This window comes from Phoxinus phoxinus, assembly GCF_949152265.1.
Source record: "Phoxinus phoxinus genome assembly, chromosome: 12".
Lineage (NCBI taxonomy): Eukaryota > Metazoa > Chordata > Actinopteri > Cypriniformes > Leuciscidae > Phoxinus > Phoxinus phoxinus.
In genome coordinates, this window is record NC_136887.1 from 10,991,616 (window position 1) to 11,063,704 (window position 72,089).

Sequence of the window (72,089 nt, forward strand, 5' to 3'; positions counted from 1 at the left end):
ACCAAACTAAATGAGTCAGGTGTGAAAGCACCCTAAATGTCACATGCTTTGGATTTTGCCGGCAAAACCGTCACAAGTTCCAAAATCAGTCTACAGGCTTTCATAAAAGTCTGGGAAGCTCTTGTTTTCTTGTTTTATTACAAGCTGTTCACACATTAATGTTCATACACACAAAAGCGATAAATACACGAAAATCCTTATATATTGCCCATTTAAACCGTGTTCATTTTCTTGGTTTGTTAAAAGCCCAGGCTATTCCTGGTAATTCCTGTTTACCATTACTTCAATGTATATTTACTCAAAAGTATACTGACATCATATTAAATAAACTAATTTTGACGTCCCATTAAAATGGCATCACGTATACTGTTTGAAATTTTGTGTCTGGCTTTGTCACACGGGTTGATTTTAATTTCACCTGATGAGAGGGTAATTGCAGATTTCTCATATGCCTAGCGTTAATTCATTAAACTATAAACATTATCTGTGCCTTAGCGTTCTCTAAAGTCTCTGATATGACTCATGTATCACGCCACAGATATGCATCTTATTAAGCTTTCATTCTAGTTTTGCCAGAAGCAAATTCATAAGCAGCTGATTTCCGACTTCTATGAGAATGTTATTGGCTGCCTCTGGTCCAGAAAGCTAATATCGTACACTACTGTGAGAAGTATTATTGAATTAAAAATACATTAAAATCATTCTTTGCTGCTAATTTTGAAAGGCTGTGGTTTATTAACCTTCTATTGCTGCATTGTCAGAGCTCCTTAGCAATGACAACACTGATGGATTCATTATCAGTTGAACTGCATGTTGGCCAGACGGCGAAATTAAAGTGGAGCTCCTCTCACAGTGACATGCGCATACACACCTGATTTGCTTCACACTGATCTCACTTGAACTGTTAATAAGTTGTTTTGTGGAATCGGTTTTGTGTCTCGGTAAGTGACCGTAATTGAGGGGCAAGATTTCTACAGTTATGCATAATAGCATTTTCCAAGTACACTACGATCTCAAGCTTTTATTTCTAAGTGCTGTACTTAAATTGAATAAAATGTACAAAAATATATATATATATTTAATTAAATTAATGCTAATGGGTTTGCAGTTTGAAACTTTCATATTAGTGCATTTTAACACATAATTGCTTTAATATATAATGCACACTGACATTTGACTGGGATTGTGTTGTTATTTTGACTGATGCATTGAAGTAATGACGCTTAATTTACCCAATGAGAAAGGAAAATAGCTCATTATAAAATCTGTTGAACATTGGCATCTGAAGCTGACATGTGATTTATGATTTTTTTCCCACTCATATGTGAATAAACTAAGGCTGCATCCCAATTCACATACAGTATTTCTCTAATGTACGGTAGAGCTGTTTAATTGGCATAATGACTTAAACTCATTAGTTGACGTAGCTGTGTTGGGATGTGTTTACACTTTTCAGGGAAATCAACCTATGGCTTACACAGTAAACTTACAGTTGATTTTGCACATTCAACTGGGATAAAAGAAAGTATTTTAACACGGAAAATATTGTTCACATCAGCTTTAACCTTAATTCCTGCCCTGTTTTATTGGCATGCACTTGAACAAAATCAGCAGTTCAACGATACACTTAATTACCTACGTGCTTCGTGTTTATGCTCAGTCAACACAGTGGTGTGGGTTTTATCCCATGCTCCAGTGTTGTTTAACCCCATGTTCATCTTAAGGGACAGTCCCTGTAATCATTCAACCGATTGATTAAAAACGGCGGATTTATTTATGCATGAAACAATTGACTTTTTGTGTGAGTCATTTAATTATTCACTCAACCGATGAGTTCAACGTGCTAATTGATTGATTTCAGGAAGGAAAAGTGAGTGTACATTTTGCCAATTGCTTCATTTTGCTGTGGCTGTGTTTAAACTATTTTCATTGGCATTATAAAAACAGACAAGTACCTACCAATATCTTGTCCAAAAATATAAGTTACTCTAACTATTTGTTTATTGAACTGTTGTATAAAAGGAATATCATATTTACAATCATGATGTTTTTCTCAAATATCAACACTGCTATCCTGTGTCCAAATCAAAGTGTCTTTGATAACAGCAGCACTCTTGCTTGTGTGATATTGCCTGAATATACATGATAGAAAAAAAAATGGTCAACATATTCAGCCATCCCAAAATATGTGTATGCTTATATGGAAGATGCTTCACATGACTTTCAATACAGATAAAAAAAATACAGTAAATGTGTTCCCATGGGATTGAACCCACAATGTAAGTATTGCTGAAGTTCTCATGGAAATTTAATGTGAATTAGTGTCATCCCATTTATAACATTTCTATACGATCTGCTTATCCCAATACAAATTCACAATTTATACAAATTAATGCAAAATGTATTCAGAAAATAGTAATGTTTTATAGAATATAATTTTCTATAAAAATAGAAACTACTCATAAAATAGTTAGGTTTTGGAAAATAGGTTGGATTTTCCATTTGTGATGTTTGTATGAAATTTTGAATCTCTATTTGAGATGTTGGTTTTAGTATTTTATTTATCCTTTGAGATGTCTCTTTTAGTATATTATTTATCATTTATTTTAATAATTTATCAGTTTTTAATTATCATTTTAACTATGACATGGTTGTCTTGGATTGAAAGTAAAATATCAAACAAATTATATTTCATGTTATTTTTGCTACAGTTTTTGCTACCCTAAATTGCATTTCATTTTGACAATTATATGTATTATTTAGTGTCTGAGCATTTGATTGATCATTTTAGCATCCGTTTTAAGAATTTGCTTTATTATTTTAGCATTTTAACATTGTTTAAGAAAAAACTTTCATCGATACCAGTTAAGCTACAAAAAATGCAATATAGTGTCCACTTTAGAAAAAAAGCTTTGCCTAAACTGTATTGGATGCTGTATTGACCCAACAGCAAATGGAATTACCAGTTTTATCATTTTATTGCAGCGTTCAGAGAGAATAAGTTAAGTCTGATCATGTTACTGCACTTTAACATGTTGTTTCCTACTCCTACATGTTTCATACTTTACATGTTTTGGTTATGCACTGAATTTAGCTCTTCATTAGTATGGCACAGGGTCCTGTCATCAGACTGCATGTGTACAAGCTCAAATGAATTGCATAGCAAAGCTTGATTGCCTAATTTGAGAGCGTAATAGCCTTGAGATACCCCTCACCTGATCCTCTACCCGATAATCGGCGCTTCAGCGATAACACACACACACACACACACACACACACACACACACACACACACACACACACACACACACACACACACACACACACACACACAGACACACAGGCTCTGCTTGAATGCACGAACACTCCCTATCCCCGCAGGGACAGGTAAATCAACCTCAAAGCCGAGATATGAGAAGCCTTGGATATTTGAACCAGCAAATGTAAATGACAGCTATTTTTAGACTCCAAGTCCTCACACAAAGTAATTCAGGCCCTGTGTGTGTGCGTGTGTGTGTGTGTGTGTGTGTGTGAGAGAGAGAGAGAGAGAGAGAGAGAGAGAGAGAGAGAGAGAGAGAGAGAGAGAGAGAGAGCAGTGAAAAGAAAGCATTCTAAGTCCGTGTTGAGTGCCAGTTTGGCTATCAGTGATGTGCAACCCTTTTAAAACCTACTGAAGTAAAACACTTCAGCAATTGCTTGCAGATATTCGCTGCCTTTTTTTCCCAACTGAGCTCTCGATGTCTGACAACTCTTTACTCCTTCACCGCACATGAGTGCTAGTTCCTTTTCTCCATCCCCTGTTTGTCTTTTCTTATTTCTATGAAGTATATTTGTATCACACTCAATGCATCTGCATATCATTGATCCCGCATGTGAAGATGGATGGCTACAATGAGGTTAACCTGTTAGCCTTCACCAGAGCGAGGACGCTCTGAAGCGTTTTTTTTTTTTAAATAGTTCAAAGTTACTATCAGATTTAATGTTATTACCTTGACAAACTATACATCATTAAAAATATATAAGTCTCACGTTTCAGTATTTGACCACTATTGTATTCTGAGAAACTTATAGTGACAGTTATGTCTTAATTTGTGTCAGGATTTATGTAATGAAAAAATGAGTCGATACCTTTAATATGAATTATGAGCGTCAGCTGCTCCATTCAGAAAAAAACTCCGGTGCTGTTGTCTTGAGAACGCGTGACAAAACAACGTTCCTCAGGGCTTTTGGCTCAAAAATGTGCAGATTTGGAGAAATATTGATATATTATCATAGGTTTACATCATATTTCTATAGACAGGAATAATATTTATTGAATTTATATCCAAATGCGTCGATGTATACATAAAGAGCGCTGGATACTCTGATGTACTGTGTTTTCAATCCATACAGCAGGCTGAGGGCGCCATTTGCACAGTTTTTTCCAAATATGGGAGCTCACGAAGAAGAACAATAACCTGTGACCTTCCAGGACGTCACTGACATAAACACAGCTAACGTTAGCTTTCAGAGATCGCTATAACATGCAGATAAAGATGTTTTGAAGACAATAAACATGATTGCAATGATATTTGATTTACCTGTGTTCTTCGAGCCATGTCAGGTATTTTTATAATAATAGATTATATGTATAATGCAATGCTAATCGATATAGACTTTACAAACATGCAGAATACCATAAACTCATTTATTTTCTGTCTGATTTTCTTTTCTGAAGCCAAATAAGCTCATAGAAGATTATTTAAAACACTCGACTTGCGCTATAAAGTAAGTTTGGAGCACAAAAAGGGTTTTAATCTCATAAATTGTCGTGTATTGATGGTGTGCTAAGCTAACATGCTAGCTAGCTCTCTAGTTGCACCTGCCATCTAGCTGTTATTTTTTATGATTTTTTTTCTAAATCGGAATGCTTACTGAAATATTTCTTTATTTGAGAAAGGCATTTGATACAGTTTCAAATGTGAAGTGAAGATTATGAAAGAAATTAGGGGATGAAACACCGTGATTAGCCAGTCGTTAGCGATTATAATGGAGACAAAGGAAAATAATATTTATGGCCATAAGCCGGCTGGAAAGGTGTAAATGTGAGCAGGAGAGAGTGACACTGAATGGGGCTCGTTTGCACCACAAAACAATAGAGACAATAGACTGAATAGATGCTAATAGATGACAATAAACACAAGTTTGCATTTTAGAGTCAATTCAAAATAAAGTCATTTGAGATGATCTTGAAAAACATTTAACAAAATACAGAGTTTTAGACTTATCACCTTCAAATTTTAAATATAACATGGTCAGACATGTGTCTTTAGCTGGAGTGCATTTCTAGAGTGCTGACGGGCCAACTTCAATTTAATTTTCATGAAGATGTTTCATAAAAATAAATTTCTAATAACTTACACAACTTTGAAGCTATTCATAATTTTTTTTCATTATGACAATAATTCATTCTACATTTCCAATAAAGTGCCAGGTGTCAGCTTTCAAATGAGACCATACTTGAGCTTTTAGGACGAAGGGTCAATGAATTGAATCTTTTTTAGGTTGGGTATGCAATTTCTGGGGATTTTTCAAAAGTGGCGCTGAAGGCTAACAGGTTAACCATCTATGGTATTGATGCCGGTGCAGGGGCTGAGATTGTGGTGACTTTCCGAGGCTGTTTACAATTTCCACAACACAAAATTCCACAATTTTATTTGCTTCGACGTCTGTTGACAAGCTCTGTTGTTGGAGGATTGTTGTTTTAGGACAGGAATTTTGCATACTGACATCATGAGAAGCTTGCTTAAACTGTTTTGAAATCATCTAAACTTTTATTGTTCCTTTATTCTGGGAGCATGTCCCACAACTTGGGGGTTGGAAAGGGGGGGAGACAGTGAATGCTTTAAATAGCACTTTCTTTGGATGTTTACTGCACAGTGGTGCCTAGAGGACAACAGTTATTGCTCTTTCATTTTATTGCTCTTTCATCTCCCCATTTTGGGTTCCATTGTTTGAAATTTGTGGTTTCTCTGCTTCTGGGCCAGATATGCTCCCTGGGACTCCACAAACAGTTCCAGTGAGGTCAAGGCTCATTTGTTGGTCTATCCAAGATCAGTCATCTTCTTTGGCTAAGGAGACATAATTAAGTTCTCACAGACACAACTGCACTGGTCATTTCATGCACTGGCTATCTTGACATTTTGGGCTATCATAATGTGCTGTAACAGATCAGTGGAAAGAAAACATCCATAATACACTTTTTAAGGGTGTAATTATTGCATAACGTCTCAGGTTACGACTGTAACCATAGTTCCCTTCGAGGCAAACGAGACGCTGCGTCAATGATGCTTACGGAACGCCCCCACGTGATTGTGCCTTAAGCACATGTGTCAACTAGTCCAATGGCGAGATTAAATGTCACGGGCAGGTGACGTCATGACCAGGAAAGAATAAAAGCACACCTGGAATAACCAGCGTTAGCTTCAATTAGCCAAAGCAAGTCGATCACAGGGATGAGGGAAGTATTGCAAGGTGACGCAGCGTCTTGTTCCCTTCTTGTTACAGTCATAACATGAGACGTTCCATTTCGAGGGGACCCACGCCTGGAGGTATAGACGCTTTGGGAACATTAATGCCCTAATGCCATACTTACAAGTGTCTGTCTTGTGAATACTGAGAGCACACTTAAGACATAAGCACCTGTGAGCCAAGTCATAAAACCTTATGAAAGTGAGCGGAGAGGACCAACCTGCCGCATCACAAATGTCTTGAAGTGAGACCCCCAAAATTAAGGCCTTGGAGGCCGCCATACTCCTAGTAGAATGAGCTCTATGGCTAGCTTCATAAGCAAGAGAGATAGCCTCAACTATCCACTTGCTGATAGTCTGTTTAGATGCAGGGAGCCCTTTCTTAGGTGACGCAAAACAGACAAACAGCTGATCAGATTTCCTCCACAGGGCAGCTCTCTGGACATAAATATCCAGTGCTCTAACTGGACAAACAAGGTTCAGCTTTTCCTGGTGCTAATTTCTGAAAGTAGGAGGACAGAATGCCTGCAGAACGATATGCTGTGGTACCAGGGATGGTCAAGGCTTTTCTTTACCCAAGGCTTTACATTCCGAAAGTTCCAACCAACAACTTACGGAACGTAGCCCGGCTTAGGGTAAAGAAAAGCCTTGGCAATCCCTGGTGCGAATTCAAGGCAGAGGAGGATACCGACAGAGACTGAAGATCTTAGAGACTTAAGGTCAGAAACTTTTCTGGAACCGTGTCAAAAGGCTCGAAGTGAGCCACAGATAAACCTTCTAAGACCAAAGTCAGGTCACAAGCTGGAACTCTGGTACGGAATGCAGTCCTCAGCCTCTAAGTACCAATAAGGAAACATGTTATCAGAGGGTTTCTCCCCACAGATAATCCACCCAAAAGGACATGGTAGGCCTCAACCACAGACTCTAGAATTGACCCAACCTGGCAGTTGACTGGATCCCAATGTCACATTCTATCATTTCATGTTACAAGTTTGACAGTATATGGTATGATTTGTCGGCTAGCAGTTGTGGAAAAGACATAACGAGAAAGACTACATGTCGCCTATGTGACGTCACCCCATAAAGTTGACTTACCCGTGGTTTTCGCCAACCTCAACGATTTTGTCCTCTCCCTGAAAGAAGGCGGTGAAGTGCACCAAAGACACAGCCATGTCTAGCGGGATCCGTGAGGTAGAGCCGTGAGCTAGTGGTGTTGACGTTTCAAACGCGTCGAAAGCAGTGAAGAGTTGTAGTCCACAAAGTGCTCTCACACAAAGTCTACCCGTATCAAACTTCTACCCGCTAAATTGTAGCATTCTTCACACGAAAGATTATATAAAAAATTCACAGACAACATATGTTCACATTCATGGCACAATTCGAACGGGACCAGAAAATAATTATTTTCTCCCATTCACTTGCATTGACGGTTTTTCAACTTTGAGGTCCAGCGGGATTTTACGGAGGGGGCGGGACTTACCAGCTCTATAACCACAAGTCAACAAAACACACTTAAAGGATAGTTCACTTAAAAATGAAAATTATGTCATCATTTACTCACCCTCAAGTTGTTTCAAGCCGGTATGAATTTATTTCTTCTGCTGAACACAAAGGAAGATATTTTGAAGAATGTCAGTAACCAAACAGTTAACTGGTCCCATTGACTTCCATAGTAGGAAAAAAAAAATACCGCCGACGACACCTGACGGCTGAAAAAGCGAATTGTCTCGAACAAAATCAGCACACAGCTCTCTGATCAATGAACGACAACGCTGTTTTTTTTTCACGAAACACATAACGTTTAACAGTCAACTGCATTAAAAGGCATGTTATCAGATCGAACAGATTCACATATTTTCATGAATTTTTTTTACGATTTTTTTTAACGATTTCAACCTAAAACCTCAGATTTGAACAACAAACAAAATGCGCAATTCACATTTGCGCTACAAGAGCGTCATCAACCATATGGCCCAATCAATTTATGCATTCAAGACAACACGCGTTTCAATTTAATCGTCCTTATCAGTGGGAACGCGCTTTTGATGCGCAGAGGTGTTCGATGCGAGGCTGCACTCCAGAGAGAAATAAACACAAGTCGTCCTCCACCTGCAGCCTTGATCTGTAGTAGGCTAGTCAACATTTTTTAATATTCGATTATTATTTAATTATAGAATATAATTTAGTTATATTAGAATTATATAGTTTAGTTATACAGCTAGTTAGTATTAAGTTAACGAACCTCGATCCATCAACGCCACATAGGGCGCTGAATTTCACTGCGCTTCATGACATGAGTTTTTATTTTGCTTGAAGAAGCCGTTCTCCGGAGATAGCGGAGTGCATTCATGATTATAGGCTACCGGTAAAATAATCCTCTTGGCGCCGGGTCTGAGTGAGTCATTTACTCTCTTACGTTCTTTGATTAACATTAATGACACTTTAAGGGTGCTTTCACATCTGTAGTTTGGTTCATTTGGTCCGGACCAAGGGAGAAAAATTATACTTTGTAGCATTTTTCAGGCGTTTTGGTTCCTTTTCACACCACACTGATAGCTCTGGTCCGAATCAGTTTATGAAACGAACCAAAATGCAGTCACGTGACAACATCCACATGACTCGTTGGCCAGATGGGTCTTGAACGTATTTTCATAACTGCACTTTGATTGTCAGAATTAACGTGCGGGAAAAATCCAACAGAACTGACGGAAGTAAACAAAGAGGAGGAAAATCCGGCAGACAACACGCCGCTTTTTACTATGGAGAAATTACTTTGTGGGCTGATTGTATCACTGGTCATAGTTTATTATATTAGTTTGTCTACACCACTTTAGGCAAATAATAACATTTGAGAATGAAGCAAGAATGCGGCTTGAAAATAATGTTTTATGCAATGCACGCAGCGAGTCACTTCAGGAGGAGGCAACGCGTGCATTAATGTTGCTAAACATTGACATAATGCACAGCGCGGCTGACTACGGCAGCTGGTTTAGTCCAAAAATGCGCAGTTATTTGGCAGTTGGGTCTGTTCGAGGTCGGATCACGTTCTCACCACAAACGAACCGCTCCAGAGTTCGTTTGAAAGCGTACCGAGACCACCTCTCCTAGGAGGTCTCGGTACGCTTGTTTGGTCCGCTTTTGGTGCGCACCCGAGTGCGATTGCTGCATTCTCACCTGCCCAAACGAACCGCACCAATTCGGAAAACAAACTCTAGTGCGATTCAACCGAACTAAACAAGGCAGGTGTGAAAGCACCCTAAGACCAGCTGCTGCTGACAGAGACGCGATCTGACACGCGTCCCATTTCCTCACAAAACTCTACGCTCATTTAAGACTTTATTTAAATAATTTAAGACTGCTCGTATGAGGACACTCGACAAAACGGACATTTTGGTATAATTTGTGTGTGTTATGGTTTGTTCCAGCCCAAAAGAGAACTCGATGCTGACACGCGTCTTTTGGGTCGTGTGTGCGTGTTTGTAATAGGCAGGACTTACAGCGCGGTCTCTTTAGTCTTGTCGCGCTTAAACGGTTTAAAAGCATATTAATAAGAGCGTGATAATACAACGCTAGTCAATTGCGTTAAATATTTTTAACGCTTTAAACTTTTTCTTTCTTTTTTATCTTTTTTTTGCGGTGCCGCAGTGGGCAAGTGATGAAACCGGTGTTGTGACTGAAAACCGTAACACCAGTAACACCGACTATCGTAGCAAGCCTAGTCTCTATCATTTGCTAGCACCTCCTTGCAGACCACACACTGCGGCAGAGGTGCAGCCTCGGACCCCGACCAGATAAAACCTAACTTTAAATAGGCCTACTACCATGATCATATTTCCTACGTTTTTTGCTGGGTCCTGTGACTGTCTCCTCCCTTAATGCTGATTTCTGTTGACTTGGGACAAGGAAACGATGCATTTTAATTTTAAAGCTAATACACAACAATTTAGCTGCATACAGATATTTTTTTTCCTCGCGTGTCGCGCCTCCCCTGTGGCTCTTTGGCGCCCCCCCCGGGGAGGCGCGCCTCACGTATTGAAAACCGCTGGTCTACACAACCTCGATTGAGAGACCAGAGTCTATGAGTGGGACCCCACAGGTTCCATATCTCTTCCATATCTCCTGAGATAGAAGGTCCCTCCTGACCGGAATCTCCAAGGGAGAGCCATCGAGGGAGACTTGGTCCGATAACCATATTCGGCTCGGCCAGTACGTTGCTACTAGCAGTAGACTTATTCCGTCCCTGTGGACCTTCTCCAGAACTCCTGGGAGCAGAGCAATAAGGGTAAGTTATTTGAAGAAGAGTGACAGGCGACAGGTGAAGCGGCACCCTTTCACAATGAAGTATCAAGGAATTCAATTTAGCTTTTACCTAGTAACACATAATTATACATGTGTAGAATCTAATTGGTGAAACATTATTTAATGAATCATGTCAACTTGTCCATGCTCCTATTAAAAACTGTTGTATTCTTTATGTTGGGTATTGTCTCTGAAATTGGTCTGAGATCCTCGCGGACGTGATTAAAGCATGTCCAAAGGCATTGTCTGGAGTCTGTCTGGTTACTGCTGAGCAGCAGGTTAGTGAAATATTAGAGACCTTATTCCCAAGTGATAGTGTTCATAAGTGGTGCGTTGTCATCCAACTCAACAAGACGTCAATTAGGAGACCTCCTCACATGCATAATACAGCGTTTTTAGTTGTTTTCGCGGATTCGTTTGAGCGGGGATCGTTTTGACAACATTGTCATCTGTACGCGAAAGAGCGCGAAGGAAATATTTTTAGGACATCGTTGTCATGTAAACATACCCCGACAACCACATACCATAAAGTTGTAATGTTTTGAGTTTGTTTTTGTCATGTTTATTATTTATGTTTGATGTCAGTATGTTCGTGGTCGTGTTTCATGCATGTTATTCTCCGGATTAATGTTTAGATTCTTGGATTAAAGACCTATTTCAGTATCTTTGTCGTCGTGCGCTTTCATTATAGCCACCGACAGTGACAAATAGTACATTTGCACCCGGTTTCACAGACAAGGCTTAAACCTAGTCCCAAAATTTTAGACTAAAATGCATTAGCTGTTTTACCTGAAAGCAACTTATGACAAATGACATATTTTAAGATATGTCAGTACAAGTCATATGTTTTGTCTCAAGATGCACACCAGCAATGTTTTTTTCTTTTTCTAAGACATGTTCAAAAAAGCTACTGATTGAACTAAGGTCTAATCATGGCTTAATGCTGTCTGTGAAACCAGGCCTTTGTTAATTCATTTTATTTAGAATTTGTTTGAATAATTACTCTGTAACAACATCATCTTAAATTAAAGTGTAACCCAAGTGATTGTGGAAGGCATACCTCAGATCATTTGGTCTCAGATGCATTGGATGAGTTCATGAAATCACTGATATATGCTGAAAAGTCTGCAATCACTAGTTTTGACACTGTTGTGACATTTTTCTGAAACTGTAGAGGAGAAACAAGTCAGACAGTGTTTTGTTTTTCTCAAGGAAAACAATCTGAGAAGCAGGAAACTTCCAGTCTTGTATTGAACACAAGAACTTCATGTCCAAAAAGGTGTCTTCTTATGTCATTCCTTCATCCAAAACTTTATTTCATAGTCGTGGAGGGCCTGTTAATGCTATGTCCCTCTAACCTTGGCACTTTTCAAGCACAGACACAAACAGCTCATTTCTAGAACAGTATATTCCATGAAGGTGTATTTTTATACATAAGCTTCTTTACTACCATATTGCAAGTCCTATTTTGAAACTGCAGAGTAATGTAGCCCCGGTCACATAACATATTTCCCAAGGCTCAGATGTGTTTTGAAAACCAAAAACCTCAGTCTGTCTCCGTCTTTTCTTTCTGTCAGTCTGAGCTGACTCTCATTTACTTTGGTCAGAGTCACAAGCGTTAGCACATCCCGTTGTCATGTCATTTTACTTCAGAGAGCAGGGAGTGAGAGAGGCTAGCTTGAAAATTCAGAGGTCAGATTTGGTTCACAGTCAGAAAATGGGTTATTTAAAGGTGCAATATGTAAGAATTTTGTAATAAAATTACTTGCACAGTTTGATATATTTCCTGCAGTTGTGTACTTACAATATCCCAAAAGTTCCCAAAGATTTTTAATTTCAGAGAAATTCCAATTTTAAATAATGGCTCGTCCCGGACTCCCTGTTGACTTGTCGCCTGTCAATGCCGCAATATCCGCGTTATCCCTGATTTCCACTCGTTATACTGCCATAGTAACAATAGCTACAGACGTGGACAACTGCGTTACGTCTAGTGGCACGCTCACGCTGTTGTTGTTTCGTTCATTATGGACTACATCAGTGGTTCTCAACTCCAGTCCTCGGGACCCACTGCTCTGCACAATTTGTATGTCTCCCTTATTAAACACACCTGAATCACATCATCAGTTCTTTAGGAGAGACTCCATGAACTGAACTGAGTGTGTCAGATATGAGAGACATACAAAATGTGCAGAGCAGCGGGTCCCGAGGACTGGAGTTGAGAACCACGGCAAGCAGACTATGGGACAAAAGGAGAAATAAAACAAGGATCAATATCAGCCTGGCGTTTTCGAGATGCCGAGAGCTCCACGTCCACGACTAACTTCGACTTGACGAGACGCCACTCTTGCATCTACTTTATTAGACAGGTGAGCAAATGTACATACAACTAATCAATGTTACACAGTTCAACATGATGAAATGTTAGAATATGATCTGTATGTTATTCCTTTATATCTGCGGGACTTGCGAGTGGCGTTGATATCTGTCTCTCATTAGCAAACGTGTCTTTGCATTGACTTAACATTGAAATCACTCGCGCCTGACACGCTATTCGCGTCCGGTGTGAACGCACCATAAGATCCATCAGCTTGACGACAAGTTCCATAATTCCGCTTATGCGTCATCAACCTACGCCTTTGTTATTGTAAGAGGTTATTCCCCTAGCAGCGAAAAAAATGACATATTGTACCTTTAAGTGTGAAAACAACAAAATTGTTAGTTAGTGATTTTATCTGATTTTTTCCCCTCTTTACACTATTTTCTGCCTGCCTAGTGTGAGTAACTGGCCATACTAATTTTGGTTACTAGTCATTTATATATACTAGTATATATATATATTTTCCTTTTTTCCCACATAATTTCCTTTCACTCCTTTTCATTGTTGCGCTGACGTATGATTAATGCAGCTGTTCCTACTTTGTCAAGCAACTTTTTATAAAAAATTGCTGGAATAATGGATCTGTAATTAAGCGGTAAAATGACCCTTTGTGAAGGCAGAGCATCATGATTACATGTCAGAGGAGGTCCATTGTTACCCAGACAAATTGGAAGTTCTGATTAGCTCTCAGTGAACAGCCTTTCTTTCTTTCTTTCTTTCTTTCTTTCTTTCTTTCTTTCTTTCTTTCTTTCTTTCTTTCTTTCTTTCTTTCTTTCTTTCTTTCTTTCTCACATGGTAGTTTGAGCACAACATTTTGGAGATGTTTTGTTCCTGTATTTTAGACTAACTGACAACATTTTATCTTCAGTTTAATATAGATTTATTTTACCAGTCTGGCCATTAAAGTGATTTTAGACTCATTACCTGTATCAATTAAACTATGACATAATTGAGGCAGATACAATTAAATGAACCGTTCACAAAGACCAATGATAACCTACATTAATACACATCTGTATAATTACAATAGAGGTATGTGATAATTACAGTAAATGAAAACACTATAATATATATGCAAATTAGAAATGGCTCAACCTGCCTTTGTGGTTGATGTTTTAGGCAAAATCCATAAAAGGAGGTATACGTATATAGCTGAACTAATACAGTATGTTTATTTGTTTTTCATATAAACAGAAAATTAATCCTCAGACTACATGTAAACACACATCAACAGTAAATCAAGTTGATGTGGAAAGCACATAATTTAAATGCGCAGTGACATCAGCGAAATACAGCAGATTGTCATTGGCTAGGCATTCACCAGCCAGTTCCAGCAGAATATGCACAAAACCATGTTTCTGCTGACCTACAGGAAGCAATATTGTTTGTGGAGAGTGGAGACATTGCATAGTTTTCATGAAATTGCAAAAAAAATAACAAAAAAAATAACAAAGATTTTTTTTTCACAAAACAGATTTTTGTTTAAATAAATAAATAATTAAAAACCTTTGTAAGATATGTGTTACAGAACCTTTCTTATATTTTAAAGGTTGAGGACTGCATTATTCTGCCGGATCTGATATAGCTACGGTGAGTGCATAATGCATTATTTTACTGATGTTATATTTAATGTGTAATTTGTTACAGTTATAATAAAATACAGGAACTAGACTGACTACACCCAATACCTACAGCATCCGTGGTGAAAATGATGTGATATTTTAATATAGTGTTTGTACACTATTTACAACAACAGGCGAACACTCAGCCACGTTACAAAAAACAACGAACAAGCTAACAAATTAAGCAGAATATTGTTTTCACTTTTCACTGTTGGAGATGTTTGTGGAGGAACAGCTGTTTTATATTAGATTATAGACCCACATCTGTTGACTGAATTTGATTCACAGATATTTAATATTGTTTTAATAACACTGTCTGGACATGAGCCATATGTGTTTAGATTGATATGAAATTACCCATCTCTGAAAAAAACACAGGTATTACTTTAAATAACATTAGCAATTACCTAACGTACAGTAATTTGCTTAATTGAGGTCCTCAGTAATGAGATAATAGAGAAATACAAAAGAGAGGTCTCTAAACAGTGCCGACCTGAAGAGAGCTGCTAATAAAGTGTACAGTTTATTAATCAAGACTAGCACATGGATAACATTTTTTGTTTACTTTTTTTGGCTAAAATGTCATGTTTACAAAACAACTAAAACAAAAACGTTAAGAAAGAAAGAATAAACAAGTAAGTGTGTTGTGGGGTTTACTTTTAAACTATTTCACAAATAATGACAATGAAACAGCAAGTAACAATGAATTGAAAATTACATTTTTAAGTAGAAATATAATTTTCCTGTAAAAAGCACTACAATAATCTTTGTTTTATTTACAGCCTTGAAATAACAAATCAGTTTCACAACAAAACTATTATGTAGTTCATCAACATAAACCCTATTGCAAAAGTACATTTGTCTACATGTCTTTTGACTTTCTATAGATAACGTTCCATGTTGTAAATATGTACATGTGCAATATAATCTTATTGAAAAAATTGCATACCTTATCATATTCATGTACAGCTACTAAACGGATTAATGCAGCGAGAACAGCTTTCCCGATACACATTGAAACTGCTGCCATGTGAAAAACAGGAAAATGGATTTTACTACATATACACTGTATTGAAATTTAATGAGATGCTAATATGACTTTTCCTGATTTGAGTAAATATTAGCTATTAGAAGCGTTTAGGTTTTATTGAATTTCTATTTTAATACCTACAATGTTAACTTTCCTCTCACATATGCCTGCCAGTGTCTCCACTTTTGCAGAGATGTTTTACCTGCCCCCTCTTGCACAATAATGTGTGACCTTTTACAACTTCCAGCAGATTTTTACACAGTGTCTCCTACATGTTGTGCATACTCTATCCCTGGAGGAAACCGAGCCACTCCAGGACAAGTCTTCTTTAAAAAATATTGATTTTAAACCAATGTAACTTTAGGTGTAACTAAAGGTGTAACATATATTTTTTAGTTGGTTAATTACCCTCATTTTATTCCCAACCAATTATTTTCAATATACTGAAAGTGAAGACTAGGCTCGTCAAACTTCAAAATGACAAAAGCACTGTTAAAGTATTATAAATGTAGTCCATATGATTTCTGTGCTATAGGTTATCTTTACACAAGGTTAAGGTTACCTTTACACACCTTTGCGTTTTGTCACGTAAAGACGACAATGTAGTAAAATCGATTCCCATTCACATACTGTAGATCAGAGGTTCTTAAAGTCTACATTCAAAGGTCCAAATCTACATTTTCATTAATGACAAAGGTCCGGAACTATTGGTAGTTATAAAACTTGTTTTTAATAAACATGTATAACAAATCAACATTAATTTTATGAAAAAATAAGGCCTTTTGCATTCAAAATACATGAATAACAAGTGCAAAAGTGGCAAACCAATTAATTTAAGTGTCTGGATTTTTCTTAACAAAACACCACAAAAGTAACATGGTGCAAAATACAGAGCAGTCTAATGTGAGAAATGGCACTGTCTGTCTCCCATCAGCTGCCGAAACCGTGGCACAAAAGGTGTGGTTGCTAGACGGAGACACTGGCCTAAATGTTCATTAGTCAAGCTGCTGCGGTGTGAGTTCTTTACAGCATTCATTGCTGAGAATGCAGACTCATAGGTTGACCCAAACATGGTAAGAACACAGGTGGCTACTTTCTGTAGATTGGGGAAATTTTCAGCTGTGACCATTTTAGTCCAAAAGGTAACAGTGTCACAGTCCACTTCCTGTAAAGCCACATTTTCCTGCAAGTCAATGAGTTCAGTCTGCAGAGATGCCATGCTTGCCCATGGGAAGATGCTCTTGATTTCTTTTGAAAACTCCTCAACATTCTTGACTAGGAATGGAGATGGAATGCAGAGCAGCACTTGTCTACCTATATTGAAGCCCTCAAAGCGCATCCTGAAATTTTCAGCTAGCTTCTCCAAAAAGGAAAGATGGTGATGATGGTGATTGCCATTAGTCTGCTGGAGAAGAGTTGGAAAGTGGATATGTGGCCCTGTGATGTCACTCTTAAAGATCTCCAGCCGCCTTTCAAAGGAGCGTACTGCTGCCATCAGATCACACACTGTGTTGCCTTGGCTCTGGAGCTTCAGATTCAGTTCATTTAGATGAGATGTTATGTCCACTAAAAAGGCCACAACCTCCATGGTGTCATTATCCCTCAGAAAATTCAAGTAATGGCTGGCTTTGACATTCTTCTGCTGGGACAAAAACATCTCCAAATCTTTCCTGATGGCCCAAAACCTTTCCAAGACTCTTCCCTTACTCAGCCACCTAACATTGTTATGGAGGAGTAAGTCGTCATAAGCAGCATTTGCCTGATAAGAGAAAGAAAAAGAATATACAAATAAATAAATACTTTAGCTTTTTGTGTTGCATAAATATTCATAAAGTGAACACAAACACCTTTGTAAATGCTGTAAATGTTTAAAGTCTTTTGTAAGTAGATTTTGATGACAACCTTTAATAGATCTAAATGCATATAATTACATTTTATTCACAATTTAAAATTATTAAATAAATAAAGGTTGAAATAAGGTCACATAAAAGTGAAATAAGGGGTTGACTTATTATCAGTCAGGGGGGAGATTGTCAGCTTTCCCTGCATTAATTATGCCTTAGTTACACATTGATTAAAATTGTTACAGTAAAGATACAGTAAATGCTCTTGCTCTGAAGCAAAGGTCGGAGTGCTGCTCTTTCAGACGTTGAACAGCTCCCTTCTCCTTCCCTATCATGGCTGGAGCACCATCAGTAGTGATGGACACAATATGCTTGACATCAATTTCCCGTTCATTAAGCATCTGCATGATAGCTTCATAGATGTCCTCTCCTCTAGTGTGACAGAGTTGAGTAAGGCCCAGTATGTCTTCACAGAATGTCCCCTTTGCCTTGCTGAAATATCTGACAAACACACATAGCTGGGCTTGGTCTGTGCTATCTGTTGACTCATCCACCGCAAGTGAAAGGCAGGGTGCATCTTTGATATCATCAGTTAACTGCTTTACTAAGTCATGGGCAAGTATCTCTGTCCTCCTGGTTGAAGTGTCATTGGACAGTGGAATTTTCTTTAATTTCTCTGACATCTCCTGTCTCTCCTTTCCCTCAAACAAAGCATCTGCTATCTCCACTAAACACTCATTAACTATCTCTGCATCAGTGAATGGCTTCTTGTTTTTGCCTAGTACCCAGGCCACTCGGAAAGATGCTTCTGTAGCTCTCTCTTGCTGTGTCACAGCTCTCACAAGCAACTTATTTGTTGATTCATATGAAGACTTTAGCTGTCGTAGTTTTGCTGTCCGTACCTCTGTATTTTGTGGATATTGTGTTTTGTTTCATAATGCCGTTTGACATTTCCACTCTTCACAACTCCAACTGTCTCGTTACAAATCAAACAGAATGGCTTCGTGCTGGATTGGGGCAAAATGAACGCATACCTCTCTGTCCAATCATCTTTGAAAACTCTATTTTCTGCGTCAACTTTTCTTTTCCTGGACAATGACATCCTCCACACCGATTCAAATGTACTGAGGTAAAGTGTCGCGTCGCGCGGCTCGCACCCGATTACGTCAAAAGTATACACTGCATGTCATGGCAACTGAATCACGGAGGAAAACTTTAAAATATCTTGCCTTCGCTTTAATTTCGGACCATATCCAAAAAGACATAAAACATAAACAAATGATTTTGACATGCGTTTATCGGAAATCCAGACTTTTAATCCCTTACACACAATTACTGCTGTTGAAATCATGGGCGTCAGTTTGGTTTGAAATGTGCTGGGTATAGTGACGCATTCTTTTTTTCTCTCTCTTTCGCGCAGGTCATGTTTTGAAAGACGATGTCCTGTAGCTTACTGATGTAAATAAATAAAAATGTTTACAAAAATGTGATGATGTCCGACTCGTTTTATGAAGAAGAAAACCTTAAGTTTTCAAAAAGCATTAGACATATGACCCACTATTCTGCTTCATAAGTACCATGTTGACAATATGACATGCGCGTGGTTTATGTACCTAAACAATGATTACCAAATTTCTCTCTCATATTGCTCCTCATAATTGAAAACGGTAAAAAAATCTAACCCAAATTCAAATTATTTTGGACGTTATCTAACATTATTAAGCGTTTCTACTTCACATTTTCAGCAGGGCAGCGGAGAGGCTGTGGGTTGAGTCCCCACGGTTCTCATGCCGCGTAACCACCCACCCCTCCTCCAAACGTATTCCAATGTTACAGTTGTTGCAGTGCTATGAACAGAGAAGCGTGTAGCCAGCGCAGCAGCAGAACGACTAAATTGAGCTCGAGGTAAAAAAAGAAAAGAAAGAAAAGTCCGGACTTTGAGAAGTGTTGCTGTAGATCCTCGAAAGCAATTGAAAATGCTGTATTATGCTGGCAGGCCAGTAGTTGGCAATGTCACTTTGTAAAGAAACACTACTCGCCTATATACTCAACACTTACTATAATACACATGCGCATGACATCACTGTTTTTTACAAATTCGTGTTTTTGTAGTTTACACAGAGACGATAACATTATTGTTGTCATAAACTTGATCTTTGAGTTTTTTTTTTTTAAAGTTTGTATTTTCAGGACCCCAAAATGCTGTTGTTTGTGTAAATGATTCAAAATAGTGAAAGCAACTTGCACTGACATATCTTAAAATATGTCAGGGCCACGGTTTTATCTCAAGATGCACATCAGTAATGTTTCTTTCTAAGGCACGTTTACAAAATAAAATTAAATATCCTAATTGAACTAAGGTCTAATCCTAGCTTAATCTAAGCCATGTCTGTGAAACCAGGCCTAAATCTGCTAGACTCGTGACTGGAGTGGTAATGTAATATTGAGCTTGTGGATTATGTTTCATTCATTCAGGTAGCAAACTTTTTTATATACCACTTTCTAGCAACAGGATTTCCTATTTCTGTAATCCAAGGGAAAATAGTTACATCCACAAATGAATTCTCTGTAAGGTAGGGTCATGATGTGCATCACAAACTGATGTTGTTCAGCTTCCAATATTATAAAAATGCACAGATGGATCCATCCCTCATATAGAAAGACATGCTCTACTGCGTCTCACAGATGAGGTTATTAGTCCTTAGCACAAACACACTCACACAATCACTCATACACGCTCTTCTCATAATCAACATTGAGGATGATGGGGATAAAGCATTTATTAACACAGGGCTGAATGAGGATGATGTGCAATATTATTCATCGCCACGGTACATTCTGTTGGGTATGTTGGACAGTATGGAAATCTAGTATCACGCTCAAAGATAAAGGCTCCCACAGGACAGTTTCCATCGCTCAGATGACATAATTTACTAGCATTATCAACAATAATTACTAACTCTATGTGGCCCAGTTTTATGGGCAAAAAACAGTTTTTTAACATTCTTCAAAATAGTGGTTTATATGGGTCATGAACTGCAGTTTCAGACTTTTATAATACTGTTTGTTTCTCTGGGTTAGTTTATAAAGTTAAAAAAGGGTCCAATATTTGCAAAAATTGCAGAAATCCCCCACAGTAAACTGACGCCTCGTTTTATTTCTGACGAACTTGCAAGCACTCTCACTACTTCTGACAGGAAGGACAAATGGATTTGGAAAGTTTGCTTTGTCGCATCTGGTGTAGACAGGGTGAGATTAAAAATAAATGAACTTACTTGCATTGGCTCCAAGGAATTGTCCATAGTGAAATTCTCTGCCAAACCATTAAAAATAAACTCCAGCCATTTGTAAATCTCGGATCTTTAGGAAGGCTTTGAAAAGTTTTTGAGGTGCGGTTTCTTTAAATCCACTGACAGAACATCTTCTGAGTTTGACAGTCTTGCTCGACACCTTTATCCGACAGCAGTATCACTCTTGTGATTGATGGACAAACGTAAGTTATTAACATATGTTAAGGGGCATATCGAGGATAATCGCGATGTCACGATTCTCCTGTTTTTAAATCTGGCCATTTCAGAAGGGTAGGAAAGAATTTAGAAAAAGCATTAGAAAAGAGTTAGTTTTGAGGGTTTCACTTTATTTTGATGGCCCCTTTGACACATTCTGTTGACTTTAAGTAACGTTGCACATACATGTCTACTGACTCTCATTAGAGTGTTAGTAGACTATTAGAAGATTGGTAGGGTTAGAATAAGTAGACATGTAGTTGCAAAGTTACTTATAGTCAGTTGAATGTCCATTGGAGGAGCATCACAATAAAGAGTTAGCAGATATTTTGCAGACAGTTGCAAAGTTACTTAGTCAACAGAATGTTCACAAGATACCATCAAAATGAAGTGTTACCTTTTTGAGTTCTAAAACTTAAAGTATGTTTTATTGTAAAGTAACGTCTTATGGGTAAATATCAAGAACATGTTGTTTCTCCATTTCATGACCCATTTGAACCATCTGAACTTGAGCAAGAAAAGGCATTTTCACTCTGAAGCTATTTGTGTGATTTTGGTCCATAATGGAGGAATCGGGATTATAATCGTTTATTAACATGACAGAATTTGATGTGGATTTGAAGATTTTCTAACGCAACTTTCCTGCAATGTGAACACTCTTCAGAATGCCTCTGGCGTTTCATTACATTTCTCTTTTCTTCTTGTTTGCCTTGTTCTTTCCATTTCCATGTTATAGTGGGATATGGTTAAGGAAAGCTTTTCTCTTGGTATAACAGTACGTTCTGTGCATACCGTTGCTATGCAGTTATTTGGGATATTTTCTTCTGCATGGTGGCAGTGGATAACCTTTCAAGGGGGCGAGTGTGGGCAACCTCTCCTGCACACCTTTGCACATACAGTATACATATAACATTACAGTTTATTTTAGGAGATTTATGTTTTTACAGCCTCTCGATGTAACTGTTAAAGCTGAAGGATAATATTTTGATCATTCGCACATCCATGAAAATGTTAGTTAAATCTTTTATTACTTTAACTTCTGACACATCCCTACCGATTCTTGAAATTTGATTCTTATTCAGCTACCATTTAGTTAAATTGTTTAGCAATTAATGGAGGCTCATGTGTAAAAAGTTAAGGATTTAAGAAAAAATAGAGCTGTTTACTGATTAAACATTGTAATTGAATTAATTGCATGACATATTCTGTTAGCAATATATAGCTGGCTTACTTATTGGGTTATTGTGTTTGGTGACGCAGCTGTAAACGTGTCAAAGTTTGAATTTGGTCCTTTTCGCTTGAATCACTCTGATGTTAGTAGGCTACAGTTCCTTATTACGGAAACTTTCCAAAACCTTCAGACACCAAAGCATACAAAAAGACTTTGTAAAAGTAATCTACTGTATATGACGCATGGAAAGCTCTTTCATAAGCTTCCGTGTTAATCATATTTGATGTGTTTTATGTATGTGTGTTGATATGAAAGCTTTAGCGTAAGTTCTGCCAGGCAGACTCAATCAGCGCGCCACGTAATACTTCACTTCTAACCAATCATGTGCTAACACTCACAGTATAAAATATCGGTACTTACATTCGTCTGAGTTCGCAGATGCTGACGCTGCCAATTACCTCCATCCTCCCCAACCACCACCAAGATGGTACCTTCCCCAACCACCACCAAGATGGTACCTTCCCCTTCATCCTCCCCACCACCACCAGGATGGTCCCTTTCTTAATCTCCAGGGGGGTCGGCTGTGCCCCTGCCTTCGTCTTCAGGCAGGATATGCAGATTCCGCTAACCTCGCATTGCTCTCTAAGGACGGGGCCTACGCCAAAGAACTTTATAAATTCATGCTTGCTGGGCTGTTAATAAATATACGCTGTTATATCAATTTATCTCCCGAGTCTTTCTGGTAGAACAATGTTTATATGTGAATGAAAGCCTAAATTAAATATGTTCGTCATATAAAGCAATCTCTTTAGAAGACTTGGATTAAAACAGTTGTTTAATATGGTTACTTTTACAATGTATTCATGAACTGTGTGAAGTTTTGGCTATGTAGACGTTCAATGGATGGAATAAAATGAGTCCGGTTTAATAGGTTTGTAATGACATGAGGGTGAGTAAATAATTACCAAATTTAAACGCTTATGTGTTGTACGTCACACGCTTATGTGTTGTAAGCCACACGCATCACACACATGACCAGTGTCGGCCAATAGTGAGCCTACGTTGTGACGTGCAACACAGACGTGCTGCGCAAGTTATACTACGTGAACACACTCAGGCAAACATAGAATATAATGAATAGTGGAATAAAGTCGTTAGTTCTATTTGATTTTTGCACACAAAAAGTATTCTCGTCGCTTGATAAACACATGCTTGAGCGACTGTAGTCACTTGGACTATTTTAACGATGTCTTTAATAACTTTCTGGGCCGGCAAGTTTCAATCCCTTAAGAAGCCTATGTAAGAGTAAGACAGCTCTCAGATTTCATCAAAAATATCTTAATTTGTGTTCCGAAGATGAACGAAAGTCTTACGGGGTTGGAACAACATGAGGGTGAGTAATTACTGACAGAATTGGAATTTTTGGGTGAACTATCCCTTTAAATTTGTGAGTAAAGTAATCATTTTAACAATGTATTGTTGAAAAGTGCTGTAACATATTTCACAGACAGGGATTAAGCCAGAATACACTCTAAAACATGCTGGCTTGTTTTAACCCAATTTTGGGTCAAATATGGACAAACCCAGCCATTGGGTTAAATTTTTTAATTAATATTAATTAATTCCATATTTGACCCAAAATTCGGTTAAAACAACCGAGCATTTTTTAGAGTGTAGGCCTTAGTTCAATTAGGATATTAAAATAGCTTTTTATAAATGTGCCTTAGAAAAAAAAAACAAAAAAAAACATTACTGGTGTTTATCTTGAGACCAGACAATGGCATTGACATATAAGATATGTCAGTGCAAGTTGCTTTAAGTGAAAACAGATCAAACATGCATTTTAGTCTGGGGCCAGGCTTAAGCCTTCACTCTAAAAAATGCTGGGTTGTTTCAACCCAATTTTGGGTCAAATATGGACTAACCCAGCCGTTGGGTTACATTTTTTAATTATATTTTTAAACGAAAGTTTGGTTTTGTCCATATTTGACCCAAAATTGGGTTGAAACAACCCAGCATTTTTTAGAGTGTTGTATGTGAAACCGAGCATAAAAGAGCCCGTAGCCCGCGCGCACATATCATTTAACATCACTGAACCAACATACATTATATCCATAAATTTATGCCACAAAAACACATTTGATTGGCTAAATCTGGAGAAACTAGCTTTTTAAATGAACAATTTCAGATTACTTACAACTAATTGTCCCCCAACTGCCATCTGCATCAGAACATCAAGGAATGTCATTGGTATGTTGACTCTATTCTTGTTGGCTTGTGAAAATCCATCTGGGGTGTTAAAATAAAACAAACAGTCTGTTTCAAAGTGGCTATTCATAGGCTTTGTCTCATATCAAAAGGGTCCTTACAGGTAATTCATCTGTCCTCATCTAAAGAAGTGTAAACTATGTGCAAACCTGCGACAGAATGATCTAAATGAAAGGGACATAAAATCAATGAGGGCAAAATTAAGTGGATCAGTTCAGGCAGTACAGGCCCAGTTTAGCAAAGCTGCGATATTCACTCTGAAAACACATTGAAACAATTAAAAGGAAGGAAGGTGCTGATTAAAGGTAAAGCATATTGACAAGGCCACTCCAAAGACCCATCTACTCAACAACCTCCAGTAAAAAGACAACTAGAAGAGTATCTAAAAGAGTAGACAATTGTATGCCTCCTTTTTAGCGTACTTAGGACAATGGCTCCTAGATAAAGTTCTGCAAAGTTGTTTGCCTGCTTGGAAACTGTTTGAGCGACACTTTACCTCAGGAATGATGCCTCAGCTTAGGCTGTGGGTGTTTGGCTTGTGCGAGGAAGACAATAAGCTGACAATAAGCCAAACAGATTTTATAAATGTGGAAATTGAGAAGAGGCTTAACTTGATGACAGGAAGTTGGGTATGGAAACACAAAACAACTGCATATTCAACTGTGTAAAGAGCCATTTCTTGTATTAAATCCCTTTTGAAGTTTAGCTTTATATATGTTTTGCTCACTGAAAAAAATATTTCGTATTACCTGTGCACTCTGCTTTGTGATGATAGCATACATACATTGTTTTGTGACAGGCTAATGTACTTAGTCTCATGAAATTGCGTGAAGTGGTCACATGACATGCAAGTAGACAGATAAAATATCAAATATTTTTTTGTTTGTTTAGGGTTTTATGTTTTATTATTACAGGAAGGAAATATGGTAGAAGGACAATTCTGTTTTGGTGAAGTTCCCCCACATGAGCTGCATCTGGATACAATTTGGTGGTGATAGCATAAAGTAAATTTGTGAGGTCTTCTGTTGCTGTAGGCCTTCTGCTTCAAAGCTTGACGTGTTGTGCATTCAGAGAAGCTCTTCTGCAGATCTCAGTTGTAACCTGTGGGTTATTTGAGTTACTGTTTGTACCTTTCTATCAAACGTCTGGCCATGATTCTCCTCTTACCTAGCATTGACAAGGCATTTTTACCCATATAACTGCCACTCACTGGATATTTTCTCTTTTTCTTCCAATTCTCTGTGAGCCCTAGAGATGATTGTGCATGGAAATCCTAGTAGATCAGCAGTTTATGAAATAATTAGCCCATCAACCAACAACCATGCCACGTTCAAAGTCACTGAAATCACCGGTAACACAATTTTTATTTGACAGAAACTGGTAATAATAACTACTTGAGCAAGTTTTTTAAGCCCCACATGGCTCGTCACAACATGAAACTGTGCTAGAAGTATCATCAGGGGCTCTACACATGAACTTGAGCATTGACAACATTGTTTGTGTACACAAAGTTTACAAAAAAAAAAAGTTTTTGTATGACTCACTTTATCAGTTAGTGTTTCCGGTGGCAGGAATTTTGTCAGTCAAAAGTAGTCAATCTCCGAATGCAACGTAATGAACGGTCTCCATATGAGGAAATGACACGAACTTGTAATTCCAATGAAAAACATGATAACTTAGACACTTAGAATGTATATAGAAACAACCTTTAGGCACTTTCCATCTTTACTCTTCCTCACGTTCCGTTGCATTTGGAGATCGACTACTTTTGACTGACAAAATTACAGCCACCGGAAACACTAACAATGCTCGAGTTCATGTGTAGAGCTCCTGGTGATACTTCGAGCACAGTTTCATGTTGTGTCGAGCCTCCTTAGTGTTTAAAAAATAGCGATTTTGATGCTATCATAGAAGTACCCCTAGCACTCCTATTCAAAAGGCATGTTGACCGAAAACGAAAATACGGTCAATCTCAAAAGTGGCGTTTCCATTCTAATTATGCTTTTACATGAATGTTTGACTCGGGTAGATTAACAAAAGAGCCTATGGGGACAGTTACCCTTTAAAGTATAATTCCAAACTCTTACAAGCAATACCATTCATATGGTACCTCTAATGGAAACATTAGCCATTAAAGACAAAATTACTAAAAAAACTAATTGGTACAGAAAACAAGTGTCTCTGTAATTATTTTATATTTGATCATTTATAAATCAGAGTGTAATGGATTATGATCACGCACATTGAAAACGCAAATGCATGACTTGTAAGTATACCGGTATTATAAAAAGAATGTAAATGTAACTATAACTGTTATTTTAAAGCAGTATATGTCTTATGAGTATTTTTAAACATATTTATAGAATAGTAATACTTACTTATAAAGAATCATAGCCATTTATACTTTTATTTCATTTATAAGCATGGATTTCATAGAAAGTGTTACCACTTTTCTTCCCCATTCTGATTCTCAGTTTGAACTTCAGCAGATCATCTTGACCGTCTCCATGCCTAAATGCATTTAATTGCTGCCATGTGATTGGCTGATTAGATATTTGCGCTAACGGACAGGTGTGCCTAATAAATTGGCCAGAATATAACTTTGCCAAAAAGTATTATATTATAATTAATTTCTCATATATTGCAATTGTTATTTGAAATGCGATGACATTTAATTTCACAGCGCTAGCATAGTTCATGAGCAGCATTTGAAAACACAGTGTTATTAGCTCATGACACCCTGTTTTGGGATCCCTGATATAGAATTTATGGATTCCATGGGCCCCGATTCTCTAATACTACTTTTGTTTTAAAAACAAACAAACAAAAAAACAGTTATTTATGCACATTCAGATATTTTTAAGCATTTAACTGCATGGCACTTTACTAATTAACATACAAGCTGAAAATGCATCCATACACATGTTTGTATTGATCACACACACAAAACGGACCTTAAACACGGCTCTAAATTTTAATAGATATATTTATCATCCCAAACAGTCGTTGTTTGCTTCATCTCCCGTGAGACGTGCCACATGGAGGTCAGCGAAAATATGCAGAGGTTAGAAAAATGCAACCTCCATCCTCTTTCACAGAGCAAACACAGACAGAACAACTCCGTACCACCAGCAAAATTATACTGACCTTTAGTCCTCCTGCTGTTATCCCTCTTCTCTCCATATCTGCTGCCATTTCCTGGGAAGGCTGAACGTCGTACAATTACTGTCACTCACAGCATAATATAGCAAGAGTTGCTGGCTTACTCTGCTCTGGATGTGGCATGATAGTGGAAGCTCTCTGCGACGCAGTGTGCATATCTTAATAACTATTGGGATTTTCATACACAGACCGGGTTGACAATTAGTTGACTACCAAGCAAGCAAGACAGTTTCCCAAAAAATGAAGTGTCAGAGTGGTTTGTAACAAGCTCTCCGGTTTTATTATCTTGGTGAAACTTGCAGACTTGTGGTTTGTAAGTGTCCTTAAAAAAATAAAAGTGCTGTGACAGTACCGTGGGACAGTGATGGTATCAGACAGTAATACCAGGCACTTTGTTATTGTCAGGATTCAGATAGGGGAGACCCAGACTCAGAATGAGCAGGGTAGTGATATTTATTACCAGAAGACAGTACAAGATAGGGTGAAGCAGGAACAGTCCAAACAGAAAGAATGACAGGACAGCTGTGTGTGACTGCTGGAACCAACTCTAGAGGACAACAGGTTGAAGACCTGCTGGTGAAGACAGGGCAGGGAACAATGAAGCAGAGATCTGATACTTGCTGCACACAGACTCTGAACCAGTCTAACTGCCAGACAGAAGGAACCAGCAGACGGGGAACCACAGGAAGCAGGCAGGAACCAACACAAGACAAGACAACAAGAGATAACAAAAAACAAGAGCAAAATAAAAACTGGCAAAACTAGCACACCAGAAAACAAAATAACAAACTAAATATAACTGGAGCTATAGCAAAGGAAAAATAAAGTAAATTCTATAAATTAATAACTGGAACTGGCGAAACAAATAAATAAAACAAGTCTACAACGTTGAAGGGATGCTAAAGAGAAAATAAATAAATTATTAGTTAACAAGAGAAAAAACAAGAGATAAAGCAAAAATAAAGTTTGGAAGAACTAGAGAAAAATAAAGACTAGGACTAGACTAAACATCAGGAACAAAGAAAAAAATGAAAAAAGAAAGAAATTAAAATATATACAAAGCTAGACCTGACAGAGACGCTCAATCTAGCACTGACTGACAAGATGAGCGAATTCACTCACACACTCACACACTTTTGGTCTAAATGGTCTAAAGCAGGGGTTTTCAAAGTCTAATACAGTGGGCCTCCCTTTTGACACAACTTACCCAATGGCGACCCTGGGGAGGCGCGCCCTACACTTTGAAAACCCCTGGTCTAAAGCACATGGCAAGTGCACTTACCGAATCCACTTTTGCAGTTTAACGACGGGGATGGTCTAAAAGGGTTGTCCCTATTCTCTTAATGAGTAATGGGTGTGTTTTGGACGTAACGTGGAATAAACCAATCAGAGTCTCATCTCCCAGTCTCTTTAAAATCCAGAAAAAAATTCCTATTTAAATGGCGGAATTTGCAAGCATAAAAACTGAATGCTTCTCTAGCGAGGAAACGGATCTGCTCGCGCGCGAGGTTAAAGCGCAAGCAGACCATCTACGGGACATCTACGGGACAGGACCCTGAAAGTTATAGTACTGAATTATCATCATATTCACATACCACAGTATTTATCTGCCACTCTAATGGTGCGTTCACACCGGACGCGAATAGCGCGTCAGGCGCGAGTCATTTCAATGTTAAGTCAATGCAAAGACGCGTTACGCGCGTAAAACGCGTGTAACGCGTCTTTGCATTGACTTAACATTGAAATCACTCGCGCCTGACGCGCTATTCGCGTCCGGTGTGTGGGTGCAGTAAGGTTAAAAGATACTTGGTACTCAAAGTATCAAAATTATTTATGAGAATGAAATTTAATTAATAAAGGAACGAACGAACGAATAAATACACACACACACACACACACACACACACACACACACACACACACACACACACACACACACACACACACATTAATTATACTAAGTGTCCTTACTTTTCTAGGACTGTCATTCACAATTCATTCAAATCATGAGTCATGCATTTCTCTTAATAATTTCCTTTTAATGGATTCGTCTGAAGTTCTCCAGTCTTCAGTCTAACTTGTCTGTGGGAGTTTTACCTCACAGCTGTAGATCCATGGTATATGATTTATGAATTGTGGACATAAGTAATGTGGTTTTCAAGGCATTATGTGAAGGAAATTATAGCACATATACAAGCTTTCTCAGTCTGTACAGATATCAAAATATTTAAAGCACAAGTATGTGATTAACAATGATTAATTCTACTCTGGAAGGCAGGGCACAATTAGTAAAATTAGTATGTTTGAGCAATATCAACTTACGTAATGGTTCAAGTTTATGGGCCATAAGGGGGGAAATGGAGGAAAATGAATATAAGATTTTGTGTTATTATTTCAATTATATCACATTATCGATAATATGTTGATGTGCTATCTAGCCAAACCCTGACTTGCTCAGATGTATGATGGGAAATACTGTAGCTGACAGGGGTTGCGTTTAATTCCGCTTTTAGACACATTGGTGAACTTCCCTAAGCACTTCCCCTCGGGAGAAACCCCATCGCCATTTTGAAGTGCGTTCAACTTTGTCAAGTGGGCGAGGGAAGTTTATCTGGACAGACCAATGACCCCTCTATTTTGACAGACGGAGCGAGTCTATTCAACATGTACACTTCAAGCAGATCCATAGACCACACTGCAACATGATTGTAACATCACAGCAGATTCAGCTTAATTTACCCCCATCAGTTATGAACACCCTGATTTAGCTTTTTCAAGTGTGTTTGGTTAGGGTTAGAGCACTGGAGTTGAAGTGCCCTGACATACATAAAATAAATGTTTTTATTTTGTGTCTGTACAGTTGCTTTTGAATAGCTGCCTATGAGGGTCAAATTGACTCGCGAACATCACAAACGTAATAGTAATTTTGTTTGTATATGTCAAAACACATCAGCATGTTGAAACTTTGCATGCATGTTCATGATGATAAATGAGAAAAAGTCACAGAATATCAAGAAAAAAAACATAGGTTAACCAGTATTTCCAACAACTAGAAAATCGAAACGGGTCAAATTGACCCGCAACATAACACAAAGGTTAGGGATTTCACCCAAAAATTGTTCACCAATTCACAGCCATTATAAAGCTTGGAAGAGCCAGGGCCCGGTTCCCCGATAACGCTCACTCTTAGCGCGCTAAGAAGACTCGAAAGATATATCTTACCAAAGTAGTTTATGTTCCTAAGTGTGTTCCCCAAAGTGTCCCTTAGGAAGCTTCTTAACACGCTGCCTCTTACATTCGACGTTACAAAGGCGCTGTCCCAAGTGAAGGTGCTGAATTAGTTGGCATCGATTGCTCAGGAATCGATTTTCCACTTCACGCGAAGGTGCATAACGGCGTTAAGAAAGACAACACGTTCTATGCAAATTAAACATTCCTCAAATTATTCCAGTAACATGTATTTTAACATAGTTTAGGTTATCAGTAAAATATAGACTATTAATTAAATTATCAAATTGTCAGTAATATGTTCACACAATATGTTGTGACGGGTAGACGAACCGGGTATCCCTCGCTAATCATCCACCCTCCTTATCCCGTTTTGCCACTTGTGCCGCTTCTTGACATGGGTTTAACGACTTCTAAAAATTATGTAATACACTTTTATATTAATGGTAAGATTGGCAAGCATGCAATTACTTCTGTTTAATGCGGTATTGATTGCCATTGGTTAATGTTTTCAATAAAAAGCAACCTATCTACAATGAACAGAGAGAGAGAGTTAGATACAGAATATGGTTGGGAAGCAACGTAAAAAAAGGGCACCAAGCTTCTTGTCAGAGGAACTTGAAGTTTTGCTGGACGAGGTGAGCTTGCACAAGGTGACACTGTTTTCCAGCTTTCGGAATAACTTGTGCAACAGCAACAAAAAGGGCTATGGAGCGACATAGCAAGGAAGATGGCTGCCTCTGGATCAGGCACACCAAGGTCCTGGCAAGATGTCAGGCAAAATGTCAAAAGGGCTTCATTTTTGCAGAATAGAAAAATTGACATGGACTAAACGGCTCCGCGGCCGGCGCCGTCTTTGATTCAGTATAAGGACATGTTGGATCACTGCCATAGTTGGTCGCTTACTGGACACCACCATGCTTACCTATTTATAGATCTTAGCCATTTAGAACTAAATGGTTTGCCAGATTTTGCCAGATCCAAAGTGATTGCCAATTTAAATGCTTTAATGACGTCACGAAATAGCCTAGGCTAATTACCAGCATATTAGTTCTGATACCAAATAAAGTCAACTTCCTAAATAGGCCTGTATCCATTGCGAACATATTTTATTATTAGTCTTAAAATGTCCATAACATAAAATCATTGTTGAGCCACAACATTGTCAACATACCATAGTTTGACTTGTACTGCGCTGCGCTGATTTCTAAAGACTGCTGCACAGTGGAGGCGACTAGCGTCTTGAGCTCAAACAACGCTAAGAGAGAGCTTACGAATGGTCCAGACCAACCTTACGAAAGTGTGACTTACAGAAGATATACTTAGCGTACGAACGTGTCGGGAATCGTGCCATAACGTTAGGAGAGAGGTTAACCCTCTGGGGTCACGTTTTGCTGTTTTTTTTTTTTTACATAGCAGCAACATAGACTTAAAATACTCCGTCATGTATGGTCATACAATCAAAACAAAATGTTGTGCTTTTGTAAAATAAAGAAAAAAAAAACAGGGTGTGCTTTCTGCCTCTCCGTCTCGTGAACTTTTTTTTCTTGAGCACGTCTCTAAACATAAACAAAACTCAGCGAATACTTATCACACATTTATGAGCTCTATATATTTATAAACATTTAAGTGTGTAGTTTTAAATGACCTGATTCAAAAAGAAAACAAATATTCTCTGTTTAAGTAATTTGTTTAAAACCAACAAGATATCCAGTTTCTCAAACCCTTGCTCATTATTGTTAATGTGACCACACCCACATGCGCAAAATATATAGACATGCAAATCGCTTATTACCCTAAAAAAAAATGCACCTAACCTCATCAGTCCTCTGCTGTTTGCCGAGTTTGGAAGTCGCGCGCAAGCTTATTGGATTTACATCCGAAGAAGAAGAACGTGATTTGAAGACAAAGATTTTAAGGTAAGAAATAATTCTGAATTATATTAGTTAGTGTTATTGTTGCATAAACTTCACATTCATCGGCTCCATCGCTTCAGTAAATGTTCTGTTTGAGTCAGCCGCGCTGTCTGTTTGAAAAGCAAAACGCATGTTTTTACTCCAATCTCATTTCATAACGTCATAACAATTGTAAACATTTGAAGTAACATATGATAATCAATTCTATTTTTATGCTAGTGTAGTGTTACTGAAGTGTTTAACGATTTATAGGCTGCCTAGCTGCTATAGGCTTGTTATTATTATTGTATGCAGCACTGCACGTATATGCCTACAAGACACAACAAGGTGTTCATTACATAGGCTATATTTTTTTTTAAATCACAATTTTTACCCAATTTTACCCACAATCGTGCAGCCCTATAGTTTATCTTGATATCACCATGTTGTTTCGTTTTTTTTTTTTTTTTACAAGGACCAGATGAGAGACCACTGATGTCCTGCTGACTTAAAACCATTTCGATTAATGAGTAAAAGAGGCAATTCTTTTTTTTTTTTTCCGCAACCCACAGTTTGAAAACCCGTGCCCTAGCAACCACACAGTACACACCAGCTAAATTTTAACAAAATTGTTCAAATTTAACAACCACTCAGAACAATAAAACACCAAAGTAACAGTTTGGCAATACCCTAAAAACTGCTCAGTACACCCAAAACCTAGTAACCAGATAAAAGCCATAGAAACCCCCCAGAAAGAAAATAAACCCCACCAGAGCAACTGTTTAACAATACGCTGGAAACTGCCCAGTACACCCTAGTAACCAGATCAAAGCCCTAGAAACCACACATAAAAAAACGCTAGAACAACTGTTTAACAATACCCTGAAAACGTCTCAGGTTACGTATGTAACCATAGTTCCCTGGGAAAGGGAACGAGACGATGCGTCGATGACGCTTTGGGAACGCATACAGTGTGAACGTATCTGAAGCAGCTGTGTCAACTTAGTCCAAAGGAATGAATGAATGAGCGCCACGTGCGGGTGACGTCATGACCAGGAAGATACAAAAGCGAATCCGGTGAAAGCGGCACTTCAGCATAAAATTGCCGAAGCAAGACAATCACAGGAAAGCAGGAAGTATGGCAGGGCGACGCATCGTCTCGTTCCCTTTCTCAGGGAACTATGGTTACATACGTAACCTGAGACGTTCCCTTTCGAGGGAACTCGCGATGCGTCGATGACGCTTTGGGAACGAGAATACCCAAACCGCCATAGTTCCAAATGCCTGAGTGTAATACTGTCATCCAGAAAACACTAAGCACTAAGAACATGGGACCCTGGGGCAGCATCCAGGTCCAGGCTATAAAATCTGACGAATGTAAGCGGGGAGGAAAGCCCGCCGCATCACAAACGTCTTGGAGAGAAACTCCAGAAATTAAGGCTTTAGAGGCCGCCATACTTCTAGTAGAATGAACCGTGACCAACAAGGGGCACTGAAGATTTCCGACTCTCTTAAGGGACGAAATGGCTAGGAGGAAAATAGTCTTAAAGTAAGAAATTTTTCTGAGACTGAATCTAGGGGCTCAACGGAGCCCCAGATAGGCCTTCTAAAACCAACGCCAAATCCCAAGCCGGCATCCTAGTGCAAGTTGCAGGCCTTAGCCTCAGGGTGCCACGAAGGAAATGAGTAATCAGGGGGTCTCGACCCAAAGATGTACCACCCACCGGGGTGTGGAAAGCCGCAATAGCCGCCACAAAACCTACAAGGTGGACGGACATAAACCTGACGCAAAGCGCTCCTGCAGGAACTCCAGTACTGTGTTTACTGAACAGGAAACCGGATCCCACTGACGCTGGTGACACCAAGAAGTGAAAAATCTCCACTTTAAAGTGTACAACTTCCTTGTAGCGGGAGCTCTGGAGCTTAGAATGGTCTCAACAACCTCGGTTGAGAGACCACTCTCTACGAATTGGGCCCCCTCAGAGGCCAAACCCATAGTTTCCAAATCTCTGGTCGGGGGTGAAATATTGTGCCCCCGGCCTGAGACAGAAGGTCTCTCCTGATCGGGATCTCCAAGGGAGAACCGTCTAGGAGATGAATCAGGTCCGCAAACCAGATTCCTCCAGAACTCCTGGGAGCAGAGCAACAGGGGGAAAGGCGTACAGCCGTAGCCTCAGCCACGTCTGTACCATAGCATCCAGCCACAGGGGGGCTAGGTGAGTAAGGGAGAACCAAAGTGGACAGTGCGTCGTGTGATGAGACGCAAACAGGTCCACTTGAGCCTGGCCATAAAACTCCCATATCTTCTCCACCGCCTCAGGGTGGAGACTTCAATCCCCTGGCCTCAGCTCCTGCCTCGACAGGACGTCTGCTCCGATATTATGTACCCCCGGAATATACACTGCCCTCAGAGAGCGTAATTCCGGCAAGCACAAGGTCCTCAGGTCTGGGAGGAAGTGCCTCAACGCATTGAAAACGGCCATCATCTCCAGGCAATTTATGTGCCAAGAGAGATGATGACTCCTCCACAGACCCTGAGCTGAGCGGCCTTCCATTACCGCTCCCCAGCCAGTGAGGGAAGCATCTGTCGAGATACAATTCGATGACAAAGAGCTCCCAACACCGGCCCCGGGACAGGAACCAATGTTTCCTCCACATAACCAAGGTGCGGAGCACCGCCGCGTGATCTTGATTACCCGAAGTGGGTTTCCCCTCGGGGAGAACCCATAGTCCTGGGCCACCACTGCAAAAGGTCTCATGTACAGCAGGCCAAAGGGTATCACATTGGACGCCGCTGCCATGAGGCCCAACAGTCTCTCGAACTGTTTTACAGTGCGTGACTGGCCTAGCTTTAGCTCTTTCGTGGCTGTAAGGATAGCAGCTACACAAGCGGGCGATAGAACGGCCCGCATCGTGACTGAATCCCATACCACACCAAGAAAAGTGGTCCTCTGAAATGGAGACAGCACACTCTTCTTGGCGTTTGAGCCCCAACCCCACCGCATATAAGCGAGAACAACACCTCGGTGCCGAACCGCTAACTGCTCTGATTCCGCTAGAATCAGCCAGTCGTCTATGTAGTTCAGAATACGTACCCTGCAGCCTGGCGGGGCCAGAGCTGCATCTACGCATTTCGTGAACTTGCGGGATGATAGTGCTAGACCAAACGGAAGTACCCGATACTGGTATTCTTTGCCCCCGAAAGAAAACCTCAGGAACTTCCTGTGCTGAGGGAGGATGGAGATATGGAAGTAAGGTCTTTCAGAACTATTGTAACAAACCAGTCCTCGGATCTGATTTGAGTCACAAATCTAAAATGGGACGCAACCCCCCATCCTTTTCGGAACAATGAAATAGCGGCTGTAAAAACCCGATTCCCTGTCGGGTGGATACACCTGCTCTATAGCCTCCCTGGCTAACAGAGCTTTCACCTCTTGCTCCATCACCAGAGCCTGCTCGGGACGCACTAACGTGAGCAACACCCCGTTGTAGCGAGAAGGACGAGAACCGAACTGAATTCTATATCCTTTCTCTACTATATGCAGGACCCATTGAGAAATATTTGGCAGGATCTTTCACTCTGACAGAAATTCTACTAAGGGAACCAGCCCCTCGGGGCTGGTCTCTGGTGTAACTGAGACACTCAACTCGGGGACCTGAAACATACCGGCAGGAACTACCCGAACTGATTTTTTTTTTTTTTTTTTTTTTACCCCTCTCAGAAGGTTCATGTCCGACGCAATGTCGGGTCGACATTGCGCCAGACATTCACTGGGAACCACTGCGCCCCGAAGCACCAAGGGTGGCGGGGTTGGCAGACTGGTCCCCTGAGGACACCGAGGTGGAACGGACACTGTATACTGAGGTGTGACCCGCTGCACCCCCGGGTGGGGCTGCCCTCACTGGTCTGACGCCATTGGCATCAGGACCCTTTCTTTTGAGCCTTCTTAGCCTGAAGAACGGTCCTCAGATCCTGTTTCGCTTTGAAGACTTCGACTGAGAGTGTTGCGTCTGCTTCCAGTATTTTTGCGGAGGTGCACGAGACGCAACACTCTCCTTTTGCTGACCTCTATATGAGGAGCCTAACGGCTGGGACTGCTCACGCACAGCAGCCCCAGGGGGTTGGACTCGGCGAGGGAGAAATTTTTTAAACGCCTCTGACTGCTTCTTAGCCTCCTGGAATCTATCGACGACCGAATTGACGGAGTCGCCGAAGAGACCAGAAGGCTCAACAGGAGCATCCAGCAGAAAAGCACGGTCTTTGTCTTTTAAATCTGCCAGATTCAGCCAGAGGTGCCTCTCAGTGGCTACAAGGGCTGCCATAGACCGCCCAATTGCTCTGGCGGTCTCCTTAGTAGCCCTGAGAGATAAATCTGTGGCCCGACGAAGTTCTCGAACCTCCTCGGGACCAACTCCCTCACTTTTATCCAAATCAACCAGCAGATCAGCCTGATATGCCTGGAGCAGTGCCATAGTGTACAGACACGCTCCAGCCTGACCTGCTGCCGTATATGCTTTGCCCACTAATGTAGATGTTGTTTTTAATGGCTTAGTGGGCAAAGCCGAGGTCTCCAGAGACGATGCTGAACCGGGTGACAGATAACTCGCGAGCGTCTGTTCAGCCTGAGGCATCGACTCGTAACCATGCTCTCTCAGCCCTCTAATCCCCGAATAAATATGAACTTGAGGACTAAAGAGCCGAGAAGAATACGGTTTATCCCACGATCTAGACAGCTCACTGTGAAGATCAGGAAAAAATGGAAGACCTCGTGGTGGAAGCGAAATATTAGAAGATAAGAAACGCTCGTCTAATTTGCTTTTCGGACGAGCACCCCTTTTCTCGGCTGGCCATTCAATATGTAATTTATCCACAGCACGAGTTATCACTTCCACCAGCTCCTCATATGCTGGAGAAGAGGATGGCGAGTCCCCTTCTCCAGTGATTGTGTCACTGCCAATGCTTAGTACATCTACCTCCTCGGAGCTAGAGCACTGAAGCATTGGGCTCTCTACCCGGGCAGAAGAAGCTGCAGAGCGGGCTTCCGACACCGGAGAGAGAGCGCTGGATCTCCCAGGACAGGAAGGAGATAAGGTCCTCGGACCCGTCTCCAACCCTTCTGAGAGATCCTTTTGCGATCCCCAGGAATGCATTCTCCGTGCTGCCTCGGCAACAGCGGGTCCTGCACCCTGAGGATCGCGAGCCTGACCACTCTCCTCGAAGAGTGACAGACGGGTGCGGAGCATGCGAAGCGGAAGCATCTCAAAATGCTGGCAGTCAGCCCCCTCGAAGGCTGACACCGCATGCTCCACTCCCAAACACATTACACACAGCTCGCGTGTGTCCCCACCCGTTAAATAACGCGGGCAGGGAGAAGCACACAGCCTGTATAATTGTTTCGCCATATTCCTAAGATTATATATATATATATATATATATAAATCACAGACAACAGTAAATAGACAGACAGTCAGTACACAGATTTGTTTGCTGAGGCAAAAAAGCTGAAGTGCCGGTTTCACCGGATTCACTTTCTGGTCATGACGTCACCCGCACGTGGCGCTCATTCATTCATTCCTTTGGACTAAGTTGACACAGCTGCTTCAGATACGTTCACGCTGTATGCGTTCCCAAAGCGTCATCGACGCATCGCGAGTTCCCTCGAAAGGGAACTGCCCAGTAAACCCTGGAAACCAGATTAAAGCCCTAGAAACCACCCATAAAAAAAAAAACTGTTTAGCAATACCCTAGCACCCACCCTGGCAACCATCGACAATCCATAAACAACAGAACACTCCGAGCTAATTTGTAGTTTGTACAAAATTTGTACTTTGTACTTTGTACTGGGTAGTTGTTAGGGCTTTACTGGACGGTTGCTAGGTTGTTGATAGGGACTAAGGGAGGTTGCTAGGGCATTGATGTTGTGAATATTTTGTGAATATTTTAGCCTTGAAAGCATTCACTAGCAGCCTGCAAACATGCAAACCCACTGATAACATCCTGTGCACTCTGACACCCGAAAATTGTGAAGAAGCCAGCAAATCAAATTCAAACAGCCTATTTCAGCCTGTCAGCTATATAAAAAAAAAAAAAAAGTGCAACATGCATCAGACAGTCCATGGAAATCTGTGAAATGTCAGTGGATGAGCCATCTGGGCCATCCGGGACTGAAATACTGTAACATTCCCAACTCACCTATCCCCAACATTATGGCTTGATCCACTCCGGCCAGGTGCAGCAGTGTTACCCTGTGAGTAATATACCACTGAGAGCCCTATGGCCCGCTATAACAATTAGCTCACTGCTGGCCTCCACCAGACGCCCCACCCTCAATCTGTCCACCACACTCACAGCTGGGTTTCACCATTAATCCGGCCTAATAGACCTCTGGTGTTAGACATGTCATCGAAACAGAAAAAAAAAATATGAGCACTTAAAGACCTTCTCACACTTGCAAATTGTTCATGCTGTTCATTTTACAGTATTTACCTTTCTATTAGCACCATTCGTTGCTCTGAAACCTTTTTCTGACACTTTTGCCATTTCAAAGGATGTAGGATCATTTTCAAAAAGCTAATGAACCCTGAAGTGTAGCCGCTTGCCTGTTTAACAAGTCAAAATTGCGTCGGAGCCTGGTGGGTAGCGCACGTGTTCCAACACGTTGCACAGAAGTGCTTGTGTGTGGGTGACCCAAACTCGAATATGCTTTGGGTCATTACCCACAACCAACCCCATTAGTAATGCCCTTGAATTAACAATCCAGCTATGCACCCTATTTTTTTATTCTTTTTTAAGGCGGCACTGGTGGCACTCTTGGCTCACATGATGCCCCATGATCAGAAAATATGAGACTGAAGGTTATATATATATATATATATATATATACAATTATAAACGATTAAATTAAAAGTGATTACAAATGTAAATTTATTGGGAGCCCTAATATGGGTCTCATTCATGAAACTTTCGTAAAAAGCTGTTCACGCTCATTCATAATTAGCATAATCCCCGCCCATGAGTTACAACTACACAAATTACGTGGAACGCTGTGGAATCTTTTGGACTTCCCTTTCAGGTTTGGCTCCAGTATATTGCATAAATGCTAAAGAGACTAATTGGCTATATGCCTAGCAATAAATGTTGAATTAGCCTGTGTCCACCAAAGCACTTTTAGCCAGCTAAATAATGCCTAGTGGTCTTCTGAAAAGGCCAGCTGGTGACGCAGCGTTTTTCCTGCTGAAATACTTTGGCGTCTATGATACAAAATATCCATGCAGTAATGTGTTACTAGTATCTCATTTTGAAGAATATTACTGAAATGCAGGAACCAGCAATATTAACTTGTCCATTGTTGTTCAGTCGTTGTACAAGTAGTATGATTGGTCGGTGTAGTATGTGTACTCCTCCTCCACTGTGATTAGATGTCTGGGTAAAAAGTGAGATTAATGAGTGCTGCCTATTACCCAAAGTTTAACAATATATATATATTTTTTTTTAAAGACAGGGCAAATCAAATTGTGAAATATTATTATGATACATAGTGCATCAAAATGCAATGTCATCAGTTTGCCTAAATTAGAACACAGAGAACGTTCAAATGTTTTACGCACCATTTACAGGTGGTAGGGAGCAGGTGTAAATTTCATCAAAAAAAAAAAAATCATCAAACATTTTGAAAATATAAAAATTTTCAGGAATTTGAAAATGTACGTCAAAACGGCTTTACAGACGGTTTACACAAAACTGCTCGTGCTTCATTAATGAGGTCCATCCATACATTCATCTTCTTCCACTTATCCGGGGCCGGGTCGCGGGGGCAGGAGTCTAAGCAGAGATGCCCAGACTTCCCTCTCCCTAGCCACTTCCTCTAGCTCTTCCGGGGGGACTCCGAGGCGTATCCAGGCCAGCCGGGAGACATAGTCCTCCCGGTGGGACGCGCCCGGAACACCTTCCCGGGAAGGTGTCCAGGAGGCATCCGGAACAGATGCCCGAGCCACCTCAGCTGACCCCTCTCGATGTGGAGGAGCAGCGGCTCTACTCTGAGCTCCTCCCGAGTGACCGAGCTCCTCACCCTATCTCTAAGGGATCGCCCAGCCACCCTGCGGAGAAAGCTCATTTCGGCCGCCTGTATCCGGGATCTTGTCCTTTCGGTCATGACCCAAAGCTCATGACCATAGGTGAGAGTAGGAACATAGATTGACCGGTAAATCGAGAGCTGAGCCATGACAGACCGGTACATCGGCCGCATTACTGCAGAAGCTGCACTGATCCATCTGTCAATCTCCCGTTCCATCCTTCCCTCACTCGTGAACAAAACCCCAAGATACTTAAACTCCTCCACTTGAGGCAGGAACTCTCCACCAACCTGAAGTAGGCAAGCCACCTTTTTCCGACTGAGGACCAAGTCAAGTCAAGTCATCTTTATTTATATAGCGCTTTTTACAATACAGATTGTATCAAAGCAGCTTCACAGTGATAACATGAAAATAATACAAAAAAAAAAAAACAATTTCATCATCATCCACCTTTAAGGCAGATCTATAATATTGTTGAATATTAAATGTCCCCAACTAAGCAAGCCAGAAGGTAAGGCAACAGCGGCAAGGAACCAAAACTCCATCAGGTGACAGAATGGAGAAAAAAACCTTGGGAGAACCCAGGCTCAGTCGGGGGCCAGTTCTCCTCTGGCCAATGAGTGAACAGTGTATGAAGTTCAGAATGAATCAGAGTATTTGTCCAGTTCCGGTTGGTTGAAGTCGGAGTGGAGAGGAGGAGAGACTGGTTGACACTTCAGGTCAGTGGCGTCGACGTGTCATCAGATCTGGATACGGCCTGGTTCCGGTGGACAGCAGTAAACCTCGGGATAGACAAAGAGACTAATATTAGCGTAGACGCCATCCTCCTTATGATGTACCAAGTACATCAGGATTTACGGGAAGTGTTCCCGGTCCCGGCTGTTCTAAACTATGCAGCCTAATTATATAAGTCTATAATGTGTTATGTGTATGCTAGGCCGAAGAGATGTGTTTTTAGTCTAGATTTGAACTGACAGAGTGTGTCTGCTTCCCGGACAATGGTAGGAAGACTGTTCCAAAGTTTTGGTGCTAAATAGGAAAAGGATCTACCGCCAGCAGTCGATTTTGATATTCTAGGTATTATTAACTGGCCGGAATTTTGAGATCGCAGTAGACGTGAAGGACTATAATGCGTTAAGAGCTCGCTCAAGTACTGCGGAGCTAAACCATTTAGTGCTTTGTAAGTGATCAGCAATATTTTAAAATTTATACGATGTTTAATAGGCAGCCAATGCAGTGTTGACAGAACAGGGCTAATATGGTCATACTTCCTGGTTCTAGTAAGAACTCGAGCTGCTGCGTTTTGGACCAGCTGTAGTTTGTTTATTAAGCGTGCAGGGCAGCCACCCAGTAGAGCATTACAATAATCTAGCCTTGAGGTCATAAACGCATGAACTAATTGTTCTGCATTATTCATTGAGAGCATATGACGTAATAGAAATTATGAACAGAACCGGCGACAAAGGGCAGCCCTGTTGGAGTCCAACATGCACCGGGAAGAGTCTGACTTACTGCCGGCAATGCAAACCAAGCTCCTGCTTTGGTCGTACAGGGACCGGAAAGCCCTTAGCAAAGGACCCCGGACCCCGGACCCCATACTCCCGGAGCACCCTCCACAGGCCGCCACGAGGGACACAGTCAAATGCCTTCTCCAAATCCACAAAGCACATGTGGATTGGTTGGGCAAACTCCCATGAACCCTCCAGCACCCTGTAGAGGGTATAGAGCTGGTCCAGTGTTCCACGGCCTGGACGAAAACCGCACTGTTCCTCCTGAATCCGAGGTTCTACTATCGGCCGTATTCTCCTCTCCAGTACCCTGGCATAGACTTTCCCGGGGAGGCTGAGGAGTGTGATCCCCCTGTAGTTGGAACACACCCTCCGGTCCCCCTTCTTAAAAAGAGGGACCACCACCCCGGTCTGCCATCCCAGAGGTACTGTCCCCGGCCGCCACGCGATGCTGCAGAGGCGTGTCAGCCAAGACAGCCCCACAACATCCAGAGACTTGAGGTACTCAGGGCGGATCTCATCCACCCCCGGTGCCTTGCCACCGAGGAGTTTCTTGACTACCTCGGTGACTTCAGCTTGGGTGATGGACGAGTCCACCTCTGAGCCCTCAGCCTCTGCTTCCTCAATGGAAGACTTGACGGCGGGATTGAGGAGATCCTCGAAGTATTCCTTCCACCGTCCGACGACATCCCCAGTTGAGGTCAACAGCTGCCCACCTCCACTGTAGAAAGCGGTGGTAGGGCAATGCTTCTCTCTCCTGAGGCGCCGGACGGTTTGTCAGAATCTCTTCGAGGCCAGCCGATAGTCCTTTTCCGTGGCCTCACCGAAATCCTCCCAGGCCCGAGATTTTGCCTCCACAACCACCCGGGCTGCAGTTCGCTTGGCCTGCCGGTACCCGTCAGCTGCCTCAGGAGTCCCACAAGCCAACCAGGTCCAGAATGAATGAGGTCCAGTGTGTGTGTGCATATATATATATATATTTATTTTTATTTTATTTATTTATTCCACAGCTCTGTGGAATACTTGATTCTGATTGGTCAATCGCGCCATCCAGCGCTATTTTATTCCCAGATAACAACCTCTAAAAAACAGATAACACAGGCTCATCTGGCTAACTGAAGTCAGTAGCGCTATAAATTGCTAGGAACGTTTTTTCTTCGTGTAAGTTTTGCATTTGGTGAGCAAATAATAATATATTAAAACTCAGTTGAATTAATATTTTGTATACAGTAGTGTTGTCAAAAATATCGATATTTCGATAAATATCGATACTGAAATATCTGAACGGTACCAATACTAATTTCCCGAAGTATCGATACTAGCCGAGCGGTCACTTTCACTTCTCTCCAAAGGCGCGTTGACAAACACCACACGTGACGCACTCGTCTCATTCGCTCTGGTTAAATAGCAAAAGTGAAGTGAATGGAAAGATGGCGAGGGCGGCGCCCCCGCGACCGGCTTTGGTTGATTGATAAAGAACACCGCGAGCGGGCATGTTGGAGAATAGCGCGGACACGCGTAAAAACACACCGCGAGCGAGTCGGAGTCGGAGAATCGCGTGGACACGCGCTACACACCGCGAGCGGGCATGTCGGAGAATAGCGCGGACACGCGCTTCACACTGCGAGCGGGTATGTCAGAGAATAGCGCAGACACGCGCTGCACTGTGAGCGGGCTGCGGTCACCCAAAAGATTGTTTGACAATCAATAATCCGTCACATCACATTTTTTTTATAGGTGAAAACAGACTAAAGGAACAGGCTCCAGGGGTACCATTTAGCAAGCATAGGCTCAGCATCAGGGGTGTTTGTTGTTTGGACAGACCTTTCCCCACTGCTAAAAAAATCCTAAAGGAAACACTGTAACTCTTCTCATTTTAACTTTTCTGAAACATTAACCAAGATGGCCTAGTATTGTTGTTGATATGAGTCTGTGTTGTCTCGTTTTTTCACCGTAATTCTTAAAGTTAACATAATCTGACTGAGGAATCTTAGACAAGTAAATATTTTAACTGTGGTCAAATGTAAATTAACTTGTGCCTATTTAACTTTATTCAGAAAATTATTATTTAATTCTGCAATTTGCCTTCATTAGCGATTATCATCAATTTGATTACACAGATATTAATTAAACTAAACAGCTAGACAATGGCATCTCTGAATTCAATAATGAAATGCCTTTAACTGAAAATGTTGTTTAATCTTATTATTATACATTACTGACACTCTATCCTCCAATTTGATACTGTTAAGTGCTTTTTTATTACAGTAGGCTATATTTTAATCTTTGATAACAGTAGGTTAGACAAATACAACAGGTCATGTTAGCCCTGGTCCAATTAAAAAATATTAACAGATAGAACTCAGGACATTTTTGTTCATGTAAAATATCCCTCATTGTCATGTTCTAGACTTGTTATATTTAGCTTTAAATAAATACCCCCTTAATATTGTGGCAGTTTTTTTCTCTGTGGTATCGAAAATGGTATCGAATATCGATATTTTTCAAGGTATCGTATCGAAGTTAGAAATTCTAGTATCGTGACAACACTAGTATACAGTTATTTAATCATGCCATCCAGCATGAACTCGCTCTCTCTTGTTTCATACAAACGCAGATGCTGTCATTTTGTGACTATTGTTTTGTACACTGTTGGATTATAAAATACAAACAGGTAGGCTATGATTTTAAGACAGTTTAATCTGAAATCAATATCTTATCTCCATAATAATTTATGTGGTGAAATACTGTTTAATAAGTAATAGGAATGACTGTATACCATATCTCTTAAATGTCCGTCTTTCTGCGCTGCAACTGCTCTCTCCTTGGAAGCTTTGCGTTTAAAGTGCTAATAAAATATTTCAACTCAGATCAATATTTTGTGTCTAATTATTTACTTATGAGGCAAGTAGCCGTGTGATAAGCGGGATTATGTACATCCATCCGGTTGTTCTCTCAATATAACCCCTTTCAGGTCGCCCTGTCTGGGGTTTATTTTGAGAGAACAACCGGCTGGATGTACATATATGTGTGTATGTGTGTGTATAAGACAGATTTACATTTTTAATCACAATTAATCACACTCTTTTTTTGTGAAATTAAGCATTCATAATTTGTCTTGTTAAACACGTTTTGTCATAATTTGCTATATCCAACAAAGTAAACCATCAGATTCAAGGGTGATTCTCACAAAACCGTATTTTCTGCAAGCTTTTTTCAAGGTAAATGTAGGTGTCTTTACAAAATAAATGACACTTGGGGACTCCTAAAGGACACCAAATAACCAAATGATATAAGGAGTCCATATAAATCATAGCAATAAATTACAGACTGAATGCAAAGTTTGAAATACAGAATGAACGGAACGTCAAAACTCTGTGAACGTCAACAGTATTTACGTATATATTGTATATATTTACAGTTCTCCCAACTCTTACCAATCAGACTTTTCAATCGCATGATCGATCATTGCTGTCACCTCCAAGTACTCACTTCCATAACTATTATCAACCACGTAACAATTCCGTATCACATTTCAGTTCCTTTACAACAGTTCAGCAAAGCCCTAGCAACCACCCAGAACCTGTAAAGCACACAATATCACAAACACAAAAACAATCGCTAATATGAACTTGTATAACCTCAGAGTTGTGGCATTATCTCTGCGTTAATTCTTGTTCACAAGAAACTGAAGTTCTCTTTAAGGACTCTTTAAAAGGCATCAAACATCCTCTGAGTGCTGCACGACAGCTGGGTAGACTGGTGTGTGCTGTAAGTAATGAAGGCTCTAAACACAACATTCATCATGTATTTATTGGTGGCTACTGAATCTCTACGTCACCATCATGCATTTATATTTCATATGCTCTTGCAAATTATTTCAGAGCATGACTGTGGAGGACACATAACACCTTTGAAATAACCAAGCGCTGCTCCGGCACCTCATTAGACGTATCATTTATATCAGCAATCAGGTCGAAGCCTTAAATCGGATTTCAGCCTTATTCACATGCACTTTTTTTCAACCATCGATCCGATTGGCTTATCATCAGGTGCACAGATAAAGGCCAACAGCTGTGTATCTGGTGAAGATAGACCTTTAACAGCAACACTGACAAATGAGCAACAAGACAGCTGATAAGAGTACTGCCACAAAAAAAAAAAAAAAAAAACACAATTACAAACCAAGAAATAATACATTTCATGAGGTTAATGCTTAAAACAAGAGGGAGAACAAATAAAGGGGGAAAAATCATCTTAAAATAATGTGTACGCAATTTTGACATGACTGTCTACGTATGTTTAAGCATGTTATTTCTGAAGCTTTCAATATTTGTAACTTTATTTAGCAATTTATGACATTTGACCACTATTTATGATACCTGGGAAATTAACCCATGACCTCACTGTTAATCACTGTTAAGCACACTTGATCTACAGTTAAAATGTAGCTTTAAGACCTCAACATTTTTGGTTGGTATCAGCTATTTGTAAAGCTGTCAAAAATATATATAATGTGACATTAAATTATTTATGTTGTTGTTCTGTTGTTTTGTAATTGTCATTATCCATGCAATCAGTTGATCAATCAGATTGCATTGAGCTATTACTGTAAATGTCAATCTGAGTTTGCTGTGGGGACAAAAACTGACACTGTAGTCAATAATTGTATCCCATAAAATCAACTTTGATCAACACTTTTTTTCCCTTGAAATAATGATTCATGCCTATATAATAAATAGCTTAAATGTTACTCTTCACACTTGCCTCATTTAGCAGCCTATACACGGTTCAATGAATATGCAAATTAGCCCTGCCTCCACTCCCTCGCACCAGCTCAGAGATCCATTTATTGACAATCACACGTTGATGATCGTGTGATTGGTTACAAGGTAGTTTATGACTTCAAACACTTGAGACTGTCTTTGGTTCACTGCTAGCCTGGGAAACCCCAGACGAACTTCCGGCAAATTTGAGATTTGCTCTGCAAGTCTGTCTGGCCAAGAGCCCATTCAAGCCAATTTCCAATTTTTCCAAATCGAGTCACCAATCACAAACGTTGAGGCGGGCTTTACATGATGACGATCGCTCTTGGGTGCGTTTCCCGAAAGCATCGTTAGGAACTTGCGACCATAGTTGGCTAATGATGCTTTCGGGAAACGCACCCCTGATTGGTTTTAGGTCCATTCCAATCCCAGAGGCATTTGAGCGACGTCCGTTGGCGACGCCCCTTTGGAAATGGGCTGTGAATGAATCTTCCCCAGACCCACTCTCAGTTACACCTGTCTTCAAAGACGGTGCTTTAAATCTCTTGACAAACTAAAAGACGTAAATTACATGTGTATGTATTCTAAATAAATAACACGGGTTGTACTGAATGTCAGCTTGCTTATTTTGCTAAAGATAAGGATTTATTCAGTCTATATCTCATGTAAACTAGAAACTATGCTTCTAACCACAGAGATCTGTCGTTCCAACCACACAAGTTTGCGATGCTGTTTGCGAACGTTCGTTGGAACGATGGTTTTAGGAAACACAGACTCGTTGAACTATGCTGATAACGACGGAACTTGCGACCATAGTTGGCTAACGATGCTTTCGGGAAACGCACCCCAGGCTAGTTCACTGCAGTTTTAAGGAACAAATACTCAACAATGGTGTTGACTTATAAATTTGCACATGGTTTGTCTTAAACCATATTAAAAAAACACCACATAGACATATAAACAACATTAAAAGCTTGATTTTCTCCACAGGTGGACTTTAAGTTAGCACTTTTAAACATCCGCTCACTTAAAAATATATCACTTCTACTCAATGATATCATCAACACAAACAACCTGGACTTTATGTTTCTAAATGACTGTTTTGTTATTGCTGGGGATTTTAACAATCACATTGACAATGCTGAATCTAGTTCTGCTAAAGATATCATGACTGTTCTTAACACTTTTGATCTGAATCATTAAGGGTCTAAACATTTCATCCACTGTTATTAAGGATGAAGCACAATCTGATCATTTCTGTATTTTCTTTGATATATTGAAGCTAGATCTGTGTCTGTCAAAAAGAGATGCTTAATTGAGAACACTAGTGCTCTTTATGAAGGTTATATATTTGACACCAAGCATATCTGCAGACTCTGTTGGTTTTTCTCCTTGATTCCTTTAACTCAAAAGTCAAGAATGTCATTGATGACATTGCTCCTGTGAAAAAGACTGGCAGACCTAAAGCACCTTGGAGAAACACTACAGCAGTTCAAAGTATGAAAAGAAAATGCATAAACGCTGAGTGCATGTGGTGAAGGATGACACGTATAACCTCTATTAACACAGCCTTCATGCTTTCAATGTGTAACTTGGCACAGATAGACAGACATTATTTTCAAACATTATAAACAGAAACTTAAACAACATCCGCACTTTTTTTTGCTACTGTAGAGAGACTAACCTCAAGTCACTTTCCCAGTGAATTTCCTTCTTTTCTTTCTGAGAAGATCAATAATATCAGAAAGGCGATCAGCATATCCTCCTGTTGTGCTGAGGTCAGACAGACTTGTCCACAATTTCAGAAATGAGTCTCTATGGGCCAGATTTACTAAAGCTTGTGCCAGCGCAAACCCTCTTTTGGCATTAAAAAACTACTGTCAGGATTTACTAAAGACACGCAGTGAAAAATTAACGCTGAAATGGTGTGGACAGCACCATTATTGACCGGCCAAAAAAGCCCGTCTTAAACCAGATGCTAACTGGTAGATTGCGTTGGTCATTATGGAAATGATCCGGATGCGTCTGTGTTCTTTAATTTGTCGTCAGTCGATCACGTGCAGATTAATTAGCCCTGTTTTGTAATACTGGGCAAAATTCTGATTTCGATGCAATTGGTGGTAAATTCTTGGAAGAAACTGTACAGCATCTTAAAACATCAACCTGCAACCTTGACACACTTCACATTTCTTTTTTTCAAAACAGTGTTTAACGGTTTAAGCTGATCTCCTAGAAGTAAAAAAAAAAAAAACTCACTTCTTTCTGCAACCTTTCCAAAGTCCCTTAAAACTTCAGTAGTTAAGCCCCTCCTGAAAAATGAAATCTGGAAAAGACCATATTACGCAAAAAGACCGATCTCAAATCTTCCCTTCATTGGCATGCAGGATAATCGAAAAGTTGTTATCAATCACCTGAACAAATTCTTTGGGCAATTTTCAATCTGGTTTCCGACCCCATCAGCGCTCATAAAGATTATAAATGATATTCGCCTCAACACAGATACAGGCAAATGATCAGTGCTGGTTCTACTTGATCTCAGTGCTGCATTTGACTCTGTCGATCACAACATACTTCTTGACAGGCTGGAAAACTGGTTTGGGCTTTCTGGGATAGTCCTCAAATGGTTCAGGTCATACTTAGAAGGGAAAGGTTATCATGTGAATATAGTGACCATGAGTCTGAATGGACATGCGAAGTCCCACATAGCATACCACAGCTATGCAGATGACACCAAGATCTACTATTGCCTAATGACTACAGCCCCATTTACTCCCTGTCTGAATGCATTGATGAAATTAACAATTTGATGTGCCAAAATGTTCTTCAGTTAAACAAAGACAAAACTGATGTCAATGCATTTGGAAACAAAGATGACATTCTCAAGGTGAACGCATGCTTGAGGCTAGGGGTCAAAAAACAAAATCAAGTCAGGAATCTTGGTGTGATTCTGGACTCGGACCTTAGTTTCAGTAGTCATGTACAAGCAATGACTAAATCATACTATCATCTCAAAAATAGACTGCTGCTGCCAGGATATGAACATGTCACACCAGTCCTCGGGTCTTTTTACTGGCTTCCAGTTGCATTTAGAATTGATAAAGTACTGTGACTTTTTAATAAATCTCTTAATGGGCTAGGACATCAATACATTGCAGATATGCTCATTGAATTTAAACAGATCACTAAGATCATCAGGATCAAGTCACTTAGAAATACAAATACAGAGTGTTCACTCAAAGCAAAGAGAGTCTGCCTTATTCACTCAAAGCAAAGAGAGTCTGCCTTATTCACTCAAAGCAAAGAGAGCTATTATACCAGCCACATCTGGAACCAGCTTCCTGAACAGATCAGATGTGCTTTAACAGTTGTCCCATTCAAATCCAGACTCAAAACACATCTGTTTAGCTGTGCACTGAATGAGCACTGTGCCACAGTACGTCCGACTGAATGCACTTCATCTTATCTATGTGTCATCTTTTTATTTTTATAACTGTTTTAATTATACTTGGTTTTATTTTTTGTAGGAAGATTAAGGGCTGGCTGGGTTAATTTTCTATGGAAAGCACTTTGAATTACCATTGTGTATGAAATGTGCTAAATAAACCTGCCTTGCCTAAATGTACCCATTGGTAAAATTTGAATAAATCTTGTTCACCTAACCATAGTATGTCAGCACATGAAATAATATATATTTTTATACTGATGAAAAGTATTTCAACGTGATATGTTTTAAAATATACAATAAATATTGGCAAAACTCTGCCAATAACTTCTTATAAACTCTGGTTTTATTTATTAAAGTTACATAAGTATGTGAGAGTGCATATAATATTAAGAGAATGTGTTAAACACTCAAATTCTCAAAATATCTAATGTGTGAATGTGTAAAACACTGCTCAACCTTTTCATTCATCTCACTTAGCGTGATATTGGACTGCTACTTCATTAATTAGTCTTTTAGGCATATGCATACATATGGCTATAAGTCAAGCCTTTGAAAGGTGCCAAACGTAAGTATGATTAACCCTTTCAATTATTACATTAAGACACAACAACTTTCACTGAGTAACCATGAGATTTTTTCCCCCCTACAAAACCAAGGAGCTGAAGGCTGTGTAGCTTCTTCTCAGTACTCAAAATGGAGTTGTGTTCAGTCGATAAAATGACCTTTAGAAAGCTCCTTGCGTTTGCCTGTGGAATGCAGGACAAAGGGAGACAAGATGGAGAGCTCTTTATCACATTGGTCTATATGAGCCTCATTCCTGAGCCAGCGCCAACTCCAAAAGGACAAGAAAGTGAATGGCTTTGTCAGAGAAATTGTCTCTAATACTAATCCCATTTCATACCAGCTTGTTCCCACTCCCTGGAAAATCAGAAAGTTGCACAAAAAACTGCTTCTGAGGAAATTACACAATTGAAATTCTCCCGCCACAAAGTCTATCAAAGCTGCAATTGGACATGGTCGACTGTGCAGGGCCCTTTTGCCGTGAAGATCTAGTCTGTTACAGTCGGCTTCCATAACTTCTCTTTGAGCAAAAGGTATCAGCCTTAGGGCTGTTTCACAGCGGCACACATTTATTTTAGCTTCCATATTAACAGGTTACAGCATTTACACTGTCATCTGTAGCATGGGTGCTGAGAAACCTTTTAGCACTGATCTTTTTTTCATTCCATATTTATAATGCTGAACATGGCAGAAAATCAAGAAAATGCTCTGTAAATCTATGCAATGCAGAATTTTATTAAGCAATAAAAAAAAATAGCAAGTAATTCTTATGCATTGTTTGGAAAAAAAGACCTGTCAGGATTATTGCAAGTTCAACACTGACACATAAAAAAACTTTCTAATCAGGAAATCTCACTGAATCTGGACAATTTTAGTAGTTTATTGCTATTTTTTTGATTTTACAAATGATTTAGATTTTACAATGATCAAATTGGTTGAATGGTCGACTCACAATAATATTATTTTACAATTTATGACCATTTTTATATAAATACGCTGTTAACACTTTTAGTTTAGGGTCTAATTCTAACAATTAACTGGTTGCTTATTAGCATGCATATTACTAGGATTTTGGCTGTATAATTGGTATTATAAAGCACATATTAATGCCTTATTCTGCACGACCATATTCTACAACCCATAGGCCTAAACCTACCCAATACCTAAACTTAACTGACTTACTAACTATTACTATTGGACCCTATCTCAATACATCATGTACTAACCCAGAAATCACTTTAAAGTGCAACAGAAAAGCTGCCAGTGTGAAAGCTGCATTGTCTCTTTTTCACGCAATGTGACACAGGCCTAACTAAGATATAAACACTGTATCGTTTGATGTCCCATTTTGCTTTTATCAATATATATATATATATATATCAGCCCGGTCTCACCCCAAAACGTCTTCTACTGACGGGTCTTGACCATACGTCAACATACGACGAAAAAGGTACCCCTATAACGTCAATATGAGACGCAGACATAAGCACACCAGCAGCGCCTCCTAGCGGTACCCTAACGCATACCTAAACCCAACCATACCCGAATCGTCACACATGGACGTTAAAGGGTACCCTTTTCGTCGTATGTTGCCGTATGGTCAAGACCCGTCAGTATGTGACGTTTTGGGGTGAGACTGTGTTATATATATATATATATATATATATATATATATATATATATATATATAATATATATTAATGCCAAGATATTGAAAACCTATGTGTTCGTACAAGCTTTAAAACACACGTTTTCATATACATTTGTCTCATTCAGCTCTGTTTTAGAACAGTGTGAAGCTCAATATTTATGCATGAAAAAAACTTTTTAATTTCCTACTGTGTGAACAGTTCTTTTCCGAGCCCTTTGGATTGTTTGGTGGCAATATTAGTTTGATGAAGAATGATGAAAACAAATGAGCACTGCAGAAAGCCTTGAGCAAGATTGCAGATGTTATTTCCTTTTACCAAATCTGCAGACGCTGGTTTAATATAAAACCAGTTCAGTGTGTTGCCCTGCAGGACAGGAAACAGATTTCATTCAAAATAAATTTGCAAATGTTGAAAAATCAGAGCGTCATGTTTTTACCTAATATGGCCCTAATGCAAAAGTAACATGTAATAAGATTCCCTGTCATAAAACAGAGGTCCTTGCCAGCTGTATATTTTATGTGTGTTTATTATATAACAGTCCTACAGCCAATAACCCAGTTCTAAAAGTAAGTTGAATAAAAATAAATGAATAAATAAATGCCGCTCACTTTTCTCCTGCATCAACAAATATACATAAAATAATAAAAAGTCTAATTCGATATCAAAATAATCCAATAGCATCAAACCTAAAAAAAAGGGTAAAAATAGTCTAATATAAATAAATGCAACAAAATTAAATACAATTAAGGATTTAAGGTAAGGATTAAGATAAGGATTTCAGACAGATGAGGTTAGTGGGCAAAAATAAAAATGGTCATTCATATAGCAACATTCAACAGAATTAAAGCATACATTATCCATTTTAATACAAATCTCAATGCAAACTTTCTGTATCAAACCTTGCATGTGGCGTCCTTGATAGAGGTCTTTGCAGAATTGTGGCAGACAAACACAAGGACTGTTTTGATTGAACTGTAAATCCCATCAACATAAGTGAGTTAAACTCTGTCTATCATCTCCGCTCTGGTGCATGTGAGCCCCTCCAATCTGTTATCTGAGAATCCATACTGTGCTTGTTGCGGAGATCATGGAGCTGACGATCTTATGCTAGTTGGACCACAAGACTCGCCATGTTTGGGAACATAATCCTGAACAGATTGTACAAGAGGATGAGAGAGAAATGATCAGTGTGTGGACATTGGCAGAAAAGGTTCGGCGGCTTTCGGTATGACCCAGTTCAGAAAGTGTAGAGGCATTCTCTTGTGTAAAGAAATGAATGTAAAGAAATGTAAAATAATAATAAATATATTAGATTTTACACAATAGTATGTAAAAGAATGCCCCGTCCTCATTTAGGTTACACTTTATTTTTATTGTCCACTTTAGTCATTCTACTAACTATAACTTTTCAACTACATGTCAACTAACTCTCATTAGAGTATTAGTAAACTGTTAGTAGACTGTCAGTAGACTGTTAGGTTATGGTTAGGTGTTAGGGACCGGGTTGGGAGAATAAGTGGACTTGTAGTTGCCAAGTTTCTTATAGTCAGTAGAATGTCTGTTTGCGGACCAACTAAAGTGTTAGCTAATATTAAGCTTGACAGTCTACTACGGTAATACGCTATTGACAGTTAGTTGACATGTAGCTGCAAAGTTACTTGTAGTTAGTAGAATGTCTAAACTGGACTATCAAAATAAAGTGTTACCCAAGTTTAAAATAATCGAGCTGAGCACCCAGTGGGAGTTTTTGTAAGGCGACCGATATTTTAGAAGGTATCACCTTATTATTTTCACGGCGACGCGTCATGCTTGTCACGTGACATAGTGCTTGCCACAATAGTACTGTATGACACAAGTATTGCTTTTATTTCCTATTTCCTTTTTATTCATAATATTTACAAACAAAACTACTGCCATTTAAACTGCAGCTCAGTTATTGTACTTTCATTTTGTATCTTCTTAAGCTGTGGCAATGGGAAGCAGTTCAAATGATTGTGGCTATTATCTTCCTGCCAACCACAGAAAAAAAAAAAAAAAAACATGCCACTGTTTCCTAAAGACGGGACTCTTAAACAACATCACAAAGCAATACCAAAGAGATCTAATAGAGCTGAAGCCTATATAATGCTCACGGCAGAGCCACGCTGGTGGAGATGGCGATGTTAAAAAAATAATAAATGAAAATACTTGGCTGGCTCCACAGAGGCAATAACAAGCTTCTCGCTATTATGAAAGTCGAGGCAGTGAAGGGTTTGGTCCCATGGGACATCATAATGTGTTTTCACTGCAGCTCTTTGACAACTGCAGCCACGTATCCAACTCTCCAGTCATGATTTCCCCCACCGTTTATTCACGCTGTATCAGTTTTATTGCTGAAATGGGAACATGGGCTCTGTGATTCCATCTGAAGCATCTTGCAGTCACACAGTTTGCTTTTACTACATGCAACCCACCTCCACACGCAGTTGATCTTATACTGCACATCGGAATATAAATGTATTACTTGATCAGAATAAATCGGCTAAGCGGGTGCTTCTCAACTAGTTGTGCTTCGAATACATGTTTTACACATCAAGTAGTGACACAACCAAAATTGTGTATGCACAAGAGTAAACAAGAATCAATCGTTCGTATTTTTTTTATTTTTTTTTCATGACCTGCATAGGCCAAAGATTAAAATAGATTATTAATGTGGTATACAGTAAGACGAATAGGGAAAAAATCACCATAGTTGAATTGCTGGTTTCTAAATGTATTTTGAATTTCAGTGTTTTAAATTTTCTCTGCACCCAATAATCAACAGCAAAGAATACATTGTATTTGGCTCAAACCATATTTATCTTTGTTGCAAGTGAACTTTAGTTTCATATAGACATTGGCATTACCTTGCAAAGGTTTGTTTATGTTTTTTAAAGATGTTACTTATGCTCATCTTCTTCAATTCTAGACTCTTACAGAAATTCAAATTTACACCAAAATAACTAGTTTATTGAAACACAACCTTTGAAATCAACAACAAATGACAATACATTTTTTTCCTGCCTAATCTCATTAGTATTTATTGGTATATCATAGCATTTACTCGTACACTTTTGTACGATTGGACACACACTGAAATGTACAATATTAGACATTTTGACAGCATCGAAAACCAAGATATTTGCATATGCAGAGATTTAGAAACATAAAAATATTTATGATCCGTTTATATTATATTATAAATATATGTGCATTTTAAAACCCTAAAACTAACCACTTTAATATATATATATATATGTATATATATATATATATATATATATATATATATATATATATATATATATATATATATATATATATATATAATGTAGCAGGCAGATAGCCTAGATGTCAATCATTACAGTGAATACAGTTGAAATATACTCATAATATAATCATATAGATATTGTCCAATACCACACAAATGGAATAGATTATGGTTATGATTAGTTTATATAGTGTGTTTATCAGATCATTTAGCCAACAATGTCTCATAGCAAAACAAAAACAAAATTATTACAAATTAATTAAGTCATGAATAAATGATGGCAGAATTTTCATTCATTTGTAGATTTTAGAGTTTAGGCAGTTTAGGCTTGGTGCGTGGTGTAATCCTTCAAAGTAAGTAAAATACGGCACCAGAAACTGGTAATGTTGAATTAGGTAAATTCCTTGAATGTCATTGCACTGTATATGTTTAGTAAATTCCATTGATTATATACATTGAGCCTATATATTTTGTGATTCAAACTTTTCTTGATTATATATTTAATCACATTTCATTAGTTGCATTTAGCGCTGTTTTGTCCCTGCTGTCTTCTATCAGAACAGACCTTGCGACCCATCATCTGAGAACCAGAAGTTAAAGTATTCCAGAATGAGAAATGAACTGTGAAATGGCTTGCAGTAAACTGTTTGTAGTCTGCTGTCGCTTTCTTTTTAACTTTTGCGGAATTCGATTTGAACGTCTGACCTCATATGTTCATTTTATAACGATGAATGACATCAGTGTGTGCTGATAGCAAAAATCTTCCTTTATCACTCAATTTGGGCTGATATATCAGTGAACTGTCCTCCGCATGATGAAGGAGAGGAGTTTGTCTGTGCCAAAGCAAGCAAAATTAATGACCATCACAGGAAGGAATGCTAATAGCCACCTCACCGCTGCAGGGGGAAAGATGTGTTTGTGTTGTCCATCAACATTAGGGTGAACGGAAGGGAGTGAGTGAAAAGACATAGATAGAGAAAGAGAGAATAAAGTGGCTTCCTTCCAGCATTCTTAGATTAGAGCAAAATAGATGGTGCATAAAAGTTTGACATTGGCGCTACACTGTCTAACTTAACCCAGTTCTCAGCTCTCTTGGGAGAGACCAAGAATGTAAAAAACATCAGCATCGTGTCAGATTAAAATATATTAGTGAAACAAGCCTTCAATAAGACTTTCTTCTGAAGCAAGATGGACAAAATGGCAAAGCGGATGTAGTTTTGGTAGCACGCTGGCTGTGTTTAAAGGGAGAGTTCACCCAAAAATTAAAATTAGCCCATGATTTACTCACCCTCAAGTCATCATAGGTGTATATGACATTCTTCTTTTTAGACGTATACAATCTGAGTTATATGAAAAAATGTTCTGGGCCCGGTTCCCCAAAACGTTCTTATCGCTAAGTAGTTCTTAACCTATTCCTTAACCCTCTGGGGTCTGAGGTGTTTTCTGGGTCCTGGAGGTGTTCTGACATGCTCTGACATTTGCGCTTATTTCTGTTACTTGTGACATTTTCATGGCTAAAGCCTTATTACACTGCATTCAGCACAAACTTTGCTACAATAATATATCAGCAGCATGTATGTAAAAGTTTGTAGTTTTGAGATAATGATGTTTATGCGTGGTTTGTGAAAAAAACTAACAAATTGTCACTGAAATAAGGTCATAATACCCATACTGATTATTTATTCACAAGACTTTTGAAAATTGTATCATGTAGCCTAGAATATTTGCTTCAAAACTATGTGAAAATCATCCTGCATACTCATTCAGATTAGACAATATATTGATTTAAAAATTGTAAGGCATGTTTTGTGTATGAAAGCTGTATGCGAGGAGGCGTTAACAACCCATGCATATTGACCCTCCCATAATGTCCCTATTAGGGGCGCTCAGGCACTATCATTATGAGGCACAAAGAATGACTGCATTTAAAAAATAATGGCTTTTGGGGATTTATTTACAACACAACATAATCCAAAGATACACAAAAAAGGACAAAAAAATCACATTATTGAACACACTGATCACAGCTTTGTGCCATTCCTGAAACATAGGTGTCATACATTCCTGTCATTTCCATGTTGTTTGATTTTTCATTTTACCATGTAGGCCTACAGGTACAGAGAATCATGTGAATGTTTAAGGAATCGTTTAAAAAAAACACAAGAATCAGAAGGTTGAAAACAAACCATTCATTGAATGACTCTATGATTAATTCATTCGAGTTGAACTGTCACGTATCGGCATCCGTAATGTGCAATAGCATTTAATGAAAGATAGTTAAAATGCAAGAAACGTTTTTAAAACTAAAAGCATCCCAGAACTGTGAGTCTTCACATCAATTCAAAATAAAAAAAATCTAATAAGGAGCCTCATAGGAAATATGACCAGTCCTACCTTGTATGACCAGTATGACCTTGGTTTTATTGCCTGCGGAGGTCCAGATGGTGAGGATGTTCTTTTATGCTTAGAAAAGTTGCCCAGTTCTACCATGAAACCCTCAAAACTTAAACGGCACCTCACAACAAAACATCCTGCATATGCCAACAAAGGGCGATAGTATTTTCTTATGACAAATTTCAAATGTACAGCCCTCATCCTAGAAAAAGCACTGCAAGCCTAATTTTTAGCTGCATATTTGCAAAATCCAAAAGGCCACACACCGCAGGTGAGGAGCTTCTGTCCACGAGTATTTTCCTGATATCGGAGGTAAGATTTGTTTTGTTTTTTGTTTTATTAACATTTAAATTTATTTGAGTTACTCTATTAGTTTACTTTATTGTAATAGTAATCTATTTATATCATAAACATCTGTAGGTATGACGGAGTGGGACTGCATACTGGATCCCTTTAGTATTGAGGCAAGAGAGCACTGTGTATTATCAGGAAGAGCAGGAGGAGCTGATAGATGTGGCTTTAGATAGGAGCCTTCAACTGCTTTTCAGAGAGTCAAAGAGTCTTGGACAGTTCTGGGTGTTTGTTGCCAAGGAATATCCCACCTTAGGAGCCGCTGCACTCAAAGTTTTAATACCCTTTTCTACCACTTATCTACATTATGTAAGAGTGGATTCTCTGCTCTGACTGCAATGGAAACAAAATACAGATCTCGCCCACAGCCATCACAAGACATGCTTGTTAGTCTGTCCAAAATAATTCCTAGATGTGTTGTGTTCAAAGAAGCAGGCACACCCTTCTCACAGATGAATTCCCCTTGCTAACCCTTAAGCTTGAAGTAGATTTCGAACACATTCTTTTTTTTCAGTTCTTGACATTTGTCTTTGTAAATCAGTAGTACTCAGTTCACAGCTATTGGTCTCATTACCTTGGCTTAACAGAACAATCAGGCTGCGGTTTTGACATTTGAAAGATTGTCATACATTTCTATATTTCTTATTTCTTAAGAATTTTGGTATTGTAATCAAATGTATATTTCAAAAGCAAAACAAAAATGGCTGTTATAACTTTTGTTGAGTTTACACCGCTTATTATTATAGTATATACTTATATATAGTATATAAAGTATGCCAAGTATGCCTTCGTGGGTCTAGTGATATGATGGGAAAAAGACAGTGGGAAAAAAAACGTAACGTGACCTTGTATATAGTGTCTTTTTACCAAGTCATAGTGTACTTGGCACAAACAGTGCTGCAGCTCCGCTGTTTACTCAAGACACTGTGTGTGTGTGTGTGTGTGTGTGTGTGTGTGTGTGTGTGTGTGTGTGTGTGTGTGTGTGTGTGTGTGTGTGTGTGTGTGTGTGTGTGTGAAATGAAGCAGGAACGCCGGGTATGGCTGAGATTATGATGTGTCTGCCGGGAAGGGGAATGGAGGCAGCAGGATATAACGGGACAGGCTTGGGCTGCAAAATGGCATGTGTGACAGAGATGGATGAGCTCAGGCCCAACATCAGAGGCCCGTTTAAAGGGCTCGTCCTGCAGAGCGGCGGGAAGCAGTGTTTAACTGTCTCCCACCTGCAGGACGCGGGCAACCACCAGACTAAAAAACACTTTACCCTTTAACTGGGACACTCATCCATTCTGTCATACGCTTCAGTATCAATCTGCAGATCTGTGTGCTCAAAACATGACTCTGGAAACATGCTGATAAAATAGACCAAGCAAGAACGTGAACAAGAATTTGTTTACAGTAGATTGCAAAATATTAAAAGTTGAAGTCAAAATAGCGGTACATGTATTCGTACCGAAAGTCTGCCAGTTTGCCACGTATGTGTACGAAAAAAATATAGTGTTGTTTTAACTACTGCACTACTGCTCTGTGTACGGATCGTAATTTCAAGAGTTTCACCTCTGAGATGAAACATGATAGCTTATATCATAACTATCATAATTACATAATATATTTTGATGTTGTGAACACATCTGAAAATAACGAAGGACACAGAGTGAGTTTCTGCCAGATAAGTGCAGTTTTAACTCTTTCCCAGCCAGCGGTTTTTAAAAAATGTGCCAGCCACCAGCAGCATTTTTTATTATTTTCACAGAAATTTCAAGGCCCCCAGAATATTTTCTGGTATGAATTTTTTTTACGAACAACGACGTAAAAAGTAGAAAATTAACCACAAGAATGTGCCGGGATTACCGTTCAGATTCCATCGTTTTCCTCTTTCGGATATAGCTATGAGACAGCTTTGGCTGGTTGCCATCGGCTACTCTGCGGGAGCTTAAATATCCAGAATCAAGGATTTTTGTGTGTGCAGTGCTCACTTCAGCGAAGACGATTACATCCCCAACCACATTCCGTCTGACATTGTGCTATAATTGGTTTCATCATCAGAAGTTTCGCAGTCAGACATGTTGTCAGCCAGTCGCGCTATCAACAGCTGATCGGAACGTTAGCACTGTTGACGTTGACAGCAGCGCGGATTGATAGAAATGGAAAGAAAATAGTGCCAATTAAAACTGAGGTATGAATTTTGTGTTTGTGGCCGAAAGAGAAAAAAAGGCAAAAATATTAAGCTGAATATATGCCGCCCCTTCGTGTTCGGCGATCAGGTTTCATGAGCGGGTCTTTTCCGCTTCGTGTGTGCGCCAATATAGGGCTATTTTCTGTTCCTTTTTTTCCGTGTTGTTTAATTTAATTAGGTGAGTCTACGTTTAAATATTGATGATTACATGCTTGGGGGAAATTGTGCAATTAATTAGTTTTATCGATTCCCAGCCCTAATATATATATATATATATATATATATATATATATATATATATATATATATATATATATATATATAATGGAGGCCAGCTAGTAGTTGCTGTGCTAGTAAACCTCACTCCTCTGGTCTCAATAGGTGTGCCCTAGCGACAGACGCTAGAGGCCTCCTTGTTAGAGCGCCTGACTCTCATGCCGGAGACCCGAGTTCGAGGCCTGCACAGAGCGGGGCGAGTAGGACCCGGTTGGAGGGGTTACATTGGTGCCGTGACCCGGGTGGAGGGGTTACATTGCAAGGAGGCTGGAGCCTCTGTCGCTAAAGCACCTATTGAGATCAGAGGAGTGAGGTTTACTCGCACAGCGACTACTAGCTGACCTCCGTTATATATCAATAAACTACGGATCTGTTCAGTATTATACTGTGGCTCAAAGCATTTGAACACTTATGTCATTCAGAGTGTGAATGTCATTACATTATATGCCACACAGAAAGACAAACACATTTCAAAAAGTACAATATATAAAAGTGTTTGTTATGTTTACAATTACAAAATAATAGATATACTATCCAAAACAAACCATAAGTGCATTATGTTAGCCATGATGTTAGTTTATTATCGACATGCGTTTTAAATCCATATCAGTCAAAACTTCTTAAATATGGGTTTCTGACATCCGTTGTAGGCGGAAAAAAGTAAATAGGAGTGTGCAGGTGGGAGGAGCGTTGTGTGTGTGTGAAGAGTGATGATTGGAGTTGCTCACAAATGAAGAAGAAATGGTTCGTAACGCAACTATGGAGAATATAGAAGATTTTGAACACATGAAAGAGGCATTTGAGTTTGATCGTCCTTATTTATTCAAACCTGAGTATACAGACGAAGAACTAGCCTCACACTCTTCAGTCAACAATACCTTTTCCCGGCTACAACGGGAGTTCCCACAGGACTTCAGCGGGAGACTACAGCTAGCCGTCTAAAACACTATTTGGGTGAATTTAAACAATGGCTAAGTTGCTAAACGCATCTTGTTGTCATGTAAGGACCCTGTTCATGTTGGACAGACATTTTAATTGCATTTTGTGTCTGTTAAGAGGCACAAAAACACTCTTTATGAATATGCCCCCATAACTGCCGTTTTAGCTGAGTGGGAGCTCGAGGTATTAGCGGTAGCAGCTCCGTGTTGCAAGCACCAATCCGGTTCATTTTTTTTCTTTCTATAGACAGTACGCACAAAGGTATAACGATCAAGATTAACTTAAAAATTGCCCTGAGTTCTCCTTTAAACTAAGTTGTCTTTCATGTCTTATTGCGCTTGAACTGTCAAATACAAACAGAGGTATGTGACACACAAAGTTCACAGTTTGTGATCATAAAGAAAGAAACATAAAGATCAATTATGTTCAAACACCATGTAAAAGTGAATAGGTCCCCTTTAAAGGTGCAGTATGTAATATTGACAGCCAGCGGTTTAGATGGATACTGCAGTCCAAATTCAAAAAGTTGGGGAGAGTCCCCACCCCACCGCCTCCTCCTCCTCCTCCTCCTCCTCCTCCTCAACGCTCACGTGGGTTTCCAGATACAGCAGGACACGCAACAAGAACGAGAGCAATTGACAATACAAGGTGAGGAGACTTACTTAGACAATAGACAATAGAAGTTGATGAGTTGATTTATCTGTGTATTAATATGCTCCCGTTCATAGAGATTTTTAGATGGATTCCGAGGCTTTTTCGTCAGGTGGAACTTGCAATCTCTGACCCAGTACGTTTGTTTCCATCACCGCAATTCGCTTTGTTTTCCGGCTACTGGCAACCCGGGGTGTCGAAATACTATTAGGTAAATTGGCAGTGGGTGGAATCACACAGACCAATAGAAAAACTTACATTCCGACACAGAACGCACATTTCACAGTAGAATATAACTGGCAGTAGCATTATTTTTCAAAGAAACAAGCATGTGAACTTTCCTAAATATCTGCAAACATATTATGGTATTTTTATGCAGTCAAATAATTACATATAGGACCTTTAATACCATGTCTAAACAGGGCCTACAAACACCAGTTGATTAAAAGTCTCTCCAACAATGACTCCGAAAAGCAAAGTGAACTTTAGAGAAGAGTTAGCTTTCATTTTATTTTATTCTGCAATGAAATTCATACATTTTTAAGTGTAACTTCTGTGTTCAAATACATCTCACTATCTTTACTGTAGATATTCAGAAATATAAGATTAGTTTTTTTTACTTTCTTTGTGTGAAAAAGTTTCCTATCTGAAATATTTTGAATGCCAGCTTATTTATTAGCATACAAAATCAGAAGCTCCACTGTGACTCTTAAATAACCTTGCTGGATCTTTTTCATATCGTGAGTCACACACACAGGTCTTACTTCCCTCTACATTCACATCTGATGTTCATATGAATATAATAGCACATTATCTGGAGACAGAGTATTTCAAAACGTCCCACCAGTAGCTACAAGAACGAACCGTGCCTAATGGCGAAGCTAGCAATGGGCATTCTGCGTGAATGCATATCAGTAAATCTGAGTTCAGTGTGGCGAGAGCAGCTGTGAGGACGTCTCGACAGAGCCACGCTGTCTGCCTCGCTGTTTACTTCTGTTTACTCAGGTTTGCTTCCTCAGATTAATCTCCAATAACAGCTGTGTCATATTGTCTGCTGAGCTATTAATGGCGCTTGTGTAATTACTTTACGCCCAATCATATGACTTCACCAAGAACGCAAATGAACCTCCCTTTGGGTGCTCATTAAGGCTGCTTTCAATGGGTACACATATCAAAACAACTTAACCACACTTGTATGGTTTCCTCACAAAGTCAAGCTGTTGATATTCAGCTGTTCTATAATGTTTGAGAATTTGAGATTTCAGTACTTTAGACAGAGAGTGGGCATCTGGAGGAAGATGATAGCATTAATAAAGCTAATCATAAGATCTTTTTTAATACCAACGTTCAGAGTCTATATAAAATAGATTCCTGCTGCAGTTTTTAAGCAAGACTAGCCTCTGTGCTGATGATAAATTGCATCAGCCGATATCAGACCAGAACTATGTTCAGATTGGATGCTAGTGTAGATACTGCAGAGTATGCAATGTATACTGCCAGCTATTAACAAAAACAGAAGGCCTACTGTTTCAAACAGTATGTGTATAATATCTGGAGAATGCTATCCATTAGCATGCTCCATTAGAATGGCATCATGGACACTAATTGACTTATGGAACTATAAGAACCTAAACCCTTCAATAGCAGCTCATAAAATATTTGTCATTTATATCTCAGTCATAAAAAGCATATGTGATGTTATGCCTATTCTGACTATTTAGTCATTATGATTCTGTTTTATTATGATTAATCGTGAAGCCCTATTCAAAAGCTGTTTATTATATGTTATGAGTTTGGGTCACTAATAATATTGTTATTATTGTTTTATAGTCATATTGATAACCACAGCATTTTGGCCAAATTGTTCAGAACTACTTTTTTTTTAAAGGTGGCATGAAATAGAGTTTGTGATAGTCTTTTTCTTCCCTATTGTGAGGTATATCCGAGTGAAATGGCTTCTCGAACAAGACAGTGGGGTTTGATTTTCTCCATATGGAATTGATTGGATGGTTGTGGTTTGCTATTGGTGGATCTCATGTAAGTGAAAGGTTGTTCCGCCCTCAAGCCAGTAAACATGTCATCAGAGAAGAGATAAGATGTTGCTGCAAGAGGGAGGGGTTACGAGGCGAATTAATAAAACAACAACAAAACAGTGTGTATGGATAAATAATTTATAATACATATGGCAATATGCCATATATTTTTTTTAAATGTTAGACTTTGATTTCATGGTGCCAAGTCAAGCAGCCCTACTTTTGAATAACCATCTGAAAACTGAAACAGGTACATGTAGATATATACTGGGTCGTAAGTCCCCGGTGCAGGCAGGGTGACGGCTGACAGAGGTGGAGCCGGAGGGACGAGGGAGCCTGGTGGAGCCGAGGCTGTGAGGAGCCAAGGCAGCACCAACAGGTTGACGTTGACAGGTTGAAATTGATGATTCAGGGTGGGAAGCAGTACCTCTGAATTCAGGTCTATTAACCAGTCCTCCATATCCAGTTCCACCAGGATTCCCTGTCACGTTGGTTGCCGGCTTACACCCCTGGTCAGACTTACATTGAGGTGTCAGCTCTGCTGCAATGGTTTGCGATGTCGTCACAGGCTCTCTCCTCGTGGTGGGCGGAAGCTCTCCGTATGCGCGGGGCTCGGGTGAATTCTCTGCGGTCAAGGGTGGAGGTGGGCTGGGCTCTGGGTCTGGATCGGGGGTAGACACTCTCCAGACATTGAAAAATAGCCTCCCTCCACCAAAGTCTTTGCATGTCTGGGAGGTCTACTTGATGGTAATAATTTCCCCCGATCCAAAACAGAGATTTTACCGTCTCGTCATCGAAGGCAGTCCGCTGGACTAGCTGGCAGAAACTTAGCATGTAATCAAAAAAAGGAAGCCATTCCTGTGCTAGAGCGATAAACCTCGATGCATAATCCATTTGTGGTCGGTTTTTCTGTCACACTTCAGCTAAGCATGGTGTATTAAATATCACGAGGAAGAAGATTAAAGTAAACTAACTTTATTAACAGAGGAAATGTCTCACCAAACTCAACATAGCCATTAACAAGAACAGACAACAGAAGACTGAAACACAGGTAGATATATACTGTGAGAAAACAAAGAGAACTAATTAGGCAATAGTTGAAAACAACGACTAATCAAATCAGTAACCATGGTGACAATTTGACAAATTCAGGCAGGGGAGACTGTAAACAAAGACAAAACAAAGTCCAAGCACAATAAAACTGTTTGTTTGTTTGTTTGTTTGTTTGTTTGTTTTTATAAAACTCGTTTTCTATTTGAGTGCTGAGTACTATATCTAAAAAGAAATAGCAATTATATTTAATAGTTTGGGCTCTGTAATTTAATTTAACCTTCAATATTATAGTAATGTTATTTTTAAGTTTACAGCATAAGTTGAGAGGGATTTGTTTTCCTTGAGAACATGACATGTACATTAATGTGCACAATACGCCACACTACAAAAACAGTATGAGGATAGATTGCCATTCTGAATCTATTCATGTCTTACTTGTTTTATAAAAGGTGCAATCTATCGTTTTCTTGTTGTAACGAATGGGCCAGAATCATGATTCTATTTCTCTTTGCAAAAATCCACATTCCTTCGTGCTGCCACCCTTTGACTCAGATATGTAAAATAACAAGACTCAAAGAACCTAAATTACCACCATGGCTCCGCCGTGGCGAGATTCCGAGTGTCTCTTGACACCTTTATGACCACGCAGCATAAGACAGACACCCCAAGATCTTGATAACCGAGCTTCAAAGCCCCCAGAACGCTCTCCTCACCCAAGGGGAGGAGGGAACACAGCGCAACAGGAATATCTGCGCGTACACACACACACACATACTAAGACACACACACACACATGAGCTAATTCACGGACTTTTCTCACTGAAAACTAGCTTTTAAATGTATGAAATGTATCGCTTTTGTGGTTAAATGTATGTACATGTAGCTCTGAGGTGTGCAGGATGAAAACCAAACTCTATATGCCCAGAATTACAAACAATCCTATATCTCTGTGTCCGGACTCGCAAAATTGTCGTTTGTGGTGTCTGTAGAATGGTAAAAACCCGACGGCGTCGAATCTCGACGACAAATCACAAAAAGACGCATTATTTCATAAATACCATCTTTCTGAGAATAAATGCTCAATTTTGACATCGCTATAAATTATGTAAGGAGGGTGGGACGATTCAAACAAAGAACGTCTTTCCCGCCTCCGTTTCTGAACAACGATTGGCCCAGCCATGAGAAATAGGTGTAACCCAGCTGGCCCTTAAGGCCAAGCCTCTGCCGTTATTCTTTGCACTCCGCCAAAGAGAAGAATCTACTCATCTTCACGAGAAAACTCCGCCAAGGAGCTTCTTCGTTTTATTTTCTGAAAACTTCGTTTTCATCTTAGGCTTTTCTTTATTTCCGTCTGAGTTCAGTCACCTTTCGGTAAAGTGTTACATTCATGTGAGCGGCCGAAATTGCGCAACACCTGCGTCAGGAAGGAACTCCGGGAAACTGCAGGACAATTTGAAATCAGCACACACACCTCTGAGAGCCAGATTTAAGCAAGTATTTTATCTCACGATTGAAACTGCTGTTTAAAGGTTGTCTAGAATATTCCTGCGAATATTTTAATACATACTTGGGGTCTCTTTGGAAAGGAACTGAATTGAAAATTGTCACTCTATCTCTCTCTCTCACTCTCTCTCTCTCACTCGCTCCCTGATGCATTCTCTCATTCTTTCTCTCTCTCCCCTCATATTATTCGTTAATTTGATTTATTTCGTTGGTACCTTATGTGTTTTGTTTACTCTATATATATATGCATATTTACTCCGTGTGAAATTGTAGTTTTGTATTCTTTAGTCTGTTTTATTAAAATCCAATAATTGCATTGAAGATTGAATCTGTTATTTGCTCACAAACTCAAAAGTCAATGAAGCGCAAGATCTAACGTTACCTAAGCTTTATTGTGTATTATTTAAGTAATACAAACTGTACAAACATAGGAACTATTAATTGTCCTGATCAGATACTTAATTTTCCTAAGTACGTTTATTGATGTAGGATAAGGAAATCTGAGTTTTAGTTTGCAGGACAAACAAAAATGCCAGATAACTGAAACTAAATTGATAAAGGTTACGTGTACATGATTAAATATTCCCTTTATTGGGAAGGTTAATATCTTAAGATAACAAGCAAATCATATTCATAGACTCATGAATATCCAGTCCATTTGAACTAATATTCCCCGAGACTCATTTGAGACTGATTGTTGTTACATAAGTGGTGGAGGAAAAAATTCGGGCAGTTTCAAACTTTTGGTTTGTGAGCAATATTCATAATCATATTCATGTGTATTTTTGGGTATTAATATCACGCACGCGCGTTTTTAAATTGTGAGAAATCGCGCAAAGCGAATCAACTCACTAACTGACCGGCACAAGCCGAGCTCAGCTCAAGCATAAACAGATGCTAAAACATGTTTAAATAGTTAGCCTATATTATTGAAAGTATAGACTACACTAAAGTCGCAATATTAAACGTCCGGCAGAGATCACGAAACCTCTGTATAGTCCGTACAATCTTAATATTGTTCTAAACCAGCCTGCTCTGGGAAGACGAAAGCTCCCGTCAGCCGGAAGATTGAAATCGAGCGAGATTCCTTTGTTTCAATAAAGGCCTAATCATGATCATATTATATCGTTAGAGAAAACGGTAAACTCCTGGTTAAACAGTGAACTAGCTACTCATTTGTAAAACCTAAAACATTTGACTCATAAACGCTGAATAAACGGTCAGCTAAGTTTGATAAATGTCTATTGGAGTTCTTTTTAATGTGAAGTAAACAGACGAAAAGTCCTGTATCCACATTAGTTTGTGCCAGCGCAGCACAAAAAGATCCGCAGTGATCCGAAAATTTTTGATTTTTGCAAAATCTGTGAGTGACGTCATCTCGATTTTTGTTCTAAATCACGTAAGGCGTTGTAACTCCGCTTGCTCGAGACACTAGAGGGAGACTCTTAAATGTTTAACAGCTCGCGAATAACACATCACCATAACTTCATCCCGAGCGGGCGCAACATCGCCATCTGGTGAGCATTCCGCCTAACTAACTCTAGTCCGAGCGGACTCGACTGCGCCATCTCGTGGATAGTGTCGGATAGTTCTACTCTCCGCTAGTTAACTTTGTCATAAACTTAACTTCCGTCCTAAGTCGAGCACGTGATTTGTTTACTGATAGAGAATTTTACTGCCATTAGGCAACGGTCAAGTCTCTTTTCTCGCTGATTAAACACACTTATTTGAATTTGAAGTTTAGAAGGAAAAACGACCTTCCCTAACTTAAATTGAAATCAGGTTCCAGTTACTGACAGTCCACGTGAAAGGAAGGACGCCACCGTGTGGGCGTACCCTGCTCAGTCAGCGTACCGCTCCCTCTCACTCTCTCTTTACCTTTCAATGCTGTGCGAAGTGCATTATTCCTGCTTTTCCTTTCTAATTACACTATAGGGTATTGTTTCGCCTTGTTCTTCTTTTATTTGTCCTTACAGGCTTATCTCATTTTAATTTAAACTTGTTTTGAATTCAATTTGAATAAGCTAAACAGTATAGGATACCATTTTGATTGGCTTTCTTTTATTTACATTCTTTTTACAGGCTTACTTAAATTTAATTTAAACTCGTTTTGAATTTAATTTGAATTAAGTTGATCATCTAATTTTTTTTATTGATAACTTTTATTGATTTTTTTTTTAATTTAAAAAAAAAAAAAAGTTTTTTTTTTCTCTGCTTAATTCTTCTTCTCTTTTCTCTCTTTCTCTCATTTGGGTTAGGGTCATTTTGATAATTACCAACAGTATCAAAATTTCCCTTGTTTTATCACTAGGTGATAAAAACCTTTGAATTTTTCAAATTTTGTTTTATATCTAATTTTCCACTTCCCTTTTGCCTACAACCATAAATTACCCAAGCCAGGAAGCCTTAATTCATTTTAGACTTTCACCTGTTTTGCGTATTTATTGTAGGACCCCCAAGGACCCGTGGTGAATTGGGACCATCTCTGGTTGGTCTCCGCGAGCTGTGGCCCGACAGGTGTAACCAGCACTGGCTGCGGGTGAACATCGGTTCCTTTTTGCTCTAACCGTCGTTGCGGCACGCAGTGGCGACACCAGCAATTTGGCACTCCAAAGGTAGTCAACCAGTCCAGACGAAACACACCAGGCAATTTCTGAGACCATTACCTAAACCGGGGCCTAAAAGGGGGCCACTCTTGAAAAAGAGGGTTCTGGGGAACGTCCCAATTTTGCTGTGTTAGCGGGCGGTTGGCATCCTGGTTTGCCAGGTTGTGTTTAAAGTCATAAGCTGTTTGAGCGGGCGCAACGCGACTAAGAGTAACGAAGGGCCGAGGACACTGCAGTTGCGTGTTTGGAAACGCCAGGGAGGCTAACCGCGTCGCCGGTTTCCACCGAAGTGACCCAAACTAGCCCCGGTAAACAAACTGTGATAAAACCCATTCACTTATTTGTTAAAAGCTGAATATTAGATATTTCCTCAAGTACATTCTAAGGGCTTGGCCCACCTTTCCTCTCTAAGCCACACCCTCTTCCTAGGTTTCCTACCCCGATAGACACACATGCTGTAGGTCCTATCAGGAACTCTTACGAAAAGGTAGCAGACTTAAGCCCCTTTAATACTTTTATTTTTCACTTCCAGCATTCACGCTTATTTTCATTTCATTGCAGACCGCTTCATTGTTCGTTCTGTTTTCGCTGTGCTCTTTCCTATCTTCCCTGTTCAGACTGTTGTAATTGTGTTTCTTTCAGTTCACCAAGAGACCCCAAGCTAAGTAACAGAGTGACAACCGAGCAGCCGGCGTCACCAGGTGACCCACAAAGCTACCGCCTGTCAAAATCTCTATTTTAGGCCGACCCGGAAATCGGCCCGCCTAATCGTCTAACTGTCCACATCAGTTAGCCAAAATTCTTATCGACGGCATAGTCCGTACGAGAGCTCGTTAGACTTAGAACAAACTTGCATTGGCCTCTTTGTGTGTGTTTGTTGTGTTTCTCTCGTCCACAGCGAGCCAGCATGTCCCGTTCATCCAGTCCTGCTGTCCCTTGGGATCGTCTAGCGATATGGCTGGAGGCGATGACGAACACGGTTCTGTCCAAGGACGCCAGTGACCTGCAGCAGCCGAGCCAGGAGCAACTGGACACCGAGCTAGACCAGCTGACGGCACGGGACCCGACGCAAAGCTACACTCACAAAGAACTGGCCAAGATCCTCGGGAGCCTCGCCCACACCCTCGTCGCCCAGGCTCGACTAAGCGAAAGGAGCCACATCGCCCTGGAGCAGGAAGCAGCAGCGCTAAAGCTTCAAGCAGAGGAGGCCCGGAGGAACCAGGCCCACACCCAAAGTCATCTAAGCCAGCTACTTCTCCAGACCGAGGAAGAGGACGCCACAGATCCAGAGCTACAGAAAGAAGTAGACAGACTTCAAAATGACCTGAAAGATCTTCGTCTGGACAAAGACCAAAGAGACCAGTCAGAGAAAGAAGCCCGTAAAGAACTCGACGAAAGACTCCAACAAAGTGAAGCTCTCCTCGAGAGAGCAGAGACTGAACTAAGAGACAAAAACGCTAAAGCCACAGCCTGCGAAAAACACTTACAGGTGGCCCGAGCTGAAATCCATGAGCTTACTCTGCAGAGACACGATCTCAGAGACGAACTTGACATTGTTCACAGAGAACTGAGACATTCTTACAGACTTGAAAGTGACCGGGAAGGGGAAACAAACACCACAAAGTTTCCCTCGACCCGCTGGCACGCACCTTTCAGCCAAGAACCCAGGGCTGAAAAGGGGGGCGAAAGCCCATTGTTCCAGACATCACCAGCCAGCCAACAAAAACCCCTGTCAGCAGAAAGGGGGGAGCCCCCCCAGAGAACACTTACAGCTAAACACGGCACGGCTCCCAAAGAACTTGACAGGCTGGCCAGAAACATCCCTACGTTCACTCCAAACCCTGCAGGAGGCCATGATGTACATGCGTACCTTCAAGACATTGACAAATTGTACCTGTTAAGAAT

The 72,089-nt window shown here is 39.7% G+C and overlaps 1 protein-coding gene across 1 annotated transcript; it reads right to left on the reverse strand.

Annotated features, from left to right (window-relative positions):
- Positions 1-16,735: 16,735 nt before the first annotated feature.
- LOC307008299 (general transcription factor II-I repeat domain-containing protein 2A-like) lies at positions 16,736-27,975 on the reverse strand (the record flags this gene model as incomplete). Its single annotated transcript, XM_079631040.1, has 2 exons — positions 27,774-27,975; positions 16,736-17,596 (listed from the first exon to the last, which is right to left on the reverse strand). The coding sequence occupies exons 1-2, from the start codon at positions 27,819-27,821 to the stop codon at positions 16,736-16,738; spliced, it is 909 nt and encodes a 302-aa protein (XP_079487166.1). The 5' UTR covers positions 27,822-27,975.
- Between the last annotated feature and the right edge of the window lie 44,114 nt (positions 27,976-72,089).